At 42.6% G+C, this 72,089-nt stretch overlaps 3 protein-coding genes across 6 annotated transcripts in view; 2 read left to right on the forward strand and 1 right to left on the reverse strand.

Annotated features, from left to right (window-relative positions):
- Positions 1 to 2,697: 2,697 nt before the first annotated feature.
- LOC139542638 (proliferation-associated protein 2G4-like) lies at positions 2,698 to 15,557 on the forward strand. 3 transcript variants are annotated; one of them, XM_071348313.1, is made up of 12 exons: positions 2,698 to 2,865; positions 6,509 to 6,637; positions 8,313 to 8,418; positions 10,363 to 10,432; positions 11,817 to 11,973; positions 12,584 to 12,662; positions 13,361 to 13,439; positions 13,610 to 13,743; positions 13,933 to 14,027; positions 14,118 to 14,245; positions 14,507 to 14,560; positions 14,656 to 15,557. In XM_071348313.1, the coding sequence occupies exons 1-12, from the start codon at positions 2,781 to 2,783 to the stop codon at positions 14,719 to 14,721; spliced, it is 1,182 nt and encodes a 393-aa protein (XP_071204414.1). In that variant the 5' UTR covers positions 2,698 to 2,780; the 3' UTR covers positions 14,722 to 15,557. The 3 variants fall into 3 exon arrangements, with proteins under 3 accessions (XP_071204414.1, XP_071204432.1, XP_071204424.1); XM_071348331.1 differs by lacking the exon at positions 2,698 to 2,865 and adding an exon at positions 2,922 to 3,091; XM_071348323.1 differs by lacking the exon at positions 2,698 to 2,865 and adding an exon at positions 2,922 to 3,077.
- A 7,475-nt stretch (positions 15,558 to 23,032) lies between these two features.
- Positions 23,033 to 42,533, forward strand: crbn (cereblon). Its single transcript, XM_071348343.1, has 11 exons — positions 23,033 to 23,174; positions 23,752 to 23,858; positions 24,110 to 24,312; positions 24,563 to 24,712; positions 31,367 to 31,529; positions 31,903 to 31,965; positions 32,191 to 32,275; positions 34,837 to 34,952; positions 37,369 to 37,433; positions 38,555 to 38,686; positions 40,833 to 42,533. Exons 1-11 carry the CDS (start codon positions 23,102 to 23,104, stop codon positions 41,014 to 41,016), a joined length of 1,341 nt encoding a protein of 446 aa, XP_071204444.1. The 5' UTR covers positions 23,033 to 23,101; the 3' UTR covers positions 41,017 to 42,533.
- Positions 42,534 to 66,660: 24,127 nt separating this feature from the next.
- LOC139542658 (oxytocin receptor-like) overlaps positions 66,661 to 72,089 on the reverse strand; it is a 6,729-nt gene continuing 1,300 nt past the window's right edge. For both annotated transcript variants that reach the window (XM_071348358.1, XM_071348368.1), the window contains one exon: positions 66,661 to 69,335. In XM_071348358.1, coding sequence (XP_071204459.1) covers positions 69,130 to 69,335 — 206 coding nt within the window. In that variant the 3' untranslated portion in view covers positions 66,661 to 69,129. The remainder of the gene's footprint in view (positions 69,336 to 72,089) is intronic.

Consider the following 72,089-nt stretch of genomic DNA (forward strand, 5'->3'; position numbering starts at 1 on the left):
TTGAAAGTAATTTAAACATAAATAAATAGTGGAATCTTTCCATATTTGGACTAGATAACAGTAAACAAGGTCGGAATGTAATTATATAAATTCACCAAAAGACAATTATTCATTAATTTGACACAAAAAAAGAAAAAAATCAGTGGATGTATTAGAATTGCATTGGTGGCATACTTATATGCAGTGTACAAATCAAATTTGATTTGTCACATGCGCCGAATACAAGAGGGGGAGACCTTAATGTGAAATGCTTACTTACAAGCCCTTAACCAACAATGCAGCTCAAGAAAATACATACTAAATGAACTAAAGTAAAAAATAAAATAAAAGTATCACAATAAAATAACAATAACGAGACTATAAACAGGGGGTATCGGTACCGAGTCAATGTGTAGGGGTACAGGTTAGTTGAGGTAATTTGTACATGTAGGTAGGGGTAAAGTGACTATGTATAGATAATAAACAGCAAATAGCAGCAGTTTAAAAACAAAGGGGGGGTTGTGAATGCAAAATAATCCGGGTGGCCATTTGATTAATTGTTCAGCAGTCTTATGGCTTGGGGGTAGAAGTTGTTAAGGAGCCTTTTGGATCTAGACTTGGCGCTCCGGTACCGCTTGCCATGTGGTAGCAGAGAGAACGTGGACACCAACGAATTTGAAACTCTCAACCCGCTCCACTACAGCACCGTCAATGTGAATGGGGGTGTGTTCAGCCCTCCTTTTCCTGTAGTTCACGATCAGCTCCTTTGTCTTGCTCACGTTGATGGAGAGGTTGTTGTCCTGACACCTCACTGCCAGGTCTCTGACCTCCTCCCTATAGGCTGTGTCATCGTTGTCGGTGATCAGGCCTACCACTGTTGTGTCGTCAGCAAACTTAATGATGGTGCTGGAATCATGCTTGGCCACGCAGTCGTGGGTGAACAGGGAGTACAGGAGGGGACTAAGCACACACCCTTGAGGGGCCCCCGTGTTGAGGATCAGAGTGGCAGATGTGCTGTTGCCTGCCCCTACCACCTGTGGGAGGCCATTCAGGAAGTCCAGGATCCAGTTGCAGAGGGAGGTGTTTAGTCCCAGGATCCTTTGCTTAGTGATAAGCTTTGTGGGCACTATGGTGTTGAATGCTGAGCTATAGTCAATGAACAGCATTCTCACGTAGGTGTTCCTTTTGTCCAGGTGGGAAAGGGCAGTGTGGAGTACGATTGAGATTGCATCATCTGTGGATCTGTTGGGGCGGTATGCAAATTGGAGTGGGTCTAAGGTTTCTGGGATGATGGTGTTGATGTAAGCCATGACCAGCCTTTCAAAGCACTCCATGGCTACCGACGTGAGTGCTACGGGGCGGTAGTCATGTATGCAGGTTAACTTCCCTTTTTGGGCATAGGGACTATGGTGGTCTGCTTGAAACATGTAGGTATTACAGACTCGGTCAGGGAGAGGTTGAAAATGTCAGTGAATACACTTAAGGGGCGGAAGGTAGCCTAGTGGTTAGAGCATTGGGCCAGTAACTGAAAGGTTGCTAGATCGAATCCCCGAACAATGCAGTTAACCCACTGTTCCCATCATTGTAAATAAGAACTGACTTGCTTAGTTAAGTAAAGGTCAAATAAATATATATATATATTTTTTTAACCAGTTGGTCCGCGCATGCTCTAAATACACGTCCTGGTAATCCATCTGGCCCTGCGGCCTTGCGAACGTTGTCCTGTTTAAAGGTCTTGCTCACATCTGCTACGGAGAGCGTGATCACACAGTCATACGGAACAGCTGGTGCTCTCTTGCATGCTTCAGTGTTGTTTGCCTCGAAGCGAGCATAAAAGGCATTTGGCTCGTCTGGTAGGCCCGCGTCACTGGGCAGCTCGCGGCTGAGTTTTCCTTTGTACAGCCTTACCTATTGATCATCGGTCCATGAATAGGGGCATCAGCCTACTCGGTGACACCCACAGATTACAATTCTGAAGAGTTTACACAAATATTACCATTGTTGCTCATATTTGGGAAATTTAACTGTGGGAGGTCACCTCACTAGATAGCCTATTGTGCGTATTGACGTTCATATTGCAATGTATAGCCTTACCTACGGATTTTGAAATGGGGTATCAGACTACTCAGTGTCATCCACAGATTACAACTGTGAAGAGTTTCACAAATATTAGCATATATTGACTAATTATCAAATCAAATCACATTTTATTTGTCACATGTGCCAAATACATCAGGTTTAGACCTTACCATAAAATGCTTACTTAGGAGCCCTTAACCAACAATGCAGTTCAAGAAATAGAGTAAAGAAAATATTTACTAAATAAAAGAAAGTAAAAAATGTAATAAATGTAAAACAATAAAATAACTATAATGAGGCTGTATACAGGGGGTACAGGTACAGAGTCAATGTGCAGGGGTACAGGTTAGTCGAGTTAGTTTTTACATGTAGGTAGGGGTAAAGTGACAATGCATAGATAATAAACAGCAAGTAGTAACAGTGTAAAAACTAAGTGGGGGGTGGGAGGTGTCAATGTAAATGGTCCGGGTGGCCATTTGATTAATTGTTCAGCAATTATGGACTTTTTTCAAATGTATTTAACAACTTTCCAAACTTGTTTAGCATTATCTACTTCAAATATGACATGATTCCATTATTTGTATCAGTTATTATCACTTTCAATTGGTGACTTGTATTTTGAAGTCGAACCGCAAATTCCACTATTGTGGCTAGCTTCACACAGGTGTCGGTCTTGGTGCCGACACATTAGGAAGTGTGTTGTAAAGAGAGTAGCTGTCAAGATGTCTGACAATGAAGAACAAGAACAGACTATCGCTGAGGACTTGGTTGTCACCAAGTACAAAATGGGAGGTGACATCGCCAACCGTAAGTGCCAGATCGGGGTGACTTGCATTTAAATGAGGTGACCTGCTCTTGGCGGCCTTTCGTACAACACCAGCCTGATGTGTAGGCACAGACACAACCATGTGCTTTGACATAGTAGGCGCAGTTTAGAAACGTGTGATGGTGGAATGGAAATTGGCCTAGCCCTGGTATCCCAGTCTAGTGCTAGCAAGCGGACTTCACGACGTTATTTTGTGAGCAAAATTCAGTAAGCCAGCTAGCTATGGTTAACGGTTATTTTGTAAAGGACCGTGAACATAACGGCTAGCTAGCAAAAGTTACCTACACATTAATTATCAACAGTCACACCAGACAATAGTAACCACTATTGTATTTGTTAGGTAGATGTAGTTAGGTAGCAAACGTTATTTTTTGTATTGTCATAATCTTAGTTCACTGTTTGGGGAGCTACAGTAGTTAACGGAATGTATGTTTCCATGTCAACCACACAGCTAGGAAGTGGCCTTGGGGAAATTTGGTTACTTATGTCAAAACAAAAACCAAGAAACAAAAACTCTATGCACAAAGATTACTTTTTAAAAAATGTAACAAAAGTGTTTATAAAAATACGTTTACTTGACGAACAATGCAAATGCAAAGTTTTGTAACAGAATGATGGTTTATGCTGTTTGTGCCATTATTCTGTTACCAAACTTTGCATCTGTACTGTTAGAAGTAAATTCGTTTTTGTAAAATTCGGTGGAAATTGTAAAAATGCTGGCTTGTGCATAGAATTGTATGGTTTGTTTAACTTTGCAATCATTTATTTTTGTTTGGCATACATTTAAAGTGAAAAATTTGCCTCCGCATAATTCTGTCGTCATGGAATTGCCACTTACTAGCAGTCATAACTAGCTAATTTAGCTAGTTCCAAGTAAAGTGAAATAGGTCTGGCTATATATGTGTACGTTTGTTCTGCCTAGCTGTAGTCAACTGAGACAATTTTACTGGGAAATGCTTAAACTTGTCAGGGAAATATTATTCCAACCACACATTATCTGGCTAGCCAGCTGCCTCACTGACAATTTGTTCACAGGTATTATAAATGGACAGCTAATTTCCTACCCAAAGCAAGTGGGCAAATTTTAAACTTTAAATGTATGCCAAACAAAAATAAATGATTACAAAGTTAAACAAACCATACAATTCTATGCACAAGCCAGCATTTTTACAATTTCCACCGAATTTTACAAAAACGAATTTACTTCTAACAGTACAGATGCAAAGTTTGGTAACAGAATAATGGCACAAACAGCATAAACCATCATTCTGTTACAAAACTTTGCATTTGCATTGTTCGTCAAGTAAATGTATTTTTATAAACACTTTTGTTACATTTTTTAAAAAGTAATCTTTGTGCATAGAGTTTTTGTTTCTTGGTTTTTGTTTGACATAAGTAACCAAATTTCCCCAAGGCCACTTCCTAGCTGTGTGGTTGACATGGAAACATACATTCCGTTAACTACTGTAGCTCCCCAAACAGTGAACTAAGATTATGACAATACAAAAAATAACATGTTGTTGGCATGACCTTAGTAGCTTTATGACACACAGAAATAGAATGAGTAGACGGGGCTCTTCATTCAAGTCAATGATGACATAATGGGTGGACTGGCAGCCATTTTGAGTGTAACCATAGCAGGAAGTAAAAGCAGGAAGTTTACCCTTCAATCTGTGCTGTGATTTGTTGAGCCACCTCAATTGACAGTACAAAAAATAACGTAGCATGTTAGGAGAATTGGGTTAGGTTAGCTAAAATGCCCCAAAATTCTACTGTTGACGATCATTTGACAAAGCTGTTTCCTTTCTAGACATGACACAGCTAGATCGGTGGAGGTGTTGAGCAGGAGGAGGCGCTCCGCAGACCATTTGTGTCCGGAAGTAATTTTGCCATTCAGTGTAGTGAATGAGCTCTGTAGAGTTGCTGTTTTCTCGTAACTTGTGACATTCCTGGATTACTCATTATAGTAAGTCAGATTTAAACAGATACGATAGTCAGTTTAACAAAAGGTTAATAGGATGACTACACCGCTTGTGTGTGCGAGCGTTGCAAAAATAAATTTTGAAATCTATATTGTTCAATTATTGCACCCACACTGCTCGCGCGCGCCAACGAGCGTCTGCGTTGCAAAGGGCTAACACGGACCCAAACTCGTGCACTATTGTGCATAAATGTATTTTGTCCCCCCACACCAAACGCGATCATGGCACGCAGGTTAAATTATCAAAACAAACTCTGAACCAATTACATTCATTTGGGGACAGGTCAAAAAGCATTAAACATTTATGCCAATTTAGTTAGCTAGCTTGCACTTGCTAGCTACTTTGTCCTATTTAGCTAGCTTGCTGTTGCTAGCTAATTTGTCCTGGGATATAAACATTAAGTTGTTATTTTACCTGAAATGCACAAGGTCCTCAACTTCGACAATTAATCCACACATAAAACGGCCAACCAAATCGTTTCTAGTCATCTCGCCTCCTTCCAGGCTTTTTCTTCTTTGAACTTATATGATGATTGGCTTCCAAACTTTCATCGTTACCATGACGACCGACAACACAGTTCGTCTTTCAATCACCCACGTGGGTATAACCAATGAGGAGATGGCACGTGGGTATCTGCTTCTATAAACCAATGAGGAGATAGGAGAGGCAGGACTTGCAGCGCGATCTGCATCACAAATAGAACTGACTTCTATTTTAGCCCTTGGCAACGCAGATGCTTGTTGGCGTGCACGGTGTAGTCAGGGTATAAGGGTACATAACTGTACATAGCTGGCGGTGTTGGCAAAATCACTACTTATCCCATCGAACCAAGCGAGGAGAGGCTGCTCGTTGTCACAGTTCCAAGACCAGTCAGAAACATCCAGCGCCAATGATGCCGGTGGATCTCAAAACTGAACTTGGATTAAGTAGCAATGATATCCTTCACCACCGTCATCTTACGACATCTCGAACCGGTCATGACTATTCAATAAAACAAATACTTTTGAAGTTTCTTTACAGCAAATTTCTTATTTACATAATTATATAACTAGCAAAGGAGTTTTGAAGTCGAGGGTGGAGTATTTATGAAGTTTGGTAATGAGGACGGAAACTAGCATAGTTCAAATGGGAAAACGAGCTTAGCCTTAGTGTGCATGTGTGCCCATGCGCACCTGGCTAATTCAGTAGACAGCTTTAAGTTTTTATGCACTGATATCAGGAGCTGGCAGAGAAAAGTTTGATTTAAACAATTCAGAGACTGAAACAAATATATCAGATTACCTATATTTAAGGAAAGCGAATGGGTATACAATATCGAAATCCGCTGTAACTGTCAATAGTAAAAAAAATCAAAAAATAATAATGTTTGAATGAACCCTGAATACAATAAATTAACGATGAAGTAAATTCCGGACACGGTAGACTCCTCCTCCTTACCCCTCTATGGACAGGCTTCAAACTGACCTCAGGCCCAGGGTCATGATTCATACCCCAACATTGAACTCAGTTAAATGGCAGCTGATTCATCATGACATAATACAACCATGATGACATATTTGGTCTCACTTCTACACTCTTTTTCACCTCTCAAATGTCTCATACCTCTCCACCTCCTATTCCCCTGCCCTCTCGCTCTCTCTAGAGGCCCTGCGCATGGTGATTGAGGCGGCCAAGTCAGGGGTGTCTGTGCTCAGTCTCTGTGAAAAGGGAGATGCTCACATCATGGCAGAAACTGGCAAGGTCTTCAGGAAGGAAAAAGACTTGAAGAAAGGTAAAGGGCCGGGGTGGAAGGGGGGTAAAAGCTGGGTGAGAAGTGCAAGCGGAATAGGGTTACAATTGTTCTTAATGTTTAAACTGCAATTTTTTTAAATCATTTAAACGTTTAAAGGAAAAGAAATATCTTAAAATGACGTGAATTTACTATTCAGATATGATCCTGCGTATGACCGCTAGGGGGCAGTACAGTTCAATCTACCGCAGTCCTTGCTACTTACAGAAGACGCTCACTTTACTGCTAGTTAATGCTGTTTTAGGTTCCCTGCTGTGTCCCTCTCCTCCATGTGCTCAATTGTCAGTGCATGTCCCACTTTTCATTAATGTGATGGCTCGTTGCAGTGATCTATGACGGCGTGTTCATAGACATCCAACAATCTGCTGTTAACACCACGTATGGTGTTTGAGAGCTCGCGCTTTGTACTCGCAGAGCAATCATTGTATAATTTCACCATCCAGGTCATTACATTTTTTTCTACATAGCAGCTTGTAGACTGGTTCTAGATATGCCATCAGGGCAGTGAAGCCGACATTCTCTACCATTGACAATGGATGCATATCAACTGCAATAATTTCTGTAATCAGTGCTGTGATTTTCTCACTCCATGGTGCCTCCCTTTCAGATGATGGTTAAGTATTTCACCTGTATTGCCACTGTAGCTCAATTCCACCTTGCACAGTTTGTATTTATTTCACCACCTTCTCATTTAACTTCTCAAAGTATTGCCATACAGGACTTCAATGCTGTCCCTTCCCTGCCTCACTCTGCCATTTTGATAACTATTAACCGCAATGAGGTGTGGAGCGCTTTATATCCTTGGCAAATCATTTGAAAGATGCATATCTCCTACTAACGTTACAGAATTGTTGCGTTAGGTATTTGTTTAATTTCTATTTTCCCTTAATGATGATAATAATCGGCTATGAAAAGCCAACTGACATTTACTCCTGAGGTGCTGACCTGTTGTACCCTCGACAACCACTGTGATTATTATTATTTGACCCTGCTGGTCATCTATGAAAATTTGAACATCTTGGCCATGTTCTGTTATAATCTCTACCCGGCACAGCCAGAAGAAGACTGGCCATCCCTCACAGCCTGGTTCCTCTCTAGGTTTCTTCCTAGGTTCTGGCCTTCTAGGGAGTTTTTACTAGCCACCGTGCTTCTACACCTGCATTGCTTGCTGTTTGGGGTTTTAGGCTGGGTTTCTGTACAGCACTTTGTGACATCAGCTGATGTAAGAAGGGCTTTATAAATACATTTGATTGATTTGATTGATTGGGACCTGTTGGTAGTAGTTTTTTTATAACCGTTAACTATCCCAATGTCGTTTAAACATTCACACCCCTACTATGTAGTTATAAGAGACAGGTAAGACTGTTGGTCCTGTCTCCCATAAATGTTTATATAGGGCAGGTGGTTCAAAGCCATGCTTTCTTTTGTGAGGGGGACAGTATGTTGTCATACTGTCTCCAGATCAGAAACACATGCCACACATTCACAATGGGCCTGAACATGGCATGAGTTATTGAATATGTCAGTGAGATGACAGAACTATGAGGAGTGATATTGGTTGAAAAGAGGGACATTATTTGCCATCAGTCAGGTCTCTCATAAACACTGAAGATTATTTTCAATTGAAGATTTGGTGGTTCTCTCTTCCCTCTTCCAGGAATTGCCTTCCCCACCAGCGTCTCAGTCAATAACTGTGTTTGCCACTTCTCTCCCCTGAAGAGTGACCCTGACTACACACTTAAAGATGGAGATCTGGTCAAAATGTATGAACCTCAATCTACAGTAACGTTACCCCTTCACTCTGTGTGTCTTCAGTCTCCCAAGTATGTGTTGTTTGTTATCTTGTTTGCTGTGTTCTCATGCATCTGATGGGGTCTCCTTGGCTGTTGACTTGTCGTCTTCGTTAGGTCTCGTCTCCCTGTATGTCTATGTGCCTGTATGTCTATATGGCAAACGATAAGTAAAGATTGGATTACTAGCCTTGTTCATCTGGTATTGGTGTCTAATTGTCACTATTACCATTGTATAGTTGAACAAGCCTTTTCATCTTAGTTGTTGGATTGCCACTTTTGTCATCTCTCTGTTGACCCTCCCTTTTCTGTCTTCTGTCAATATAAGGATGTCACTGTCTGGAATATTGTGAGTGTTAAAGAGCCAACTATACTGAACAAAAATATAAACGCAGCATGTAAAGTGTTGGTCCCATGTTTCATGAGCTGAAATAAAAGATCCCAGAACTTTTCCATACACACAAAACGCTTATTTCTCTCAAATCTTGTGCACAAATTTGTTTACATCCCTGTTTAATGAGCATTTCTCCTTTGCCAAGATAATCCATCCACCTGACAGGTGTGGCATATCAAGAATCTGATTAAACAGCATGATCATTACACAGGTGCACATTGTGCTGGGGACAATAAGTGGCTTCTCTAAAATGTGCAGTTTTGTCACACAACACAATGCCATTGATGTCTCAAGTTGAGGGAGCGTGCAATTGGCATGCTGACTGCAGGAATGTCCACCAGAGCTCTTGCCAGAGAATTTAATGTTAATTTCACTACTATTCATCCGTCGCAATCACCTCATGTTTCAGCATAATACTGCACAGCCTGATGTTGCAAGGATCTGAACACAATTCCTAGAAGCTGAAAATGTCCCAGTTCTTCCATGGCCTGCATACTCGCCAGACATATCTCCCATTGAGCACGTTTGTGATGCTCTGGATCGACGTGTACAACAGCGTGTTCCAGTTCCCGCCAATATTCAGCGACTTCGGCACAGCCATTGAAGAGGAGTGGGACAACATTCTACAGGCCACAATCAACAACCTGATCAACTCTATTCGAAGGAAATGTGTTGCGCTGCATGAGGCAAATGGTGGTCACACCAGATACTGACTGGTTTTCTTATTCACACCCCTACCTTTTTTGTTGTTGAAATCTGTGACCAACTGATGTATATCTGTATTCCCAGTCATGTTAAATCCATAGATTAGGGCCTAATGAATTTATTTCAATTTGGTCATATGAACTCTCAGTAAAAACTTTGAAATTGTTGCGTTTATATTTTTGTTCAGTGTAGATGATTATGCCAACCTATGTTGTATTACTGTAGGGCTGTGCCATTCTCTGAATCTGTTGAAAAGTCATATTTTTCATTAATATAACAAAAGGCTGGGTGTATCCTTCACTAGCAATGTCATTGTCATGGGTGCTGTCTTTGGAATACATTATGACCCCCCCCTGCAGTATGGTTGTAGGTGAACAAGCCATATCCTCACTTGACACTTACCATAATATAATCACACAAATTAGACTGTTTAATTTATCTCTGACCTTGTCTTTTCTGTCAGTAAACTTTTTCCCATTTGATCTTTGGAAGCACAACATGACTGCCATTTTGTCCTTCTCTAAATGTATTTAATCATCTCATCTATATGTCCTTTTACACAATGTCATAGATATCAGCAACTGGTTTTGTATTTGTATTTTATTAGGCATCCCCAGCTACTCTTCCTGGGGTCCAAACACATCAAGACACTTACATTACACAAGATATAACAGGTCATCATAACATCGCTACACCACTACATGGTTGGCATAACGATTTCTGAATGTCTGATGAACTTCTATTTCCTTCATGACTTAAACATTTCCATCTCTCCTTTTCTCTTATCCTCTCCATCTCTGTCCCCTTTATTTCTGCAGTGATCTTGGAGTCCATGTTGATGGCTTCATCTCAAATGTGGCTCATAGCTTTGTTGTGGGAGCTACCAAGGTATGTACCGTTATGACCTAATGACTTGGAATTCTTAAGCCCTCATTGAAGAGATATATTCTGGAGGATTGAAAATGACCTCATTATTTTTTTGCCTCCCGTTTTGGACCTGACGTATAAATGTATGGCTCATGCATGCATAATAAATTATCTACAGGCCTCTCCCAGCAGAAAAAAGGAACAGAATCCTTACATTCTAACCTGCCATAATTTAGTGCATGAGATCTACTTGCTCATTTCTGTCATGCAGTGAACGAACGTGCGCTCTGAAGCAAGTGGGATGAGTGGCTGCATGCGCTTACCATTAGTTATTTTGATAACAGCGAAAATACATTGAATGCATGATAACTTCCTTGCATCAGAAGTTAGAAAGCCTCCTGAATTAGAAGTGAGATCTATTGGACCTAGGTAGTTGTTTAATTTCTTTCAAAGCATTTCTCTGCAAACCAGAGAATGCTGTGGGCTAAAGATGCCCTTGTAGCCACACAAATACATTAGCAGGTAATTGTCCACCCGATCACAAACACTGTACTGACAACCTTTAGTTTCTAAATGGTGTGGCTGGTGAATTTTGGAACATATTGCACAATAGGCTATAAGGTTTTTACCTTGTGCGCGTCCATCCGTTTGTCCCATTCGCCAATCATGACACAACACGCATGTTGATGCGCTCGAGAAATGCATGCTTTCACCCACTTTTTAGACAATGACATTGAGGGTAGAGCCGGAACGATACCAGTATCTCGATACTGGCAAGGAAACAAAACATGAAGCAGAAGGTACTTCTTTAGGAAAACAGCCCTAATGTTGGAAACAAACATTATGTTGTCATCCAGAGTCACATGTATTTATTTTCCAAGCACACAATATTTTACATACAGCAGGTTTTTAAAGGACCAAAGAGTTTGGTCTGCTTCGTGTTTTCATTACAGCCCCAGTTTTGGAGTGAGCCCAACATGCACACCACAGAATTTTTTTTACTCTCTTTGAGCACACGCTACAGGGGCTTGAGAACAATGACGTGAGGACGTTGTACACAATTGTGCACAATTTTCGGGATCCGTTTTGGCTCGTGAGCACTACTTTCACAACTACTGGCTGAAATTATACAAAACTTCCAGAAAATATCTTTAAATCGCCCACATTAACTCCTTCAGGGTTCTGGCATGTGTGCCTAAATATTTTTGCTGTGCGACCACCAGTGTGCTGGTAAAAAAGTTATGATTTTAGCTTTAATATCTCAAATATTTTCCATTTAGCTCATAATTGTCTTTGTGTACTTCTACCTTTTTTCAATTAAGGTGCACGTGCTCCTTGAGAAAAAAAGAAAGAAAAAAAAAGGTCAACGTAGCGCCCTGACCTTACCTCTGCCTTGTACATGTAGGAGGCGCCAGTGACGGGGAAGAAAGCTGATGTGATAACGGCAGCTCATCTGTGTGCGGAGGCAGCCCTACGTCTTGTCAAGCCTGGCAACCAGAACTCAAAGGTGACAGAGGCTTGGAACAAGATCGCTCAGTCATTCAAATGCACAGCCATCGAGGGTGAGTGCCTTCACTAGTTGAGGCAGAAAGTCAGTTTTGCCCAGAGAGTTGACTCTGATTCATGGGTCTAAGATAGTGAATCAACGGTTTTAGCTGACCGTTTACATATAGACGTGTTGGTTGTTTAGCAACAAAACCGATACTTGCGCAACTATGGGGCAAAACAGACTGGGTTGGCATAGATTGTAGACAACATGTAAACTATAGTTAGTCTCCAAATGTTTATTGAAAACAAATGCATTTGCACAATGAGCACTTGTCTCTCAAATACATTGTTACAGTTGTTGGTTAGCTAGCTCGTGAATTTTAATCATTAGCATTGACATGAAATCACTCAAAACGCCTCACAACAAGACATAGTATCAAAACATGATAAACTAGCTGAAATGAGCCACCTAAAATTCCCCACATGGCAGCTTATTGTAATTGTTGCTAGCCATCTGACCGTTCAGAATGATAACAATGCATGGCTTCCGTCCCCATCATGCACAACACAAGCATCATTTTCAGGACATTGTCAGCCAACCAGTCTATGAAGTTAACTGTTGTGTGACTGCAGTAAAATGTGGGGAGAAAACTGTTGCAATGGCTTTGTATCTTTTTGTTTAAGGTATGTTATCTCATCAGCTGAAGCAACACGTCATCGATGGAGAGAAAACCATCATTCAGAACCCCACAGACCAGCAAAGGTACATTAACGTCCAAGCACTTGAACACATGTAGAGAATAGTGCTTTGATGAAGTGCAGTACCACGAAGGCAGACAGCATGTTGCGTTTATATTTTTGTTTTGTATAAAAGTAAGTCTGGTTCACATCTAACAGCTGATATAAGAAGAGGAGACAAAACTAGCCAGTTTTTGAATTTTGTGTTGTGGAACTGAAGACGGAATGGCCGGGCATTCAAAAAGACAAGAAGTGAAGTTGAGTCAGTTTCCGTACTAACATGGTCTCTTTACACCGTGATGAAACATTGTTGCTCCTTGTTTCAGCAAGGTACAGTATTGTAGCAATCATGGAAAAACATGCACCCAATGGATTACCAAAAACAGGGCACACTCTGACTTCACAGAGAAATGTCAGCAAGTTAGGCTAGCTAACTCCAGCTAGCTAGCTATCCCCTCTGCTAGCTGTCAGTCAGCTTGGCTAAACAGTAAACACCGTTTCTGATTTGAGTCCAAGGCAACGCCTAAGAGCACATGCAGTCTGGAGCAGCACATGCAGTCATGAGGAGAACGATTTTTGTTGTTGTTTTTTGCTATTCGAACAGTTATAACGGTAATTTGGCCGATCCAAAATTCCATGACCGTCACAGCCCTAGTCACTAGGACTGAATGATAAATGACATGTGAGTTGCTCTGATTGGCTACTGTTGATGCCCATCTACAGGAAGGACCATGAGAAGGCAGAGTTTGAGGTGCACGAGGTCTACGCTGTTGATGTGCTGATCAGCACTGGTGAAGGGAAGGTGAGAGAGCGAGGGGGGGGGATCCCAATGCCCCCATGCAGTAACATGGATAGAAAAGGGCAATATTACTTTGAGTCTGAACTATCCTTTTTTTTCTTTTTTTCTTTTTCTTACCTGGCTAAATGTGACTGTCCAATACTGATGTTTCTATGCTCCTGTCCCCTGCCCAGGCCAGGGATGGAGGCCAGAGGACCACCATTTACAAGAGGGACCCCAGTAAGCAGTACGGGCTGAAGATGAAGACCTCCCGCATGTTCTTCAGCGAGGTGGAGCGACGCTTTGACGCCATGCCCTTCACTCTCAGGTAGGATGTCCTCATATTAGAAGTGTCAGAGAGACTTGTTATAACCAACCGCATCAACACCATAATCTTATCATTAAAGTCATAGACTTTTTTTTCATCAACCATCTGATGCTGTGAGTCAGGTGCTTTGACTGTCCATTGGAGACCTCCTCAGCTAACAGGTGTGTCTTGTTCCTCTCCTCTCTTCAGGGCGTTTGAGGATGAGGCCAAAGCCCGCCTGGGCGTGGTGGAGTGTGCCAAACACGAGTTGCTACAGCCTTTCAGTGTGCTCAATGAGAAGGAGGGTGAGTCTCTGCATCTTTCTTTTCCTATCCTCTGTACACTGTTTCTTTTTTCTAACTACTTGTCTCATTATCTCTCTCTTTGCTTCTCAGGAGAGTTTGTGGCCCAGTTTAAGTTCACAGTGCTGCTGATGGCCAACGGCCCCCATAAAATCACCAGTGGACCCTTTGAGCCAGAGCTCTACAAGTCAGAGCACGAGGTGCAGGATGCAGACCTGAGGGTAAGTAGGGCTTCCAGCTGGCTCCCAGCCCATGGCCTCAGGCAACCTGAATGGCTCTTCACCGCTCATATTACATGAATAACTATATTAATGAACAGGGACTTGCACCTCAGAGCCTACACGTAAAGTAACTGCATCATGGTATGAGATGGCATCTGAGGTTTTGACCAGTCTATTTCCACACTTAGCAGCTCTGTTGTGGCTCTCTTCCTTGGAAGAGATTTCTTGATTGACAGCAAACAATTCCTCTTTCTCCCCCAGACTCTACTACAGAGCTCAGCCAGTCGCAAAACACAGAAGAAGAAGAAAAAGAAGGTATTTGATATGACAATGGTGAAAAACAAATTAATTCATAACATTCTGTTTGCTCTCTCCATTCTTAAATCGGTGCCTTGCTTCCTCCCTCCTAGGCCTCCAAGACTGTGGAAACCACTACTGGACAGCCAACCGAGGAGAGCAACAAGGCTGCAGAGTAGATGCCTACCTGTCTTCAGCCACACTGACACATACACACACACGCACACACACACCATATAACAAACTTAGAAAGTGAATCTAAATCTTCCCCAACTGTTAGCTCTTTTTGACCCTCATGTCCTTTTCTAGTATTTGGCCCATTGAATACATCTGATAGATTTGGAGTTGAGCCTGTTTGGAATGCTCTCAAATCTGTTGATTTGTCAAAACAAATTAGAAGTTTTGTTTTGATTAACTCAATTTTAACTGGATGATATTTGTTGGAAAATAATAGTTGGGTGCCAGTCACACTTTTAAATAATTCCAAACCCAAATGAGCCGACTTCGTACTTCTATTGTACATGAATGAGACTGAGTTAGCAACTCAATCTTTTGGCGCGAATCATATTTGGTTAAAGCGTTACAATTATTCAAACATGACAGTATTGAAAGGTTAAAGCACAGAATTTCGAAGACAGAATTCTTGCACCAACACCTGAAGAGTTACTATTATGGGAACAAACCCTGCTATACTTACTGGCCCCCCTATTTCCTGGTAGGGGATTTTTAAGGGAATGGTGCTGTTCAGTTTAAAAATCCATTTTTATTTTCAACAATAACTAATTTTTATCAACCAAATGAAACATTTTAGTGGAGCTTTTAAACAAAGTGTCTTCATTCAGAACTGCTTGAAATCATATTTTATGCAAATCTGTTTTTCAACTAAATGAGAGCATGTCATTAAATGGCAAGAAGCTAAATTGACAACAGTAGTACATGTTGAGATGTACTTTTTAAAGCATAACCAGTATCCAATACTTATTTGTACCTAATGAAATACAATTACCTTTTAATATGTCTATGTTATTCTCTGTTGGAAGGTTCCAACAAAGCTATTGAGTCATGATCTGATCTGCACAGATATGAGTCAACATTACATATTAATCATGGTCCCCTCTCACATATCTGACAGTGAAAGCAGGCAATACGTAAATTGTTGTAGTAGCAAGAACAGAAAGATTTTAGTGACAGGAAATAAGTTGCCGATGTCTGTCAACATACAGTTCCTTCGGAAAGTCTTCAGACCCCTTGACTTTTTCCACATTTTGTTACGTTACAGCCTTATTCTAAAATGAATTAAATAAATACAAACCTTTCAGCAATCTACACACACTACCCCATAATGACAAAGCAAAAACCGAAACCCCTTATTTACAAAGGTATTCAGACCCTTTGCTATGAGACTCTTATTGAGCTCAGGTGCATCCTGTTTACCTTGATTATCCATGAGACGTTTCTAGAACTTGATTGGAGTCCACCTATGGTAAATTCAATTGATTGGACATGATTTTGAAAGGCACACACCTGTCTATATGAGGTCCCACAGTTGACAGTGCATGTCAGAGCAAAAACCAAGCCATGAGGTCGAAGGAATTGTCCGTAGAGCTCTGAGACGGGATTGAGTCGAGGCACAAATCTGAGGAAGGGTACCAAAAAATGTCTGCAGCATTTAAGGTCACCAAAGAACACAGTGGCCTCCATCATTCTTAAATGGAAGAAGTTTGGAACTACCAAGAATCTTCCTAGAGCTGGCTGCCCGGCCAAACTGAGCAATCAGGGGAGAATTGCCTTGGTCAGAGAGGTGACCAAGAACCTGATGGTCACTCTGACAGAGCTCTACAGTTCCTCTGTGGAGATGGGCGAACCTTCCAGAAGGACAACCATCTCTGCAGCACCCCACCAATCAGGCCTTTATGGCAGAGTGGCCAAACGGAAGCCACTCCTCAGTAAAAAGCACCTGACAGCCTGCCTTGGAGTTTGTCAAAAGGCACCTTAAGACTCTCAGACCATGAGAAACAAGATCTGATAATACCAAGATTGAACTCTTTGGCCTGAATGCCAAGCATCATGTCTGGAGGAAACCTGGCACCATCCCTATGGTGAAGCATGGTGGTGGCAGCATCATGCTGTGGGGATGTTTTTCAGTAGCAGGGAATGGGAGACTAGTCAGGGTTGAGGGACAGATTAATTTAGCAAAGTACAGAGATCCTTGATGAGAACCTGCTCCAGAGTGCTCAGGACCTCAGCCTGGGGCGGAGGTTCACATTCCAACAGGACAATGATGCTAAGCACACTGCCAAGACAATGCAGGAGTGGCTTCAGGACAAGTCTCTGAATGTCCTTGAGTGGCCCAGCCGGACCTGAACCTGATCGAATATGTCAGAGACCTGACAATGGCTCTGCAGCAACGCTCCCCATCCAACCTGACAGCTTGAGAGGATTGCAGAGAAGAATGTGGGAAACTCTCGAAGTACAGGTGTGCCAAGCTTGTAGTGTCATACCCATGACTCGAGGCTGTATTCGCTGCCAAAGGTACTTCAACAGAGTACTGAATAAAGGGTCTGAATTCTTATGTAAATGTGATGTTTCAGTTTATTTTTTATAAATTAGCAATTTCTAAAATCCTGTTTTTGCTTTGTCATTATGGGGTAGTGTATGTAAATTAATGAGGGGGGGAAATAATTTAATCAAATTTAGAATAATGCTGTAACCTACCAAAATGTGGAAAAAAGTCAAGGGGTCTGAATACTTTCTGAAGGCACTGTATATTACTTTAGACTGCACAGGCATAAAGCGTACACTATATATACAAAGGTATGTGGACACCCCTTCAAATTAGTGGATTTGGCTAATTAAGCCATACAATCTCCATAAACAAACATTGGCAGTAGAATGGCCTTACTGAAAAGCTCAGTGACTTTCAACGTAGCGCCGTCATAGGATGCCACCTTTTCCAACAAATCAGTTCGTCAAATTTCTGCCCTGCTCGAGCTGCCCCGGTCAACTGAAAGTGATGTTATTGTGAATTGGAAACATCTAGGAGCATCAGTGTTAAAGTGGTAGGTCACACAAGCTCACAGAACGGGACCACCAAGTGCTGAAGCGTGTAGAGCGTAAAAATGGTCTGTCCTCAGGTGCAAAACTCCCCACTGAGTTCCAAACTGCCTCCTGAAGCAAGGTCAGCATAAAAAAAATGGTTTGTCGGGAGCTTCATGAAATGGGTTTCCATGGCCGAGCAGCCGCACGCAAGCCTAAGATCGCAATGCCAAGTGTTGGCTGGAGTGGTGTAAAGCTCGCTCCCGTTGGACTCTGGAGCAGTGGAAGCGGCTTCTCTGGAGTGAAGAATCACACTTCACCATCTGGCATTCCGACTGACAAATCTGGGTTTGGTGGATGCCAGGAGAACGCTACCTGCCCCAATGCATAGTGCCAACTAACATTTGGTGGAGTTGGCATAATGGTCTGGAGATGTTTTTCATGGTTCACCTTTGGGATGAATTAGAACAACTACTGCGAGTCAGGCCTAATTGCCCAACATCAGTGCCCGACCTCACTAATGCTCTTGTGGCTGAATGGAAGCAAGTCACTGCAGCAATGTTCCAACATCTAGTGGAAAGCCTTCCCAGAAGAGTGGAGGCTGTTTTAGCAGCAAAGGGGGGGACCAACTCCATATTAATGCCCATGATTTTGGAATGAGATGAACAGGTGTCCACATACTTTTAGTCATGTAGAGTATATAATTGATGCCTGGACCATTCAGTTTCACTTTAATCAGAGGTTTCAGATTATATATAGGACTAGGACTGGGGAGGTGTGGTGAAAAATAACATTTGCTTGATAATATTTAAAAGGAAACTTACATGGATGGAAAGTGTGCCTCATTTTTCTATTACAAACAGTACCCATAGACTTACGTGATTGTAGACATGCCTGAACACAGCTGAACGCAGGTATATAATTCCAACATAAAATATGATTTCAATTTCAACGATTTCTGCCTACATCTCCCAGTGAGCAATGAGCTGAGAAGTGGCGATTGAATATGACGTTGCGTTTTGTTCTATAAAGGCCCTCCCCTTTCTTCGTCACGTCCTCTTTCAATTTGGTGTCTTCGCTGTAGAGGTAAGAAACATTGAATTATGTCCCAAAACAAATCCAACTGAATCGGTAGTAATTGTTTGCCATCCATTACATCCAATAACCTTGTTATCTTTATTTGCAGACACATCTCCACAAGATGAGAGCAAAGGTGAGTTGACTAATATCTAACTCCGTATTAGCGGGTTTTTGTTTGGCTCATTGTCACTAAGCAGTGGCTAGCTACCTAACGCTATACAAACATTTCTCTAACGATAACGTGCCTAAATAGTTGGCTTTCTATATTGTATTATGCAAACATTGTCTGTATCCAATATTACATTAAAGGGTAAACGCTTAATTGGCGGAAGAGTTTTGAATGTTGGATATACAATTTGCTTCATCCATGGCGTATTGGTTAACGTTAGCTAACTTGACCACGTTGGTGAACTAGGTTTCACGGCCCAATGCCGCACAAGGTACTATCAATATTACTTGTAATGTATTTTGTAGATTTCAGGAATGGCTTATATTAACAGGATAAATGATACTGTTCACCAGTGCCATGCCTACCGATTGTTTGTATGGTCTTAACTCCTAACATTCTGACGCATGGTCCGCATTGCCATGCCAGATAGTCACGTGTTTTCCTGTTTAGATCCGCAGTTTTTGCTGTAAACATGAATGATTCCTTGTTTGAGTTTTTCAATTGACTTACGTGTTTGTTTCTTTTAGTGGAGGAAGAAGCGTATGCGCAGGTAAGGATCATTTCCTTGAAGGATTTATCTGAATGTTAATTTTACTGTGTAGTTTCGTTCAGATAAGCATGGTACTCCTTCTGTTAACATGGACACGGCACATTTGCAATAAACGAACTACAATAGATTTGACAACCATGCATATGACATTTTTTCAGGCTCATAAGAGTTATATCCAGGATGTTTGTTCATTTGGGGTGGCAGGTAGCCTAGTGGTTAGAGAATTGTTGCTGGATCAAACTTAAATCTCTTCTACCCAAGAACAAGGCAGCTAACTTAGCCTACTGGGGAACCGTGTGTCATTGTAAATAAGAATTTGTAAACTTACTTGCCTAGTTAAATAAACGTTACATTTAAATAATGAGTATACAACAATGGTGGGATTAATGTGAATCATTATAGGGACTTTTACAAACTGACATGTTGTGTTTGGTGTGTAATGATGCAGCTCTGGTCACTAATTGACTCTTTCTGGTCTTTGTAGGCTGAAGCGTAAAAGGCGAAAGATGAGGCAGAGGTCCAAGTAGACTGGCCCATTCCCCTACTGCTGTGATTCTTTTTCTCCACCCACTCAAGCCCTCCGTTTGAAGCCAGCGGTCCATGATTTGCAAAGAGCTGAACCATGGTCGTCTGAAGCCGGTCTCATTGGTGTGAAGGACAGATCCTGCCTACCCAGCCCTCTGCCAATGGCGACTGGCCGTTGACTACTGCTAGAATCTCTCCTGTCGTTGAACTCTGGCCTTTTACCACCTGCACAGCTGATTTTTTGTCAAGACCATAATAAATATTTGGTTTACTAACTACATTGCTGTCTCTGTAAACATTGATTCGGGTTCAAATATTATTTGTCACAAATCAAATTTTATTTGTCACATTTAGCGGGTGTAGTGAAATGCATGTCTTTCGGTCCACCCAACTTGCACTGCACTTATGCTTTTGATAATGTTTGAAACTAATATCTGGGGAACCAGTTGGGATGCTTTTGAAGCCCAGTTGCAGCACAATTTGGTTTACAGCTGTAGGCTTTGAAATGCCCTGGGGATCAAGTAATATAGTTGAGGTTCTGGCCTAACTTCTCTGTGGGATATGAAGATGACATCGACAAGAGGCCTTGTACAATTGTACCTTTCCTAACCAATGACGTGCATTCAGTTGCACAAACCCTGTCTAGAATAGTGGTACTATGAAAATCGCTTGCAGGTCTATCTTGATTGGTGCAAACTGGAAGGCCTGGTCTGTGGCACCATCCAGTGGGTATTTGAGGCAAACAGCTAATGAGAACATGTCTCAAACTTTAATTTCTTAAGTTCCTTAACAGTGGTCTTCCAGCGTGCCAAGTTCTCTTAGACGCCCGATTGGCATGTTCCCTCATCCTCTTACAGCGGCATCCTGAAAGGTATGGCAACTGCACTGCCTGTGACCGGAAGGCGCAGACAGCCAAGTGCAGAGCCTGAAACTGCCAGCAACCCCAGACACTTCTGTGCTGCTGTCCAGCAGGCAGTACCGGTGCATCAAAGCTCAGAATACTAATCAGTTTCTATCCCCCGGCAGTAACACTTATATGGCTAACTACTGCTTTCCTGTACACATCGATTGCCATTAATATTTATCCTGCTACTGGTAGTTAAAAGAAAAATGATCTACATTGTAGAATAGTTAATACGACTATGAAATAACACATGGAATCATGTTACCAAAAACATTTATTGTATATCTGAATTTCTTCAAAGCAGCCACCCTTTGCCTTGACAGATTTGCACACTTGGCATTCTCTCAAACAGCTTCATGAGGAATGCTTTTCCAACAGTCTTGAAGGTGTTTGCACCTTTCCTTCACTCTGTGGTCCAACTCATCCCAAACCATCTAAATTGGGTTGAAGTCGGGTGATCTGATGCAGCACTCCGCTCTCCTTGGTGAAATAGCCCTTACACAACCTGGAAATGTGTTTGGGGTAATTGTCCTGTTGAAAAACAAATGATAGTCCCACTAAGCCCAAACCAGATGGGATATCGCTGCAGAATGCTGTGGTAGCAATGCTGGTTGAGTGTGCCTTGAATTCTAAATAAATTGCTGTCACAGGCAAAGCACTATCACACCATGTTTCACGGTGGGAACCACACATGCGGAGATAATCCATTCACCTACTCATCTGGCAAAGATGGTTGCAACCAAAAATCTCAAATGTGGACTCATCAGACCAAAGGACAGATTTCCACCGGTCTAATATCCATTGCTCATGTTTCTTGGCCCAAGCAAGTCTCCTTATTGGTGTCCTTTAGTAGTGGTTTCTTTGCAGCAATTCGACCATGAAGGCTTGATTCACGCTGTCTCTGAACAGTTGATGTTGATGTGTTTGTAACTTAAACTCTGAGAAGCATTTATTTGGGTTGCTATCTGAGATGCAGTTAACACTAATGAACTAATCCTCTGCAGCGGAGGTAACTCTGGGTCTTCCTTTCCTGTGGCGGTCCACATGAGAGCCAGTTTCATCATAGCGCTTTTGCAACTGCACTTGAACAAATGTTCAAAGTTCTTTTCTTTTTTAATTGACTGACCATGTCTTAAGTAATGATGGACTGTCATTTCTCTTTGCTTATTTGAGATGTTCTTGCCATAATATGGACTTGGTATTTTACCAAATAGGGCTATCTTCTGTATACCACCCCTACCTTGTCACAACACAACTGATTCGCTCAAACACATTAAGAAGGAAAGAAATTACACAAATGAACTTTTAACAAGGTACACCTATTAATTTAAATGCATTCCAGGATACTACCTCATAAAGCTGGTTGAGAGAATGCCAAGCGTGTGCAAAGCTGTCAAGGCAAAGAGTGGCTACTTTGAAGAATCTCAAATATAAATCATATTTTGATTTGACACTTTTTTGGTTACTACATGATTCCATGTGTGTTAATTCATAGTTTTGATGTCTGCACTACAATGTAGAAAATAGTCAAATAAAGAAAAAGCCTTAAATGAGTAGGCATGTCCAAACTTTCGACTGGTACTCTATATTCTTATGCGCAACGCGGAGTGCCTGGACATAGCCCTTAGCTGTGGTATATTGACCATATACCACAAACCCCCAAAGTGCCTTATTGCTATTTTAAACTGGTTACCAATGTATTTAGAGCAGTAAAAATAAATGTTTTGGCATACCAGTGGTATACTGTCTGATATACCATCGACTGTCAGCCAATCAGCATTCAGGGCTCGAACCACCCAGTTTATAAATGACCATTAGTATATTACCATAAGTATGTATATATTCCTGCTACCAGTCACTTTTCAGCCTGGTTTACATGTATATTCTACTACCAGTCACTTTTTATTTATAAATCCACCTCAACCGCTCCAGTACCCCTTCACATTTAGTATGGTACTGGCAGTGACCTGTATATACTTGCATTCTCGTGTTTCTAACTCACATTGTAGTTTTTGTGTGGTTGACATTTTCTATATTGTTGGGAAACAGCTATCAAGGTACGGTTTTACACCTGCTGTATCCTGTGCACGTGGCGAATAAACTTTGAAACTTGAAAATAATAATTCCCTTAACCCAAAATGTATAATTAATTTTGAGAACCGGAATACAAGACTAGCTCCTTCCACTGAGGGACGATAGTGAGTCGTTTTCAACGCATATCCTGCGATAAGACACCACTGAGAAAGAAGAGTCTAAACCATTTTTTTTTACAGTCTATGGTGTAAACAGAAGGATATGGCCGACGAGAGGGGTGCAGGCGACAACAATATCAACGACAACATGGGCAACCAACTACAACTCTTACCCGGTAAATGTGTCTTCAATTGAATTGCATTGGTAGACTAGTGTACTGAATACGTTGGTTATTGTAAATGGTAAAGCCTCGTTATGCAAGCCAAAATCAGTTTTGTATTCTGCAAAGAATCGAGGCCACACCACTTCAAGTGACAGAGCATAATCAACTCACTCAATCGCTGTCGCAGTAAAGCACGTTTTTTTTTATCTTGACGGATTGATTGCTTGTTTTATAATTTGTAATTTATTGCTAGCTAGCTATGGAATTGTTTCAACAGACTGTAATTAGACTGTCTATTAGCTAGCTAGCTACCATGTATGCTAATGTGATTTAATCCCCAGCTGATAGTCATGTCAGTCTACTTATATTTGGCATTAAGATGCAGTATCTTGCCAGAGCGAGGTTTTCTGGTCTGTGTGTATGATCACTGGTAATCATCATCGAAATGCATGTCCAACAGGTTATGCTATTGTCAACACAATGACTAAGGGAAATACTTTTTTATTTTTACAATGGGGTCATTTGAAGTGAAAGAGAAAGTACATATTTGCTTGTTTAAGTATGTATTGCTTGCCACTCACTATTATAGAAAATGAAGAGGAAGAGGAGAATGAGATGGAGACTGAGGACCGTGACAGTGAGGATGCAGAAAAACCAAACATAAACTTTGACCCCAGTCTTCCAACTTCACATGCTGTGGGTTTCATATTTACTTCTACAAAGTATTGTTGTGCAGCTGTATCAGTATTCAGTATGGGGTTTTCTACACACACAGTACTAATTCTTCTTTCCGTATCTGGGAAATGCTTCCCTTCTGCCTTTTAATCACTTAGTCAGTCATTTATTCAAATAAGCAGTGCAGTTAGATTTGCCTCCTGATTCCAGTAGTGCTGTTTCTTCATGTATCTGATAATGTCTCTCCCTCTAATGCTCCCCTTCCCTCCCAGTACCTGGGCTCAGACATGGAGGAGTTTCATGGGCGCACGGTGCACGATGACGACAGCTGCCAGACCATCCCAGTGCTGCCGTTCACAGCTGTCATGCTGATCCCAGGACAGACCCTGCCGCTGCAGCTCTTCAGACCGCAGGAGGTCAGCATGATGCGAAGCATTATCCAGAGAGACCGCACCTTTGCTGTTCTCGCACACAGGTATGGCGGGAGGGAGGAGGAGGAGGGGGACGGAGGGAGAGTGTATGGGTTCAGAAAGAGTGAGAATTGTAATGGGCTGCATTCCAATTGGCTACCCCTCTCCACAAAGTTTTCGCTTGCTCATTCTCTGTCATGTATTAGAATGCATTGGATTGGTGTGTATTGCGCTGCGTTTGAGCATGGCTAGAGTAGAGCACAGTAGGGTGTTGCTAAATAGATGTGTCTGTACCCCCCCCCCCCCCACCCCCAGTGAAACAGGCGAGGTGCAGGCAGAGTTTGGGACGACGGCTGAGATCTATGCTTACCGGGAGGAGCAGGAGTACGGAATTGAGACAGTCAAAGTGAAGGCAGTCGGACGGCAGCGGTTCAAGGTCCATGAGATCAGAACCCAAGCAGATGGGTGAGTGGAACTAAATGTTACTGACCAGACCAGAACGACCTAGAACCTCGTAGAACCCGGGCATAGTAATGAGTAAAACGGCTAATAAAACACAGACCAACATCTATCCAATCTGTCTATCAGTTGAGCTTCCCTCTGACTTTCATCCTCATTCTCATATTCATAAAGGCATTATCTTCATGGCCATATACAGTTGAAGTCAGTAGTTTACATACACTTAGGTTGGAGTCATTAAAACTTGTTTTTCAACCACTCCTCAAATTTCTTGTCAACGAACTATAGTTTTGTCAAGTCGGTTAAGACATCTACTTTGTGTATGACACAAGTAATTTTTCCAACAATTGTTTACAGACAGATTATTTCACTTATAATTCACTGTATCACAATTCCAGTGGGTAAGAAATGTACATACACTAAGTTGACTGTGCCTTTAAACAGCTTGGAAAATTCCAGAAAATTATGTCATGGCTTTAGAAGCCTCTGATAGGCTAATTGACATAATTTGAGTCAATTGGAGGTGTACCTGTGGATGCATTTCAAGGCCTACCTTCAAACTCAGTGCCTCTTTGCTTGACATCATGGGAAAATCAAAAGAAATCAGCCAAGATTTCAGAGAAAAAACTGTTGATCTCCACAAGTCTGGTTCATCCTTGGGAGCAATTTCCAAACGCCTGAAGGTACCACGTTCATCTGTACAAACAATAGTACGCAAGTATTAACACCGTGGGACCACGCAGCCATCATACCGTTCAGGAAGGAGACGCGTTCTGCCTCCTAGAGATGAACGTACTTTGGTGCGAAAAGTGCAAATCAATCCCAGAACAACAGCAAAGGACCTTGTGACGATGCTGGAGGAAACAGGTACAAAATTATCTATATGCACAGTAAAACAAGTCCTATATTGACAACCTGAAAGGCTGCTCAGCAAGGAAGAATCCAATGCTCCAAAACTGCCATAAAAAAAGCCAGACTACGGTTTGCAACTGCACATGGGGACAAAGGTCGTACTTTTTGGAGAAATGTCCTCTGGTCTGATGAAACAAAAATAGAACTGTTTGGTCATAATGACCATCGTTATGTTTGGAGGAAAAAGGGGGAGGCTTGCAAGCCGAAGAACACCATCCCAACCATTAAGCACGGGGGTGGCAGCATCATGTTGTGGGGGTGCTTTGCTGCAGGAGGGACTGGTGCACTTCACAAAATAGATGGCATCATGAGGTAGGAAAATTATGTGGATATATTGAAGCAACATCTCAAGAGGTCAGTCAGGAAGTTAAAGCTTGGTCGCAAATGGGTCTTTCAAATGGACAATGACCCCAAGCATACTTCCAAAGTTGTGGCAAAATGGCTTAAGGGCAATAAAGTCAAGGTATTGGAGTGGCCATCACAAAGGCCTGACCTCAATCCTATAGAACATTTGTGGGCAGAACTGAAAAAAGCGTGTGCGAGCAAGGAGGCCTACAAACCTGACTCAGTTACACCAGCTCTGTCAGGAGGAATGGGCCAAAATTCACCCAACTTATTGTGGGAAGCTTGTGGAAGGCTACCTGACATGTTTGACCCAAGTTAAACAATTTAAAGACAATACTACCAAATACTAATTGAGTGTATGTAAACTTCTGACCCACTGGGAATGTGATGAAAGAAATAAAAGCTGAAATAAATCATTCTCTCTACTATTATTCTGACATTTCACATTCTTAAAATAAAGTGGTGATCCTAACTGACCTAAGACAGGGAATATTTACTAGGATTAAATGTCAGGAATTGTGAAAAACTGAGTTTAAATGTATTTGGCTAAGGTGTATGTAAACTTCCGACTTCAACTGTAAACAGAGATTATGTATGTATGAGCAGGAAATATTTTGGAAGTGATACCATAAGAAACCACAAGATGGAAAACTCACTTTATTTGTATCATCTGAGTGGGAAAGCACATAAGACACTATTCCCTATAAAAGGGAGGACAATCATATATCCTCAGAGACAGTGGTAAACAAATTGTTTTGTGACCAGCAGTATATAGTTAAAGCAGTGTTTCTTTCCCAAATACATGGTTGTTGAGAGTTAGAATAGTAGAATACACAAGGTGCAATTTTGGAATTTGGTTGTGCATAAGCAATTCCTTTTGGTATTTCAGTCACTAACCAGGTTTCCATCCAAACTGTCTCTAACCAGAATAGAAAGAGGAGTGGGAGGCCCCGGTGCACAACTGAGCAAGAGGACAAGTACATTAAAGTGTCTAGTTTGAGAAACAGATGCCTCACAAGTCCCAAACTGGCAGCTTCATTAAATAGTACCCGCAAAACACCAGTCTCAACGTCAACAGTGAAGAGGCGACTCCGGAATGCTGGCCTTCTAGGCAGAGTTGCAAAGAAAAAGGCATATATCAGACTGGCCAATAAAAAGAAAAGATTAAGATTAAGATGGGCAAAAGAACACAGACACTGGACAGAGGAACTCTGCCTAGAAGGTCAGCATTCCGGAGTCGCCTCTTCACTGTTGACGTTGAGACTGGTGTTTTGCGGGTACTATTTAATGAAGCTGCCAGTTCATTACCAGTCAAAATTTTGGACACACCTGTTCTTTATTTTGACTATTTTCTACGTTGTAGAATAATAGTGAAGACATCAAAACTACGAAATAACACATGGAATCATTTAGTAACCAAAAAATTGTTAAACTTGAGATTCTTAAGTTTCCACCCTTTGCCTTGATGACAGCTTTGCACACTCTTGGCATTCTCTCAACCAGCTTCATGAGGAATTATTTCCCAACAGTCTTGAAGGAGTTCCCACAATGCTGATCATTTGACTCCTTATCCTTCACTTTGCGGGTCAACTCATCCCAAAGCATTTCAATTTGGTTGAGGTCGGGTGATTGTGGAGGCCAGGTCATCTGATGCAGCACTCTTATCACTCTCCTTGGTCAAATAGCCCTTACACAGCCTGGAGGTGTAACTACATGATTCCATATGTGTTATTTCATAGTTTTGATGTCTTCACTATTATTCTACAATCTAGAAAATAGTTAAAATAATGAAACTTGCATGAGTAGTTGTGTCCAAATTTTTGACTGGTACTGTACATGCGCACTGAACATAAATATAAACGCAACATGTAAAGTGGTCCAATGTTTCATGAGCTACGATCACAGAAATTGTAAATGCACACAAAAAGCATATCAAGAATCTGATTAAACAACAGGATAATTACACAGGTGCACCTTGTGCTGCGGACAATAAAAGGCCACTCTAAAATGTGCAGTTTTGTCACACAACACAATGCCACAGATGTCTCAAGTTTAGAGGGAGTGTGCAATTGGCATGCTGACTGCAGGAATGTCTACCAGAGCTGTTGACAGAGAATTTAATGTTCATTTGTCTACCATAAACCGCCTCCAACGTTGAATTAGGCAGTATATCCAACCAGCCTCACAACCACAGACCACATGTAACCACGCCAGCCCAGGACCTCCACATCCGGCTTCTTCACCTGCAGTGTCATTTGAGACCATCCACCCGGACAGCTGATGAAACTGAGGAGTATTTCTGTCTGTAATAAAAACCCTTTTGTGGGGGGAAACTCATGCTGATTGCCTGGGCCAGCTCCCCAGTGGGTGGGCCTATACCCTCCCATGCCCAACCATGGCTGTGCCCCTGCCCAGTCATTAATTGGGGCCTTATTTATTTATTTTGATTTGCTGATTTATTTATGATCAGTAAAATCGTTGAAATTGCTACATGTTGGATTTATATTTTTGTTCAGTATAATAATCATCATTCGAAATAAACTTGGAATAACGCAATGAAATGTTGTGGTCATCCCACTATGACTTGGGAAAGCATGCAGTTTATTTGGCTACATAATAAATAAGTTATGATGAACTTCAAATGGTGGTCAAAGTGCAAGTTGATGAGCTTGATGGTCCTTTCCAATAAATATCGATGGGCTTATCCTGTTGACATGATGATCGATGCTTGGCTGCCATTTGACAAATAAAAGTTTTCGTACTTTTAATAATCCATAATAGGCATCACTACAGACCCTGGTTCGATTCCAGGCTGTATCACAACCGGCCATGGTTGGGAGTCCCATAGGGCGGCGCACAATTGTCCCAGCGTTGTTTTGGTTTGGCTGGGGTAGGCCGTCATTGTAAATAAGAATTTGTTCTTAACTGACTTGCCTAGTTAAATAAATACAAAAATACCACACTATTTCTGCGAGCTGTTGGCTAGAGAGCACGTGCCAATACCAGAGTGGGCACATTCACTATCTAACTCTACATTTATTGTGACAAAACCATCAGTTGTGATGGAAATCCATTTAACAAGCCCAATTTTATTGAACCACATCTCTGGTGGGAAAATGTGCATATTGTTTTTAGACAGATTTTATAATATTCCGATGAAAATCTGTCGCCAATTGGATGGAAACCAAGCTAGAGTCAGTCAGCTAACAATTTTTTGATTGGTAAATTAGTTGCGCCAGCTATTTAAACTTGTAGTAATCATGGCCGAATACCGACCGGGCACGAAGCCATTGATTTTATTAGTCACTGTCACTCACTCAGATGTCATATTAACATGGCATAAGTCATGGCAAGGTGGGTAGAATTGCAGGAAATTATCCGTAAAACTGAAGCTATGGTTTAAACTGGCATTGTTGTTCTGTAACACAGTTTACTCATAATTTAATCAAAATTTTAACTGAGGAACTTTAAATTTAGTAACATTTTTGCCGCAACTAAAGTTTCTGCAGATAGGGAAGGTGCGGTCATTTAAGGTTCTTCATTGAATAGTTAAATAGATCACACAGTTCAGTTCATATTACGTTCCAACATATATGAGACATGGAGGAGGAACAGGCTGGTGCACCTGGTTATTATAGAGGTCAATCGCTCACTGATTAAGCTGTTCTAGAAGTTTACGTCACTAAGATCCTCATTGCCATGGAAACCCCATGTGTTCCATGTACATTAATAGTGTTTATAATGATATCTCTCGCGTCTTCAGTCGGTCTATTCATTAGTAGGTGTACATAGACCCCCTGAGCTCAAAACAATTTGGACCTGTTGGTGCACTTGGTGACTTACCTATGATTATGTGTCAGCGGTCATTTACCCTACACTGTGACCACCCTGCAATCTATACACCCTGGTGACCTCTTCAACATATGTCTACTGTTTATTAGCATTGAAATAGTCATCAGTCACACAGAGAAAAGACAATACAAATCATAGAGTATATACATCCATGAATGTATTCATCTCAAAGGCAAGCCTTTCTCCTCTGACATGGTTATATCACTGTAAATTGAAAAAATGGACTTGAATCTATCTTGTATTTTCCACAATTTAATCAATTTAGTCAGTCACCAGACTATTTCATTGAAGGAGCCTAGTTTAAATGTAGGCCTAAAATATGAGGTTATTAGCCTACAGCCTAGTGAAAATTACATTTATTGTAGCTCACTTTTTGACTGAAAGATGTCAGCCAGCTTGTTGGCCCATTTATCTTCTCTTGCACCTGTCTGTCAGTGTAATTTTGGAAGGTTGTGGCTGTTTTTACTTTATGGTAACCCGCTTGTGATGACTTTGTCACAGGGAACATATCCAATTCTCTGCTAAACAAACCGACAAGCAAATAGGCCTAGTAGCAGAGATTCAGCACCATGGATAGCGCAGTGGTTGATCAAATCACTGTGAATCACTGTGAAGCCTGTGCACTCACTTTTGTTATTGTAACATGGAACGATGTAGCAGATGTCCATTTCCTCAAGCGCGTTTGTGGACACAGTGTACCAGCCGTTTTGTTAACACTGAGTAGCTACAGTTGATATTTTGAGCATTTGCCAGTGTCACAAAGCTAGTTTGGAGATTTGGGAATGCGAGATGGAGATTGCCTTCAGTAAATGTGTTGAGAGGTGGCGTGTAGCATGGAAATAATAGTAAGCAATACAATTTAAAGTCATGCACGTAAGTGATGTTTTCTATTGGGGACTTTACGTTGAGTAGGCCTAAGCTAAATATGGTTGGCTGCTAGCATTGTGATGACTGGTCTAATGTATGAATGAAGCCAGAGAGTTAATATGTCCGGCAGGGTTCTCTCCAAAAGAATGTAAGACTGGCGCTACGCCACCTTGTGGACTGGATGTGCCACTATCTATTTTTTTAAGGGTGGGTACCACACCCTAATATGATATGTTTGTTCTCTGTGTCCAGTTTATGCAGCTATTCGCACAAGCTATCTGCAATGAGCACCCCTTCTAGGATGTTTTTATATCATCTGAGCAATGTTTGTACCAAATATCATGCTTGTATCTGTTGCATAACACTTTTTATGGTCAAATACCTATATTATGGAACCCATTTTGGATTTACGCAAAAATAAAAACTATATTCCTGGTAAAATGTTAATGGGCACCCCTTCTGGGATGTTTTCATGTCACCTGAGGAATGTTTACACCAAATTGCATGCTTTAATCCACCACGTAATGTTTTTTTCACTAAGGCCCCAGATTATCTCCTCTCTCTGATGAAGTATGCTTTTGCTCTGTAATTGAAATGCATAGTATACGTACCTAAGGGTTTATTCACTATCTTTGTTTATCTAGCCCCCAATTCTCTCTCGGTCTTCTCTCTTGTCTCTTCTAGAATCAGACAGGCCAAGGTGCAGATCCTCCCCGAGCGGATCCTTCCAGACCCCCTGACTGCAGTGCAGCTCACGCCCCTGTCCCGCCTCCACATGCACCCCTCCTCCAGACCCCCAGCCCAGAGCTGCAAACAGGCCCAGCGCTGGTGGGCCACCTACCGCCAGGTCCGACACACATTATTCTTGTGGAAATTAGGAACGGGGGAGGGATGGAGTCAATGTTAATTGTTTGTTAGGGTGATGTTTGGATGTTTAAGATGCTGAGGAGAGGTGGCGGTCTTCAGGCCGAGACATACAAAACATGAGATGTGTTCAAATCAAGGCCCAACCTTATGAATTGTTCATATAAACTTGTTTTTAGCTAGAACAGACATGCTTCTTTGTCATATGGGAAAAGGAAACATATCCGCTCTTTATACAGTTGCTCACTCCTGAATGCGACCTGGCATCCCAGTGTTTGTGTTCAACAATGAAGATGAATAAAGAAGTTCTCTTGCTGAGGTGTTGTTGTCTGTGTGTTTGCCTCTGTTCTCCTCAGAGGAAGTTCCACTGTGCCAACATGACCTCATGGCCTCCCTGGGTCTACGCCCTCTATGACTCTGTGAGTACTGAATGCCCTGCTCATCTCTGCTCTGTAGGTTAGTGTGCTAACTTATCAGGGCTAGATATAACTACTGTGTGTGTACAGACATAACATTTCCACTGGAACTTGATTGAGCTGATTTATTCTATAATGCGTTTCAGAGAAATATTGTAAGTGAGTTTAGTGACTGTTATGACACACATCCTGTTGTTTGTAACATGGTTTCTTGTGTTTGTCTCCCAGGAGACTCTGATGAAGAGAGTGAAGAGACAGCTCCATGAGTGGGACGAGAACCTCAAGGATGATTCCCTCCCCACAAACGCGATAGGTACAACTGCCCTCTAGGCTATGTATACTGTGTATATACAGTGAACAAAAAAATAAATGAAACCATTTCAAAGATTTTACTGATTTACAGTTCCTATAAGGAAATCAGTCAATTGGAATAAATTCATTAGGCCCTAATTTATGGATTTTACATGACTGGAAATACAGATATGAATCTGTTTGTCACAGATACCTTTAAAAAAAGTAAGGGGTGTGGATCAGAAAGCCAGTCAGTATCTGGTGTGACCACCATTTGCCTCATGCAGCGTGACACTCCTTCACATATAGTTGATCAGGCTGTTGATTGTGGCCTGTGGATTGTTGGTTCCACTCCTCTTCGATGGCTGTGCGAAGTTGCTGGATATTGGCGGGAACTGGAACGCTGTTGTACACGTCAGTCCAGAGCATCCCAAACAGGCACAATGGGGTGACGTGTCTGGTGAGTATTCAGGCTATGGAAGAACAAGGACATTTTCACTTGGTTTGCGGTTGTGAAGCCGGTTGGACGTACTGCCAAAAGCTCTGGTCCACATACCTGCAGTCAGCATGCCTCTTGAGACATCTGTGGCATTGCGTTTGCGTGACAAAACATCACATTTTAGAGGGGCCTTTTATGGTCCCCAGCACAAAGTACACATGTGTTATGATCATGCTGTTTAATCAGCTTCTTGATATGCCACACCTGTCAGGTGGATTGATTATCTTGGCAAAGGAGAAATGCTCACTAACATGGATGGAAACAAATTTGTGCACAAGATTTGAGAGAAATAAGCATTTTGTGTGTATGGAAAAGTTCTGGGATCTTTTATTTCAGCTCATTAAACACTTTACATGCTGCGTTTATATTTTTGTTTAGAGTATATATGTCACCTAAAATCTTTAGAGTACTACTGACAATCTCACGGAATTCAAATCCTGAACTGTAATATACAGTGGGGAGAACAAGTATTTGATACACTGCCGATTTTGCAGGTTTTCCTACTTACAAAGCATGTAGAGGTCTGTAATTTTTATCATAGGTACACTTCAACTGTGAGAGACGGAATCTAAAACAAAAATCCAGAAAATCACATTGTATGATTTTTAAGTAATTAATTTGCATTTTATTGCATGACATAAGTATTTGATCACCTACCAACCAGTAAGAATTCCGGCTCTCACAGACCTGTTAGTTTTTCTTTAAGAAGCCCTCCTGTTCTCCACTCATTACCTGTATTAACTGCACCTGTTTGAACTCGTTACCTGTATAAAAGACACCTGTCCACACACTCAATCAAACAGACTCCAACCTCTCCACAATGGCCAAGACCAGAGAGCTGTGTAAGGACATCAGGGATAAATTGTAGACCTGTACAAGGCTGGGATGGGCTACAGGACAATAGCCAAGCAGCTTGGTGAGAAGGCAACAACTGTTGGCACAATTATTAGAAAATGGAAGAAGTTCAAGATGACGGTCAATCACCCTCGGTCTGGGGCTCCATGCAAGATCTCACCTCGTGGGGCATCAATGATCATGAGGAATGTGAGGGATCAGCCCAGAACTACACGGAAGGACCTGGTCAATGACCTGAAGAGAGCTGGGACCACAGTCTCAAAGAAAACCATTAGTAACACACTACGCCGTCATGGATTAAAATCCTGCAGCGCACGCAAGGTCCCCCTGCTCAAGCCAGCGCATGTCCAGGCCCGTCTGAAGTTTGCCAATGACCATCTGGATGATCCAGAGGAGGAATGGGAGAAGGTCATGTGGTCTGATGAGACAAAAATAGAGCTTTTTGGTCTAAACTCCACTCGCCGTGTTTGGAAGAAGAAGAAGGATGAGTACAACCCCAAGAACACCATCCCAACCGTGAAGCATGGAGGTGGAAACATCATTCTTTGGGGATGCTTTTCTGCAAAGGGGACAGGACGACTGCACCGTATTGAGGGGAGGATGGATGGGGCCATGTATCGCGAGATCTTGGCCAACAACCTCCTTCCCTCAGTAAGAGCATTGAAGATGGGTCGTAGCTGGGTCTTCCAGCATGACAACGACCCGAAACACACAGCCAGGGCAACTAAGGAGTGGCTCCGTAAGAAGCATCTCAAGGTCCTGGAGTGGCCTAGCCAGTCTCCAGATCTGAACCCAATAGAAAATCTTTGGAGGGAGCTGAAAGTCCGTATTGCCCAGCGACAGCCCCGAAACCTGAAGGATCTGGAGAAGGTCTGTATGGAGGAGTGGGCCAAAATCCCTGCTGCAGTGTGTGCAAACCTGGTCAAGAACTACAGGAAACGTATGATCTCTGTAATTGCAAACAAAGGTTTCTGTACCAAATATTAAGTTCTGCTTTTCTGATGTATCAAATACTTATGTCATGCAATAAAATGCAAATTAATTACTTAAAAATCATACAATGTGATTTTCTGGATTTTTGTTTTAGACTCCGTCTCTCACAGTTGAAGTGTACCTATGATCAAAATTACAGACCTCTACATGCTTTGTAAGTAGGAAAACCTGCAAAATCGGCAGTGTATCAAATACTTGTTCTCCCCACTGTACCTGCTCCCCCTCCTTCCTGTCAGATTTCTCCTATAGAGTGGCGGCCTGTCTGCCCATAGATGATGCCCTTCGGCTCCAGCTGCTGAAGATTGGCAGTGCCATCCAGAGGCTGCGCTGTGAGCTGGACATCATGGCCCGGGTGAGCACAGACACAGACATGTGCGCCCACGCACAGAGCCAGAAATACATATCACTAAACCTTACAATTTAAAGGCCAGGCACACTGCTCAACACATGGACCAGGCAAGGACTTGTTCATCTGTGAGAAACACAGAGCCTTATCCACACACGGTCCGTTCCTATCAGAAATCCTTGGGATGTCCCTACCCCATTGAAGTTGAGGTAATTTAAAATGGTTAAGGGTTATGGTTATGGGTAGGGACGCCCCAAGGATCACGGATAGCACTGACCATCCACACACTGTCTGATATGTACCCCTAAACACACAACACACATCCATCCAGCTGTACCGACTGACTCCCCGACTGATCTGTCTGACCTCTGACCCCCTACTCCTCCCTGCTGTTCTGTGGCAAACGCCCCTGTCTCTCTCTCTTCCCTCTCCTCTAATGTTCTAGTGTTTATATACTGAACAAAAAGGTAAATGCAGCATGTGACAATTTCAAGATTTACAGTTCATATAAGGAAATCAGTCAATTGAAATGAATTCATTAGGCCCTAATCAATGGATTTCACATGACTGGGCAGGGGCGCAGCCAAGGGTGGGCCTGGGAGGGCATTGGCCCGCCCACTTGCGAGCCAGGACCACCCACTGGTGAGCCAGGCTCAGCCAATCAGAATCAGTTTTTCCCCACTAAAGGGCTTTATTACAGACAGAAATACTCCTCAGTTTCATCAGCTGTCCGGGTGGCTAGTCTCAGACGATCCTGCAGGTGAAGAATCCGGATGTGGGGGTCCTGGGCTGGCGTGGTTAAACGTGGTCTGCGGTTTTTAGTACGGTTGGACGTACTGCCAAATTGTCTAAAACAACATTAAATTCTCTGGCAACAGCTCTGGTGGACATTCCTGCAGTCAGCATGCCAATTGCATGCTCCCTCAAAACTTGAGACATCTGTGGCATTGTGTTTTAGAGTGGCCTTTTATTGTCCCCAGCACAAGGTGCACCTGTGTAATGATCATGTTGTTTAATCGGTTTCTTGGTATGCCACACCTGTCAGGTGGATGGATTATCTTGGCAAAGGAGAAATGCTCACCAACAGGGATGTAGACAAATTTATGCACCAAATTTGAGAGAAACAAGCCTTATGTGTGTATGGAACTTTTCATGAAACATGGGACCAGCACTTGTTTGGTTTTATATTTTTGTTCAGTATATTTAGCCACTGCCTATATACTGTATAGTCATGATAATTTCCCCTCTGAGTCGGTGGGTCGGAGATGTTGCCTTCCTTTGTGAACTCTCTGAAGCATTGAGAGCTGTTACAGTGCTACTTCCCTAAACCCTACCACCCTCATCTCCACTCTGACCACTCTGCACCCCCTGCTATGATTTCATCACTCAGAGCCTGCACCACTGCTTGCTTGTCTCTCATCGTCCCTCAAAGACTCCCTTCAGTTCCAACGTCAACAGAAAAAGGTGCTCTGGCATATGTCTCAGGACTTAGGGCTTAAACTGCTTCCGCACTGCGTTCATCAGCCACAGCAGGAAAACTGGGCAGAGAGGCTTAGTGTCCACTTCTGTGGGAATTGAAAGTGGAATTATGTCTGGAATATAACAGCAATTGTCTGAAAGTAAAGAAAGGAACAAGTATACCTAATGTCCTTCCTTATCCTCTCTCTGTTCATTCATATTTGGGCTCCCGAGTGGCGCAGCGGTCTAAGGCACTGCATCAGTGCTAGAGGCGTCACTACAGACCCAGGTTTGTTTCCAGGCTATATCACAACCGGCTGTGATTGGGAGTCCCATAGGGCGGCGCACAAATGGCCCATCGTCCGGGTTTGGCCGGGGTAGGCCGTCATTGTAAATAAGAATTTGTTCTTAACTGACTTGCCTAGTTAAATAAAGGTTAAATAAAAATAGGGAGCGAGGGAGACAAGGGGGAAGTGCATGGAGTTTCTATACATAAACATAAGGATGGTTGAGCATGAGACTCCCTCACACACAAAGACATGGCTCATGAGCATGTAGTCCTGTTGTACACTCCCAGTTTTTGTACACTCCCAGTTTTTGTACTCTCCCTATTTTTGTACTCTCATGATTCCAGCACGGTCATAGAAATGAAATAAGAATGGGATAATATTACAACAGCAGAATCTCTATGGGCATGACTGTTAGGAGATGATGGATGTGTGTGTCAGTATGAATATGTGAGGTAATTCTCTAGCTTCATTATTGTAGCTGGCTTTCTTTCCTCTGATTGAAGATAATAAGCACTTTCATGCTGCTGCCTGGAGAAAGATTGTTATAAAGAGAAACACCTGGCCATGCTGAGGTGGTTGTTAGTACAGGCAATAACTACGGGGATGTTTGCTTCTGCTACAGAAGTCTGGTGGATTGAACATGAAGTCACATTAGTTTTTTTTTCTTCCCACAGTGCACCTCGCTGTGTTGCAAGCAGTGCCAAGATACAGAGATCACCACCAAGAACGAGATCTTCAGGTGAGGGAGAGATGCACCTAGACTCTGAATAGTGTCTGTGTCTGTCGAGTAGTCTAACACTGGTTGTCAGAGTGAGCTGGTAGTGTGTGTGATGAGTGTTGCGAAACACAGGGACCCAAAAGCAGAGGCAATGAGCTTCTCCAGACCCGTTTTTGGTTCTGTGCAGCCCTACTAGGGAACGGGCAGCTATACACTGAGTATATAAAACATTAAGAACACCTTCTCTTTCCATGAGATAAGCTGACCAGGTGAATCCTTATTGATGTCACTTGTTAAATCCACTTCAATCAGTGTAGATGAAGGGATCAGACAGGTTAAAGAAGGATTTTTAAGCCTTGAGACAATTGAGACATGGATTGTGTATATGTACCATTCACAGGGTGATTGGGCAAGACAAAGATTTAAGTGCCTTTGAACGGGGTATGATAATAGGTGCCAGGCGCCCTGGTTTGAGTGTGTCAAGAACTGCAACGCTGCTGGGTTTTTCCACACTCAACCGTTTCCGTTGTGTATCAGGAATGTCCACCACCCGAAGGACATCCAGCCAACTTGACACAACTGTGGGATGCATTGGAGTTAACATGGTCCAGCTTCACTGTGGAACGCTTTCAACACCTTGTAGAGTCCATGCCCCAACAAATTGACTCTGTTCTGAGGGTGAAACTCAATATTAGGAAGGTGTTCCTAATGTTTGGTATACTCAGTGTACATAACTGATGACGGTTGTGTTTGATACAGTATACGTTTCAAACACGCTAGATTAATGATGCTGCAGGTGCATTTGTAATCTGCTCAAATGAGAGCGATGAAGGAAGGATTAAGCAGAAGTTGTCTCTTGTTTGACATTCATCGAGTTAGGTTTCATAACCATCTCTCTGTCTACTATCCCATTCAGTTGGTCTAAACTGTCTGACCTGTACCTTACCACAGCCTTAGCCACCTGGCCTGTGGTCATTGTAGTATGTTTGTATAATTTTAGAATATTTGTAGTTTTAGGGTATTTCTATACTTAAAAATGTTTGCATGTCATTTTCTACAGTCAATTCAGCTGCTATTTGTACAATGTGGTTTAGACAATAACTTTTTTATCTCTACCATGTCTCCTCTCTCTTCTCCTGCAGCCTGTCTCTGTACGGCCCCATGGCAGCCTATGTCAACCCCCACGGCTACGTCCATGAGACCCTGACCGTCTACAAAGCCAGCAACCTCAACCTGGTCGGTAGGCCGTCCACGCTCCACAGCTGGTTTCCAGGGTAATGCCTCTCTATACATGACACGCACATATACACTACCAGTCAAAAGTTTGGACACATCTACTCATTCCAGGGTTTTTCTTTATTTTAAAAATGTTCTACATTGTAAAATAATAGTGAAGACATCAAAACTATGAAATAACACATATGGAATCATGTAGTAACCAAAAAAAGTGTTAAACAAATCAAATTATATTTTATATTTGAGATTCTTCAAAGTAGTGACCTTTGCCTTGACGACAGCTTTGCACACTCTTGGCATTCTCTCAACCAGCTTCATGAGGAATGCTTTTCCAACAGAGTTCCCACATATGCTCAGCACTTGTTGGCTGCTTTTCCTTCACTCTGCGGTCCAACTCATCCCAAACCATCTCAATTGATTTAGCACGGTCAGTGTGCTTTCCACACCCATGTGTTTAGTGGGCATTACAATTGGGTCGTGTGCAGCTGCACTTCAAATTCAGTGTTTCCCCTATATTCATTAAGCAGCGGTGATCCACCACTGCTAAATTGTTGCCGCCGCTGCAAAAAAGTATGTAAAGCATGTAATAAATAAAAAAACATATCATGTTTGTAAATATAGATTTCTGCCAAGACGCGATAGCCTTGGGCTCACTGACTGGAAGTCTATGGGCACAGCTAGAAATAGCAATGCACCCCCGATGCGCTGGATTTGTTTTTATGGGAAACACTTCAATTGATGATTACTTGGGTGCTGCCAGCTGTGGGCATGTGGGCAGGATTGAAATAAAATAAACCCAAGGAAAGCTTACATCTCGCAAATCTCAGTTTGGGACGATACTGACTTAATGACCAAAATTATCCTATTTACATTTTGTAGTCAATTTTGACACTAGAATACATGTTTCTGACTCATATTATGCACACAGGCCGTTTTCAACCAGAGAAGTAGTTTTTTTGGTTAATTTGCGCTTTAATACCTTATTTGGTCCAGGAATAATCTAAGCTGCTAAAGACTTGAAAACGAAAGCGTCTGGCCCCTTTGGTGTACTGTCATTTTTGGTATCGTGTGTCATTTTTGGTATGTCCTCAATATGCTAATTGTATATATATTTTTTTTACATAGTTCTCCTTGCAGGGATACCTTACACATACAGCAGCTGTGTGTGTGAGTACCTGGGTACATAACATCAGGCTTGACCGAGGTATTGATGTAGAACCTGAACTGTTTGGAGAGAAGTGGAGCGCTCCACGGGCTTCTCAGTGGTTCTGTAACATAAGGCCCCTTCAACCAACGCCACTCCTCAGTGCTCCTCATAAATGATCCCCAGTATGCATTTTCTGCCTGAGACAATGCATTTGTGCCGGTGTTAGCCTCCAGTAATAATAATGACAGTAATAACGGCCTCCACTTATTCTCCTCGAGGGCTGGCACTGGTCAAGCTGAGTCTTATTCAAGTCCTCTCAGAGGGGAGGTATGTAGGGGGAGGGGGAAGAAAGGGCTTTTACTCCACTCAACCTCTCTGTGCCACACTGCTTTTCTGGGGAAGGGTGCTTTTACAGCCTGTTAGCATAAGGTGTTCTGAGAAGACTTGTTGTAGAGAGAGCAACAGACCCACAAGATGGCAGTTTTAGGCTGTATACTGGCGTTTGTCAGTATACAGACGATTTGAATTGCCAGTGCTGCTGGGTGATACTTGTCATGCAGCTGCTTCAAATGGTATGCTGTTGCCAAGAAGAGAACACTGGGATACGTCTTAATTTGACAGGTGTCAGATGAGAGGCTGGAGGGGAGTGGTTTGTATGTGTGCCTTGCTTCCATCTCCCGCCGCCGTTCCCACGTGAAAGCCAACAAAGCTTTGGTCTGAGGAGGAAATGAGGCTGGAACAAATAGAGAGGAGATGCGAGTGGATTGTATTGATTAGACACACACTCTGTGTTCTTTCTCAGTGTAATATCTGGGAAGAAGTGCCTCCGAGAGCCTTAGGCCTCTAGTAGCTGATGATTAGAACAATACTATCTGGTATGCCATATATGGTGAGGGGGATTTGAAAGACAACCAACTAGGGTATTAGTTTCTGTGTCAGGTGCCTTATGGCAACAATAATAAGAAATGTGGCATGCAGCACAAATGCATGAGGACTAATATGTTCTTTCTGTTTTTCCTCTCTCCCTTCCCCCTCAGGTATGCCTGGACGATCGCTCAGTGTCGTACCTGTGCTTCACACATGGGCTGGAAGTTCACAGCCACCAAGAAAGACTTGTCCCCTCCTCGTTTCTGGGGCTTGACCCGCTCGGCCATGCTGCCCCGCATCCCCCAGACTGAGGGTGAGGAGGGGGACGAGGGCTCCCGCCTGCTCTGCCTGTGACAACATGGGGACCTCCCCTCCCCACCCCCCATGTCCCCAACGGGTCTTCGATCGCCCCACCCTGTCCACAGGGCAAGGGTCTCTATTTTAGTAATCGATGCGTCCCGCCCAACCCCCTGACAGCCATGGCAGCACATTCATCATATTAGTGTAAAGGTCATCCTGCTTTAAAATGGCATTTTCTAACATAGAGAGAGGGGGGGCGAGAGAGAGCAAGGAGGTGGGAGGGGTGTTTTGTTCCTGACTGCAGGGACACTGGTGATGGAATGCGTTGCACATCGACAGATGGATGTGGGGAATGGAGCAAGAGATTAGTTCTGCAACACGGCATATCTTCCCCATAGCATGCTACTCTTGACCTGTCTGTATGGCTGTCTACTGTGGTCTGTGTCTGTGCTATTTGCCACAGACACGGCACGCACCAGTGCATTGCCACTTGCTCTTAAACATAGTGGGTGTGACTTTGCATGCGGTATCCAGCTAGGTGTATATAGGCTTATAGACAGCCATCAAGAGGACCTTCAGTCCCCATAATCTATCTCTAAAAAACCAATCAATAGAAAACCACTTGTGATTCAGGTCCACTGTTTGTCCTTGATGTGTTTCTCAGAGAAGCTCAGTCCAGCTGGATCGGGTCATGGAGAGTTAAACCATGTTAAATCCATGGTTTAGACTGTGTACGTACATATGAAAGTATACTGCTTTTACAAGGATGTATCATGCCTTTGTTTCATATGCCCTTTGAATGAATATGATGGAGGAATTCGGAACATGAACATTGTAAGGAAGCTATTGCTTTATTTTGAAATGCGTGGAAATATATTATTTGATTGGTTATCATATTTTCACATTGTCTAAAATGTACAGTATATGTAATACACATGTAGAGATAGAGGTTTCTATTTTGAAACGGGTGGAGGCCCATTGAACTGCAAGACACTCCTTGAAGACAAGGAGTACCTCTGGTTAGTGAAGACTAGAGTTGGTCTGATGCCTGTTGTAATATAGGCTTGGATAGCAGGGCAGAAGGCAGTGGAGCCAGAGATACTAGAATTTCAGTCTTTCGCCATGGTTCTTCTATATGTGATGTTGCTGCACTAAGGGCATGGCTGGATGGCGTGCCTATGGTCCAATTCAATGTCTAATGAGCCACACAATTAAATGGGACATTGTGTTAATTAACCTGTATTGGTTGAAAATGGCAACATCATATCAAGTGTTACCTACATAACTATATTTTTGTTTAGATCAATGTATTTGTTTTAAATTAAGAATTGTATTCCTTGCTGATGTACAAGGTTATTTTGGCTCATGTTTGTAAGTAACCAATAAGAATCAATGATAGCAATTCTGGTCTGATATAACTGATTTATCTATGTAGAACCTCAACACTCTTGCCCCTCCCATTGCAGTGTATTTCCATTATAGAACATGTAATACATGATTGATTTGTTCAGCTCGATTATCAACATTTGAGTAAAGTAATTCCACGCAATAAGAAATGTTCTACAATACGATTGAGATTGTCTTTTTTCATTTTTCCCCCTTGAGTTTTAAGATTCATTTTTTAAAAAAGTGTTTATATGTGATGTCACAGTTGGTAAACCTTAAAGGTCCAATGCAGCCATTTTTATATCAAAACATTACGACCAGGAATGTGACCTTCCCAAAGCGCATCCTTTGTTGGCACCTCCCAGGGCATTAGAACTGATTCCAGAGGCCGACCCAAAACAATGCTGCCAGAGGAGAGGGTGCCGGAGCGGTCTTCTAGTGAGGCTTCGGATGAGCGCACACAACCCAACGCTTCCGAGTATATTACTCGCTAATGTTCAGTCCCTAGTTAACAAAGTCAATGGAATCAGGGCAATAGGTGCTTTCCAAAGAGATATCCAGGATTGTAACATAGTCTGTTTCACGGGAACATGGCTAGCTTGGGACATGCTGTCAGAGTCAGTACAGCCAACGGGATTTTCAGTGCATTATGCCAATAGGAATAAACATCTCTCCGGTAAAAAGAATGGCGGGGGTGTATGTTTCATGATTAACGAATCATGGCGTAATTGTAACAATATACAGGAACTCAAGTCCTTTTGTTCACCTGACCTAGAATTCCTCACAATCAAATGCCGACCGTATTATCGCCCAAGAGAACTCTCCTCGGTTGTCACAGCCGTGTATATCCCCGACAAGCGGATACCAAGATGGCCGTCAAGGAACTTCACTGGACTTTATGCAAACTGGAAACCATATATCCTGAGGCTGCATTTATTGTAGCTGCTGGGGATTTTAACAAAGCTAATTTGAGAACAAGGCTACCTAAATGCCATCAGCATATCGATTGCAGTATACGAGCTAGTAACACGCTCGACCATTGCTACTCTAACTTCCGCGATGCATACGAGGCCCTCCCCCGCCCTCCTTTTGGCAAATCTGACCATGACTCCATCTTGTTGCGTCGCTCCTATAGGCAGAAACTAAAACAGGAAGTGCCCGTGCTTAGGTCTATCCAAAGCTGGTCTGACCAATTGGATTCAACGCTTCAAGATTGCTTTGATCACGTGGACTGGGATATGTTCCGGGTAGAGTCAGAGAACAACATATGCCTACTCGGTGAACGAGTTTATAAGGAAGTGTATAGGAGATGTTGTACCCACTGTGACTATTAAAACCTTCCTTAACCAGAAACCGTGGATTGATGGCAGCATTCGCGCAAACCTGAAAGCACGTACCAACGCATTTAATCATGGCAAGGCAACTGGGAATATAGCCGAATACAAACAGTTATTCCCTCCATAAGGCAATCAAACAAGCAAAGTGTCAGTATAGAGACAAAGTGGAGTCGCAATTCAACGGCTCAAACACGAGACGTATGTGGCAGGGTCTACAGACAATCACGGATGACAAAATTAAAACCATCGCCGGTGCGGACATCGTCTTGCTTCCAGACAAATTAAACAAATTCTTTGTGCGCTTTGAGGACAATACAGTGCCACCGAACACGGCCCACTACCAAAGACTGTGGGCTCTCCTTCTCCGTGGCCGGCTTGAGTAAAACGTTTAAGTGTTAACTCTCGCAAGGCTGCCGGCCCAGATGGCATCCCTAGCCGCGTCCTGGCTGGTGTGTGGACATATTCAATCAGTCCCTATCCCAATCTGCTGTCCCCACATGCTTCAAGAGGGCCACCATTGTTCCTGTTCCCAAGTAAGCTAAGGTAACTGAGCTAAACGACTATCATCCCGTAGCACTCACTTCTGTCATCATGAAGTACTTTGAGAGATTAGTCAAGGATCATATCACCTCCACCCTACCTGTCACCCTAGCATTCAACACCATAGTACTCACCAAACTCATCATTAAGCTTGAGTCCCTAGGTCTTGACCCTGCCATGTGCAACAGGGTCCTGGACTTCCTGATGATCCGCCCCCAGGTGGTGAAGGTAGGAAACAACATCTCCACTCCACTGATCCTCAACACTGGGGCCCCACAAGGGTGCGTTCTCAGCCCCCTCCTGTACTCCCTGTTCACCCACAACTGCGTGGCCATGCACGCCTCCAACCCAATCATGAAGTTTGCAGACAACACAACAGTGGTAGGCTTGATTATCGACAACAACGAGACAACCTACAGGGAGGAGGTGAGGGCCCTCGGAGTGTGGTGTCAGGAAAATATCCTCTCACTCAATGTCAGCAAAACAAAAGAGATGATCATGGACTTCAGGAAACAGCAAAGGGAGCACCCCCCTACCCACATCGATGGGACAGCAGTGGAGAAGGTGGAACGTTTTTTAAGTTCCTCAGTGTACATATCCCCGACAAACTGAAATGGTCCACATACACAGACAGTGTGGTGAAGAAGGCGCAACAGCGCCTCTTCAACCTCAGGATGTTGAAAAAATGTGGCTTGTCACCGAAAACCCTCACTAACTTTTACAGGTACACAATCGAGAGCATCCTGTATCACCGCCTGGTACAGTAACAGCACCGCCCACAACCGCAGGGCTCTCCAAACGGTGCGGTCTACACAACGCATCACCGGGGCAAACTACCTGCCCTCCAGGACACTTACAACACCCGATGTCACAGGAAGGCAAAAAGATCATAAAGGGCAATAACCACCCGAGCCACTGCCTGTTCAACCCACTTCCATCCAGAAGGCGAGGTCAGTACAGGTGCATCAAAGCTGGGACAGAGAGATTGAAAAACAGCTTCTATCTCAAGGCCATCAGAATGTTAAACAGCCATCACTAACACAGAGGCGGCTGCCTACCTACAGACTTTATCATTGGCCACTTTAATAAATGGAACACTAGTCACTTTAATAATGCCGCTTTAAGAATGTTTACATATCTCGCATTACTTATCTCATAGTGTAGGATACAGTATACATATCTATTCTATACTATCGATTGCATCTTAGCCCCTCTGTCACTGCTCAGCCATATATTGTATATTTATATATTCTTACCCCATTACTAGATTTTTGTTGTGGAATTTGTTAGATATTAGGTTTTGTTGTGGAATTGTTAGATATTACTTGTTAGATACTGCTGCACTGTCAGATCTAGAAGCATAAGCATTTCGCACCACTCGCAATGACATCTGCTAACCATGTGTATGTGACCAATTAATTTGATTTGAGACTGACCAGGTGAAAGCTATGATCCCATATTGATGTCACCTGTTAAATTCATTTCAATCAGTGTAGATGAAGAGATGACAGGTTAAATAAGGATTTTTAAGCCTTGAGACAATTAGACCTGGAGTGTGTATGTATGCCATTCAGAGTGAATTGGCAAGACAAAAGATTTAAGTGCCTTTGAATGGGGTATGGTAGTAGGTGCCAGGCGCACCAGTTTGAGTGTGTCAAGAACTGCAACGCTGCTAGGTTTTTCAGGCTCAGTAGTTTCCCGTGTGTCTTAATGGTCCACCTCCCAAAGGACATCCAGCCAACTTGACACAACTGTGGGAAGCCTTGGGGTCAACATGGGACAGCATCCCTGTGGAACTAAAGAAAGTAAGTTTGAATGACACTGAGGGACAATGCTGTTACATCCAATGCCTGTTTCCCTGAGGCTGTGGCCGCGCAGGTGCTTGTAAGCGTGTACAAATGCATATACACACACTCACATTCAAATGCACGGACACACACACATGCAGTTGAAGTCGGAAGTTTACATACACCTTAGCCAAATACATTTAAACTCAGTTTTCCTTCCTGACAATTCCTGACATTTAATCCTAGTAAAAATTCCCTGTTTTAGGTCAGGATCACCACTTTATTTTAAGAATGTGAAATGTCAGAATAATAGTGGAGAGAATGAAATATTTCAGCTTTTATTTCTTTCATCACATTCCCAGTGGGTCAGAAGTTTACATACACTCAATTTGATAGCATTGCCTTTAAATTGTTTAACTTGGGTCAAATGTTTTTGGTAGCCTTCCACAAGCTTCCCACAATAAGTTGGGTGAGTTTTGGCCCATTCCTCCTGACAGAGCTGGTGTAACTGAGTCAGGTTTGTAGGCCTCCTTGCTCGCTCACGCTTTTTCAGTTCTGCACACAAAATTTCTATGGGATTGATGTCAGGGCTTTGTGAGGGCCACTCCAATACCTTGACTTTGTTGTCCTTAAACCCTTTTGCAACAACTTTGGAAGTATGCTTGGGGTCATTGGCCATTTGGAAGACCCATTTGCGACCAAGCTTTAACTTCCTGACTGATGTCTTGAGATGTTGCTTCAACATATCCACATAATTTTCCTGCCTCATGATGCCATCTATTTTGTGAAGTGCACCAGTCCCTCCTGCAGCAAAGCACCCCCACAACATGATGCTGCCAACCCCGTGCTTCACGGTTGGGATGGTGTTCTTCGGCTTGCAAGCCTCCCCCTTTTTCCTCCAAACATAACGATGGTTATTTTATGGCCAAACAGTTCTATTTTTGTTTCATCAGACCAGAGGACATTTCTCCAAAAAGTTACAAACCGTAGTCTGGCTTTTTATGGCAGTTTTGGAGCAGTGGCTTCTTCCTTGCTGAGCAGCCTTTTAGGTTATGTCGATATAGGACTGGTTTTACTGTGAATATAGATACTTTTATACCTGTTTCCTCCAGCATCTTCACAAGGTCCTTTGCTGTTGTTCTGGGATTGATTTGCACTTTTCGCACCAAAGTACGTTCATCTCTAGGAGACAGAACGCATCTTCTTCCTGAGCGGTATGACGGCTGCGTGGTCCCATGGTGTTTATACTTTCGTACTATTGTTTGTACAGATGAACGTGGTACCTTCAGGCGTTTATAAATTGCTCCGAAGGATGAAGCAGACTTGTGGAAGTCTACAATTTTTTTGATGTCAATTAGCCTATCAGAAGCTTCTAATGCCATTACATTATTTTCTGGAATTTTCCAAGCTGTTTAAAGGCACAGTCAATTCAGTGTATGTAAACTTCTGACCCACTGGAATTGTGATACAGGGAATTATAAGTGAAATAATCTGTTTTTAAACAATTGTTGGAAAAATGACTTGTCATGCACAAAGTAGATGTCCTAACCCACTTGCCAAAACTATAATATAAGTTTTTTGTATTTTTTATTTAATTTTCACAAATTTTCACAAAACTACATTTCCACAAGAAATTTGTGGAGTGTTTGAAAAACGAGTTTTAATGACTCGACCCTACGTGTATGTAAACTTCCGACTTCAACTGTACATACACATGTAAATAGTACCACATGCACTCAAACGTATATACAGTTGGCCTTGCTGTTTTGATTTTTGTTGTCCTTGATGTCTTGTTTTTGCATTGTTTTTATCTCTTGTTCACTTTGTTGGTGCAGTGGGGAGGTGGTGGCTTGTTGGAGGTGGGGAATGGAGATGGGGAATGGAGGGAGAGGTTTTTTGGGGGGTCTCGGATGGTTGAGGGGCAGCTCTCGAGGGGAACTGTGGGGTGGTCTCGGATGGTTGAGGGGCAGCTCTCGAGGGGAACTGTGGGGGGGATCTTGGATGGTTGAGGGGCAGCTCTCGGGGGGAACTGTGAGGGGGATCTTGGATGGTTGGTGGCCTGGCGGTTGGGGGCTTGGGCCGGTGGCCGATAGGTAGCTGGTTCGGGTCCCCGTTTTGACTTGGTGAGAGATCTTGACCCTGGGTGCAGCTCAATATTAGGAAGTTGTTCCTAATGTTTTGTACACTCAGTGTAAGCTTTGTGATTACTTTAAATTGAATCAAACAGGCATGCTTTTGAGCTTGTTCTATTAGATATGATAAAAACAATTCTTAAGGGTAAAGCTACTCAAATGGATTTTTCCATTCGTGATCCAGATTTACTCTTGTCATTAATGCATCAGTGTGACCTGAAGTTCTGTTGGCAGTAACGTGACATTTATCTACAAACTCATCTTGACATGTCAATATGCCTTAATGCTGTGTGTGTGTGTGTGTGTGTGTGTGTGTGTGTGTGTGTGTGTGTGTGTGTGTGTGTGTGTGTGTGTGTGTGTGTGTGTGTGTGTGTGTGTGTGTGTGTGTGGTTGATTTGAATAAAGGCAGCTAGCTACACAACCAGTGGTTGTCGTCTGATTTTACCAATATGGAAAAGTATCTATGAAGGAAATTGCTTTCCCTTTGTGTGTTTGTTTGTGTCCTCAGTGGCAGACCCCGGGGACAGATTGTTTAAGGTCAATACAGTGTAGTCCACCTGACAGAGACAATAACCATCACCATGGGACAATATCAATAGGACCATGTCTGCTGGACTTACTATGGGGATCCTAGTCTCACAGAGCTGGTGAACACATGATTGGTATTAATTGTGGTTTAATATAGTAGAATGAAACCAATACAGAGGACATTTTTGTAGTGTCTTACCAAATAAGTTACCCAAGAGATTCAAGATCCAAACACGGCATTCCTTTTGTCAAGTTTGGGGATAGAACTTTATCTTTAGTCAGGAGCAGTGGAGGCTGCCGAGGGGAGGACTCCTCATAATGGCTGGAAAGGAGCGAATGGATTGGCATCAAACACACGGAACCTATGTGTTTGTATTTTAACCATTCCACTCCAGCCATTACCACGAGCATGTCCTCCCCAATTAACGTGCCACCAACCTCCTGTGGTCAGGAGCCATATTACCCAGCATCCTAGTCCTGTCTTGCCTCTAAAGTTAAGCAGGGTTGGGTTTGTCGAGCCTTGGGAGACCAGATGATGCGAGAGTGATGTTGGAGGGCCAGTAGGGGGCACTATTCCCTCTAGTCTAAGGACACTCCATTGCCCTTGAATGTTTTCAGTGTTCTTCTGTAGCTAAAATCAAAATAAGGAGCTGTAAACTCCACAGCGTCCAAGTGTTTGTTTCTTGGCACATGTGGAGGTGCACTCTCAGCATCAGAAGGGATTTTAGAAGCCAACAGATACACTTCTCACTTTACTGTTCCAACAAACAAAGGAACACTAGGCACACTCCCTCAGACAAAAACAACACCTATAGAGAGATGCAGAATGTAGGGAAAACCTCTTTAGACAGAATGGGGTAAAAGGGAACAACGGTGAGAATGAAAAGAAGGTGGGAGGAAAAGAGATGGCAGAAGCCTGGGCTGAACCTCTGTGTTTGTACTGATTATCCATACAAAGTGTGTGTGTGTGTGTGGTAGGCATACAGGTACACGTGCACTGCTGTGTGCTGGCTTGGTCAGTGCTTTCCTGCAGCCTTCTGCCGCTGTCTCATATTCTGGCCCAGCGAGTGGCTACTGGGCAGGAGACTGGCCTCTCTGGGGGCTCTCCAGCACGCACCTCAACCTGCCTTAGCACACTCCACGAGAGGCCCTCATCGTGGAATAATTGCAGCCAGTGAAATTGTGTTCCTTTTCATGTCCAGTGTGTGACAGCTCATATCTCACAGCACTCAGTTGAGCTTGTTATAGACGCCCCCTGCTACTGTCACAGGCACGGTGCCTGGCTTGTCTCTCTCTTCTCCCTGGCTGTGAACCTGCTCTCTCTGATCTGCATTGCTTTTATCTTGCTTGGGTTTATCTGTGCAGTTAGCCTACTACGCTCTTTGAAACTAGAAAGGACGACCTTCGTTAGATAATTTCGTGCCCTGGTTTCTTCACAATTAAATTATAAATTTTCCATCGGCATGGCCATAATGAATATAATCTATGAACAATCTCTCCATGTCTCACTCTTTCTCCTCTCTTCTTACTCTCAGCCCTCTCTTTCTACCCTCTCTCTCCCTGCCATAACCTGGAGTCATTTATCCTCGAAGACTGGTGTACTGTTGTGAGCGATAGCTCTATCATAGGCATTTTCATATGGCTGTTAGTTTTGAGGCAGTTGAAAGAGAGAAGGCTGCACAGGTCCAGGATGTCAAAGAAAGAACAAGTAATTGCCAAATAACAATGGTAGGGAAAGGTTTTCATGCATGCGTTTGCACTGTAGCTGAACACTGTAAATGTTCACCTTTAGACAGACCTCACTCGTTGTGAGTGTCCTGTGTTATTCTCCACATGTGTACCATTCCATGTGAGCATGTGTCTGCTGAACCTCGGTGAGGAATGAATGATATCCATTTTTATGTGTTTGTAAATACACAGTAATGACTGATGACTATTCATTTGGGTTGTCTACATATTATTATGATAGTCTCAATGAGCACTATCCAGCTTATAAAAGGAACTTGACAAAAAAAATGTGTATTTTCTTGCTATTTCATTACTTTAACAGAAGGTTTCCTAAAGGTTTGAACATTCTTACGTTTAATTTTTATTTTGGTAATGTTCTAGGAACATTCTCCAACTGGTTTGACATTGGGAATGTTCTCATAGTTCAGAGTATTTTAAACAACGTTCTTCTGTGGGAATTTTCAGTACTTCTGCGTTCTACAGGTTACTTAATGGTTCTATTTGAAGTCATGTTCTCAAAACATTAAAGAAACTTTCTATGAAAACATTTAGAAACTTTTAAAGAACATTCTAAGAATGTTATTTAAAACATATACATTCCATTCTCAGGGTCAACAAAAAGGGAGGGATGAATCGGAGAGAGACAACAAACAAGCTGTTGCGAGTCACCCACTCTCTGATACACTCCACTGCCATGATATGTGTGCTCAGAGACCACACGTGGACATACAGTATAACAAGCATTTTAAAGAGTGGTGAATTTAAGAAAATTGCAGAGACTATTTAATGATTTATGCAGGAATAAGCCAGATACAACAGGCGATAATTGGTGGTGTTGTTGGTTTTTGATGCCAGGCCATTAGTCCAATTATTTTAGTAAACATACAGCATTTAAAACGCACACACACGCCTCTGTTCTCCGCCACTGTTCATACAGTAGCTTCCACCAGCTGGTATATTTAGGAGCCTTTTCTTCTTTGCCTGAGATTCTCTTTTAGGATATCAGATGGTTGTTGTCTTTATGTCTGTACTAATTATTAACTTTCTTCTCTTCAGAAATTGTAATCGTAAGCTGCATTCAAAGAAAAATATGCCCTCTTGACGATGGAGGCAATTCACAAAAGAACAGAATTAACCTCCAGCGTCATCCAAAACATGGATCCCCCAAAAGTTTTGTCATTGAACAAACTAGATATCAGTTTGCTTTAGTTTCAAAGTTACCGTATATTTGATTTGGCAGGAGTCGGTAATGGCAACCTACTCATTGGGTTCCGGCAGATTGATCACCACCACCCTGACTAAACCATGTTGGTGTACCTGATCCAACAGATTGTTTGCTGTCCAGGCCAGATGACTCTAAGGGGAAAGTGTAGGGAACACTCGGGGGTACCCGTTGATGTGGTGGCAGCCTGGACTTTAATCCGATAAGAGCGCTGGGAATAAGACTGCTGTGGACCCGCTGTGTTGTGTTTGATCAAGGATTTAGTATGATGAGCTCCCTATGAGGTTTCATGCCCATCTGAATCTGCATCAATCTCGTTGTGCAAATAGGTCAAATACGACTCAATGGGCCAGTTTCCTGGACACATATTAAGCTTAGTCCTGTACTAAAAAACTATTTCAATGGTCACTTTGCATTGAGCATGTTTTTTGGTCCAGGACTAGGCTTAATCTGTGTTCAGGGAACTGGCCCATTGAGTCATTACAATAGGCCTACGTTTGAACCACAGCTGGTCACTTTTTCTTAGGAATTAATGGGAAACATATCGAGGAGGTTTTATGACTTCATGAGCCTTTGCGAGGTCCTCACAACAGCACTTTTGGTTGTATCGCTCAGCATATGTTTTGTTATGATGAGAGAGACAGGCAGTTAAAACTGAATCAAGGTTTGCACCACTCCTCAAACTCTTTAAAAGAACCCCAGAGAAAAGACGGCTGGCCTCTCTTGTTATCTTGTTTCATTTTTGCCCACACTCAAGTTGGCCGCAGTGTGGGTGTGGCAAGTAATTATATTAGTTTTCCTCTGTGTTCTTATCGTTCGGCATCTCTCTCCATCTTGCTGTCTCCGCTCAGCTATTTGTTCCATGTCCTCCTCCTAATTGGCCAGTGTGAAGGAGAGCAGATAGGCACAGAGCTAGCTACAGTACATGCTATAATAGCATGTACTGAGTTTCACAGTGGCTCAAACTGACAGGTTTAATTCATCCACCCACTCCTTGCCCTGTGATGTCAAGTAAGTCATGCACTCCAGCTGGAGTTAATCACGGAGCCCTCCAGGGCTCTCCTCGCTCACCTGGTGGCTTTTTGACTGTCTGAATGGTGCTCTTTATTGGAGCTAGTTGAGTCATGATATAGTTGGAGTGGGTGCTACAGTACGTGGTGAATAAACGTGTATCCTGCTAATAAAGAAGTGTCATCGCTCACATCATCAGAGCTGAGACCATAGGGCCTCGTTCTCTGGTATGTTTAAGTCACTCGCCCTTTGTAGCTCAGTTGGTACAACATGGTGCTTGCAATGCCAGGATAGTGGGTTTGATTCATGGGACCACCCATACATAAAATGTATGCATGCATGACTAAGTCGCTTTGGATAAAGCATCTGCTAAATGGCATATGTTATTATAAGGTCTTGTACTTCTCTCTCACAAACTCTGAGGGAAGTGGTGACTCCCGCAAGTCTCTCCATGATCTGTAGCACAATTGCAGCTCATCAGCCAAGAGCCTAATTTGTTGCAAGGATCAGAGAGAAGTGAACACACCCTCCTGCTCTCAATCTATTATTCGTTTTGGTGATTTCACTGATTATAAGAGTGTCGGAGTAAGCGCATGTACACACCGACCTCAGTTCACCAGAGAATTATTTTGATGAGATAATTCACAAGTGTCAGTTATTTAATTACTTTAAACCTTACCCTTGTAGCTCAACTTTGATACAGCAAAATCCACATGAAGATTGTTGTGATTGGAGTTTGCAAGAAAATTGTTAGGCCTATACATGTTTATGTGAAGCGGTTCTGTTCCCTTGCTTGGATAATCATCGGTACCCACTGCACTGAAAGATGCATGCCCACAGATCCCAGACTATTTATAAACTTCAGAGGTAGTTACAGTTCATGATAAGATCTTGTCCAATCACAGGAGCCCTCTCAGTCAAAACAGAGCCGGGCATGGTGGCTGCCATAGTGATCTAGACAAAAACAACCTGTCCGTTGTTTCTATAGTGACAATGACATTGGCCTGCTGATGCCAATAATGCTAGAGAATCCCAGAGCGATAATGAAGCTGTGTCTGTTGCAGAGATGTTTTGTGTCCACAGTGTTCTGTCATTGTCAGCTAGGTCTGCTATGATAACTGCCTTTCTCCCTGGTAGCCTAATAAGTTGGATGGGTGCAAAGCAAAGCCACAATTTGTTTTGGAAGAACAGGACAATGGGGTGGCTTGAGGTGTGTTTGGTTCAAATATGTATTAGGAGATGAAATGGTATGGTTGATTCTCCATAGTCTAGTGCTCGCCCCTCACAAACACATTGCTGGAGGATACATGAATTATCCAGCTCTCGCTTTCATCTCTTTCATCCTTTATTCATTTCAAAAACAAGCCTTTGATGAAGGGGGAATAAGAGATTTAAAATAGTGGTTCAGGGGTTAGTCCAGGGGTGTAAAAAATACTTAAGTACTACTTTTTTGGGGTGGTATCTGTACTTTACTATTTATAACTTTTAGTTCAATACATTCCTAAAGAAAATAATGTACTTTGTACTCCATACATTTTCCCTCACACACAAAAGTATTCATTACATTTTGAATGCTTAGCAGGACAGGAAAATGATCCAATTCACACACTTATCAAGAGAGCCTCCCTGGTCATCCCTACTGCCTTTGATTGGGTGGACTCATTAAACACAAATCAGCAAGGGCTGATTTCAAGGTTTTACTGTTAACCTATAAAGCGTTACATGGGCTTGCTCCTACCTATCTTTCCGAGTTGGTCCTGCCGTACATACCTACACGTGCGCTACGGTCACAAGACGCAGGCCTCCTAATTGTCCCTAGAATTTCTAAGCAAACAGCTGGAGGCAGGGCTTTCTCCTATAGATCTCCATTTTTATGGAATAGTCTGCCTACCCATGTGAGAGACGCAGACTCGGTCTCAACCTTCAAGTCTTTACTGAAGACTTATCTCTTCAGTGGGTCATATGATTGAGTGTAGTCTGGCCCAGGAGTGTGAAGGTGAACGGAAAGGCTCTGGAGCAACGAACCGCCCTTGCTGTCTCTGCCTGGCCGGTTCCCCTCTCTCCACTGGGATTCTCTGCCTCTAACCCTATTACAGGGGCTGAGTCACTGGCTTACTGGTGCTCTTTCATGCCGTCCCTAGGAGGGGTGCGTCACTTGAGTGGGTTGAGATACTAACGTGATCTTCCTGTCTGGGTTGGCGCCCCCCCTTGGTTTGTGCTGTGGTGGAGATCTTTGTGGGCTATACTCGGCCTTGTCTCAGGATGGTAAGTTGGTGGTTGAAGATATCCCTCTAGTGGTGTGGGGGCTGTGGTTTGGCAAAGTGGGTGGGGTTATATCCTTCCTGTTTGGTCCTGTCCGGGGGTATCATCGGATGGGGCCACAGTGTCTCCTGACCCCTCCTGTCTCAGCCTCCAGTATTTATGCTGCAGTAGTTTATGTGTCGGGGGGCTAGGGTCAGTTGGTTATATCTGGAGTACTTCTCCTGTCTTATCCGGTGTCCTGTGTGAATTTAAGTATGCTCTCTCTAATTCTCTCCTTCTCTCTTTCTTTCTCTCTCTCGGAGGACCTGAGCCCTAGGACCATGCGTCAGGACTACCGGGCATGATGACTCCTTGCTGTCCTCAGTCCACCTGGCCTTGCTGCTGTTCCAGTTTCAACTGTTCTGCCTGCGGCTATGGAACCCTGACCTGTCCACCGGACGTGCTACCTGTCCCAGACCTGCTGTTTTCAACTCTCTAGAGACCGCAGGAGCGGTAGAGATACTCTTAATGATCGGCTATGAAAAGCCAACTGACATTTACTCCTGATTATTATTTGACCATGCTGGTCATTTATGAACATTTGAACATCTTGGCCATGTTCTGTTATAATTTCCACCCGGCACAGCCAGAAGAGGACTGGCCACCCCTCATAGCCTGGTTCCTCTCTAGGTTTCTTCCTAGGTTTTGGCCTTTCTAGGGAGTTTTTCCTAGCTGCCGTGCTTCTACACCTGCATTGCTTGCTGTTTGGTGTTTTAGGCTGGGTTTCTGTACAGCACTTCGAGATATCAGCTGATGTACGAAGGGCTATATAAAATAAACTTGATTTTGATTTGATTCATTTGTAAATTAGGGTGGGTGGGTGCCCCTGGCTATCTGTCAATAAAAAATAAAATTCTGCCATCTGGTTTGCTTAATATTTCAGAATTTGAAACCAAATACTGAAGTAGTATTTTACTGGGTGACTAACTTTTACTTGAGTCATGTTCTATTAAGGTATCTTCACTTTTACTCAAGTATGACAATTGGGTACTTTTTCCACCATTGGTGACGTCAGACCTCTTATGTTAAACTTTTATTACCTGCTTGACTGTTATATCTGCGATAAACAGTAATTGTTTGTATCAGGTGTATCAAAAGGTGTGTGTTTATGCCTGTCTGTATGCATAAGTGCACATGAATGAGCCTTTGAATGTTTCAATAACTCATAAGTTAGAGGAACAATACATATTTGCTACTAACAAGCCATGATTATAGGACCTAGACTGATGTTGTATTTGTGTTAATTACAAACACAGTTTTCATTTATCACACCAACAAACTGCCCTCCCTCTCCCCACAATAGGACACTGTGGATACAATCAGCACATATGGAGTCCTCTGATTACAGTCATCATATTCCAGTCTGGATTTGTCCAAGTTTCAATATGTTCGCCTGAAAGATGAACAAATTTTATCTTGAATTTCAGCATATTTAGAGCCACGGATTAGAGCCACAGGATTTCAGTTCAATCCCAGTGAAAGAGCCTATAAGCCTATAAATCCTGTGTCTAATTGTGAAAGGTTCCAATACAGAGTATTACTTTGCCATTTAGAGAATGTTGAGACCCTGGCTGGCCTGAGGCACAGACAGCGTTTCTAGGGCAGGACCCCAGATTGTTTTCAGTTCACAACAACAACACCAATGTCTGTCTCAGGCAGGGGTTCAAACAAAATTATTTTCAAATCGTTTAATTCTGAACAAAACCATTATTTTTTTTGTTCAGTTCCACTGTTCCGACCAGAGAAATTAAGTTCTGAACTGGTTCGAACCCCAAAAAAGTACCAGTTTATATCGTTCCTTTTAAAACCTCTGAAATATAGCCTACCTTTTTTTACATTTAGCACAACATTCAATTACTTCACCAATCAGTGCAGATATAGCAGCTTGCTGTGGAGCAGGTAAGAGATTTCATCTTTATCGGAAAGTCGTTAAGAACAAATTGTATTATGCGGTAAAAGCATGGTTTAATCATAATGAAGGACAAACACACACTGTGCTGCTAGTCGCAGTATAGGGCGCAAGATGCAACTGAAATTTCGAGGGTGAGGAGAGGGCGAGAGAGGATGAAGGAAGCTTACCTTGAAGCACTGGGCATCTTGTCATGACATGCATTATCTGAATTAGGCTCACAGAATTATACCTATGGAGGAGTGGTATCCATGTAGGAACTTTCAAAGTCTTTGAACTTCCGAGTTGGTTTAATGTTGGACCAGAGTAAACGTTAGCTAGCTAACTAGCTAACAAGCTTGTGTGTGCAGAGCAGCAGTAGAATTAAAAACACGTTTGACCTTTTTGTAGTTAATAAATACAATGTGAAAAGTGATAACTATAGTATCCTTAACTAGCAATGAAAAATTAATTCCACTCTTCTCTAATTAAACATCTCGCCATAATTTCTGAATCACGCTTGTAACGTCGTAAATAGGCTACAGCGACCTATGCTTCAGAGGGGCAGGTAGCCTACACACACACGCACACCCATTGTTGATGTCGCTGACATTATTGTTGTAATAGACGTTTTTATTCTGATACCTGTTATGTTTGTACTTTACTCCTTATTTTATTCTATTGAATGAAAGGTTGTTGTAATACGTTTCTGAGTGACAGAGTGAGGGCTTTGCATAGGCGCTTTGTTGCAATTTTTGTTGGACTGGGAAAAAATGCCTGGAATGTAAAGTAATGTTATTAACCGGTTCCTATGCTTTTAAAATAATGGTTCAGTTTTGGAACAGTATAGGTCACTTTTGTTTTCGGTTTGGGTTCTGTTCCTCAAATAATTGTGTTATGTTCCGTTTTTTGAACCAGTTCCAACCCTTTGTCTCAAGACAGTCTCAAATAACTTGGACATCCTCTGAAGTTGTTCTTAGTCTGAGGTATAGAACTATTAGATATGTGTGTGTTCGTGTGTCTCTTTCTGTCCATGTAAGTGTGTACATGAAGTACAGAACTTTTAGGTGTTTGTTTGTGTCTCTCTGTGTCCATGTCAGTTTGTGTAGGAAGTATACTGTACTTACAATAAGTACATGGTTCTACAACTATGAGTCATAATGTTGCTCATATCAGACTGATATATATATACTGTGTATACACACACACACACACACACACACACACACACACACACACACACACACACACACACACACACACACACACACACACACACACACACACAAGAGCAGATTTGGAGGCCCTATGCATAGGCCAGTCTGAGGCCCCAACTCATGTTTATTTATCATAATCATGGCTACTGAACGAAGAGCTGTTCAGAGACGTCTCTTTTAAGTGAACAAAGCAGAATGAATAGGCTTACAGAAAATACTTTAAATGCCCTATACTAGTAAAGGTCTTTGTATCACCACATAAAACCGGGGTGGGCAATAATTTTGGCTCAAGGGATAAAACCGGGAATTCAAAATTCCATGTAGGGCGGCACAGATTTGCGGGCCAGAAAAAGGGCAGTTATTTTAAAATATGTAGGTCCATTATCATTTCTACATATTTTCTATCTGGTTTTAGACATTCAAGTTAGGGATGCACTGATGTGGAAATTCTGGGCCAATACCTATATTATAGATACAGTACCAGTCAAAAGTTTGGACACACCTACTCATTCAAGGGTTTTTCTTTATTTTTACTATTTTCTCCATTTTCAACTAATAGTGAAGACATCAAAACTATTAAATAATACATATGGAATCATGTAGTAACCCAAAAAGTATTAAACAAATCAAAATATACTTTTGATTCTTCAAAGTAGCCACCCTTTGCCTTGATGACAACTTTGCACACTCTTGGCATTCTCTCAACCAGCTTCACCTGGAATGCTTTTCCAACAGTCTTGAAGGAGTTCTCACATATGCTGAGCACTTGTTGGCTGCTTTCCTTCACTCTGCGGTCAAACTTATCTCAAACCATCTCAATTGGGTTGAGGTCGGGTGAATGTGGAGGCCAGGTCCTCTGATGCAGCACTCCATCACTCTCCTTCTTGGTCAAATAGCCCTTAAACAGCCTGGAGGTGTGTTGGGTCATTGTCCTGTTGAAAAACAAATGATAGTCCCACTAAGCGCAAACCATATGGGATGCCGTATCACTGCAGAATGGTGTGGTAGGCATGCTGGTTAAGTGTGCCTTGAATTCTAAATAAATCACAACAGTGTCACCAGCAAAGCACCCCCACACCATCACACATCCTCCTCCAAGCTTCCCGGTGGGACCCACACATGTAGAGATCAGCCATTCACCTACTCTGCGTCTCACAAAGACACGGCGGTTGGAACCAAAAATCTCAAATTTGGACTAATCAGACCCAAGGACAGATGTCCACTGGTCTACGTCCATTGCTCATGTTTCTTGGCCCAAGCAAGTCTCTTCTTATTATTGGTGTCCTTTAGTAGTAGCTTCTTTGCAGCAATTCGACCATGAACGCCTGATTCACACACTCTCTTCTGAACAGTTGATGTTGAGATGTGTCTTTTACATGAACTCTGTGAAGCATTTATTTGAGCTGCAATTTCTGAGGTGCAGGTAACTCTAATTAACTTCTCCTCTGCAACAGAGGTAACTCTGGGTCTTCCTTTCCTGTGGTGGTCCTCATGAGAGCCAGTTTCATCATAACACTTTATGGTTTTTGCGACTACACTTGAAGAAACTTGAAATTTTCCGGATTGTTTGACCTTCATGTCTTAAAGTAATGATAGACTGTCGTTTCTCTTTGCTTATTTGAGCTGTTCTTGCCATAATATGGATTTGGTTTTTTACCAAATAGGGCTATCATCTGCATATACCAACCCTACCTTGTCACAACACTTCTAATTGACTCAAACGCATTAAGAAGGAAAGAAATTCCACAAATTATCTTTTAACAAGGCACAGTTGTTAATTGAAATGCATTCCAGGTGACTACCTCATGAAGCTGGTTGAGAGAATTCAAAAGAGCTTGGGTGGATAGCTCAAGTATAAAATATATTTTGATTTGTTAACAATTTTTTTGGTTACTACATGATTCCATATGTGTTATTTCATAGTTTTGATGTCTTCACTATTATTCTACAGAGTAGAAAATAGTAAAAAAAAATAAAACTGCAACCAAGTTTCTATATTCATAAGGGTAATAAGAAAATATGTCAAATTACTTTAATATGGGCAAAGTGTACAAACATTTGAATCAAAACATGAGTGAAATGCATCAGAAAGGTATTGGAAAGTGCGAGAAAACATCAGGGAAGATTGTCAGGTAATAATTATGTGTAGAAAAAAAGATCTGCAGTGTTTTAAATAGCAGTTTTGTCACCATCCCTTCTATGTGTCCTGCGTGGCCTGTGAGCGTCATAGAGAGAGAGCTAATAGTCCCAACTGTTCGAAAACTAGAGCCAATTTCAGAGGAAGAAAACCGATCAGAGGTTACCCACGAGCTGAGGAAGGCCTTGAGCGGAGGAGGAAGGCAAGATAACAAAATTATGTATTATTAAACAAAATTATGCCAAGTTAACGAGGCACCTGAGGATGTGAGGCCTCAGGCAATTGTCAAGTTGCCTAATTGTAAGAATGCATTGCTCACACATTAGCTGTGATTGATTGACAGGCTGTCACACGGTACAGACTGGTTTCCCAGTGCGGCACTGACAGGCCCTGGAACAGAACAGCTAATAACAGCTTTCTGATAAATGTGTGGAGCTTTGGAACACTACTTCTGACATACAATTCTGCTGATATCCATTCCCTTGGCAGACCATATTATATTTCATCACCTGTTCATACCTTACAGTATAGCTATATTCAGTGAGAAACTATGTCAACCAGCTCTCATAACGATACAGAGACCGTTCTGACAGGCTCCTACAGTGCCTTGAGAAAGTATTCACCTCCCTTGAAATTTTTCCTATTTTGTTTTCTTACAACCTAGAATTAAAATGGATTTTTGGGGGGTTTGTGTCATGTGATTTACACAACATGCCTACCACTTTGAAGATGCTAAATATGTTTTATTGTGAAACAAACAAGAAATAAGACACAAAAACAAACTTGAGTGTGCATAACTATTCACCCTCCCAAAGTCCATACTTCGTAGAGACACCTTTTACAGCAATTACAGCTGCAAGTCTCTTGGGGTATGTCTCTATAAGCTTGGCACATCATGCCACTTGGATTTTTCAAATCAAATCAAATCAAATCAAATTTTATTAGTCACATACACATGGTTAGCAGATGTTAATGCGAGTGTAGCGAAATGCTTGTGCTTCTAGTTCCGACAATGCAGTAATAACCAACAAGTAATCTAACCTAACAATTCCACAACTACTACCTTACACACACACACAAGTGTAAAGGGATAAAGAATATGTACATAAAGATATATGAATGAGTGGTGGTACAGAACGGCATGGCAGATGCAGTAGATGGTATAGAGTACGGTATATACATATGAGATGAGTACTGTAGGGTATGTAAACATAAAGTGGCATAGTTTAAAGTGGCTAGTGGTACATGTATTACATAAAGATGGCAAGATGCAGTAGATGATATAGAGTACAGTATATACATATGAGATGGGTAATGTAGGGTATGTAAACATTATATTAAGTGGCATTGTTTAAAGTGGCTAGTGGTACATTTTTACATAATTTCCATCAATTCCCATTTTTAAAGTGGCTGGAGTTGAGTCAGTATGTTGGCAGCGGCCGCTAAATGTTAGTGGTGGCTGTTTAACAGTCTGATGGCCTTGAGATAGAAGCTGTTTTTCAGTCTCTCGGTCCCTGCTTTGATGCACCTGTACTGACCTCGCCTTCTGGATGATAGCGGGGTGAACAGGCAGTGGCTTGGGTGGTTGTTGTCCTTGATGATCTTTATGGCCTTCCTGTGACATCGGGTGGTGTAGGTGTCCTGGAGGGCAGGTAGGGCAGGTTTGCCCCCGGTGATGCGTTCTGCAGACCTCACTACCCTCTGGAGAGCCTTACGGTTGTGGGCGGAGCAGTTGCCGTACCAGGCGGTGATACAGCCCGACAGGATGCTCTCGATTGTGCATCTGTAGAAGTTTGTGAGTGCTTTTGGTGACAAGCCGAATTTCTTCAGCCTCCTGAGGTTGAAGAGGCGCTGCTGCGCCTTCTTCACAACGCTGTCTGTGTGGGTGGACCAATTCAGTTTGTCCGTGATGTGTACACCGAGGAACTTAAAACTTTCCACCTTCTCCACTACTGACCCGTCGATGTGGATAGGGGGGTGCTCCCTCTGCTGTTTCCTGAAGTCCACAATCATCTCCTTTGTTTTGTTGACGTTGAGTGTGAGGTTATTTTCCTGACACCACACTCCGAGGGCCCTCACCTCCTCCCTGTAGGCCGTCTCGTCGTTGTTGGTAATCAAGCCTACCACTGTAGTGTCATCCGCAAACTTGATGATTGAGTTGGAGGCGTGCATGGCCACGCAGTCGTGGGTGAACAGGGAGTACAGGAGAGGGCTCAGAACGCACCCTTGTGGGGCCCCAGTGTTGAGGATCAGCGGGGTGGAGATGTTGTTACCTACCCTCACCACCTGGGGGCGGCCCGTCAGGAAGTCCAGGACCCAGTTGCACAGGGCGGGGTCGAGACCCAGGGTCTCGAGCTTGATGACGAGTTTGGAGGGTACTATGGTGTTAAATGCTGAGCTGTAATCGATGAACAGCATTCTCACATGGGTATTCCTCTTGTCCAGATGGGTTAGGGCAGTGTGCAGTGTGGTTGCGATTGCGTCGTCTGTGGACCTATTGGGTCGGTAAGCAAATTGGAGTGGGTCTAGGGTGTCCGGTAGGGTGGAGGTGATATGGTCCTTGACTAGTCTCTCAAAGCACTTCATGATGACGGAAGTGAGTGCTACGGGGAGGTAGTCGTTAAGCTCAGTTACCTTAGCTTTCTTGGGAACAGGAACAATGGTGGCCCTCTTGAAGCATGTGGGAACAGCAGACTGGGATAAGGATTGATTGAATATGTCCGTAAACACACCAGCCAGCTGGTCTGCGCATGCTCTGAGGACGCGGCTGGGAATGCCGTCTGGGCCTGCAGCCTTGCGAGGGTTAACACGTTTAAATGTTTTACTCACCTCGGCTGCAGTGAAGGAGAGCCCGCAGGTTTTGGTAGGGGGCCGTGTCAGTGGCACTGTATTGTCCTCAAAGCGGGCAAAAAAGTTGTTTAGCCTGTCTGGGAGCAAGACATCCTGGTCCGCGACGGGGCTGGTTTTCTTTTTGTAATCCGTGATTGACTGTAGACCCTGCCACATACCTCTTGTGTCTGAGCTGTTGAATTGCGACTCGATTTTGTCTCTGTACTGGGACTTAGCCTGTTTGATTGCCTTGCGGAGAGAATAGCTACACTGTTTGTATTCGGTCATGCTTCCGGTCACCTTGCCCTGGTTAAAAGCAGTGGTTCGCGCTTTCAGTGTCACGCGAATGCTGCCGTCAATCCACGGTTTCTGGTTTGGGAATGTTTTAATCGTTGCTGTGGGTACGACATCGTCAATGCACTTCCTAATGAACTCGCTCACCGAATCAGCATATTCGTCAATATTGTTGTTGGACGCGATGCGGAACATATTCCAATCCGCGTGATCGAAGCAGTCTTGAAGCGTGGATTCAGATTGGTCGGACCAGCGTTGAACAGACCTGAGCGCGGGAGCTTGTTGTTTGAGTTTCTGTTTGTAGGCTGGAATCAACAAAATGGAGTCGTGGTCAGCTTTTCCGAAAGGGGGGCGGGGGAGGGCCTTATATGCGTCGCGGAAATTAGTATAACAATGATCTAGGGTTTTTCCAGCCCTGGTAGCACAATCGATATGCTGATAGAATTTAGGGAGTTTTGTTTTTAGATTAGCCTTGTTAAAATCCCCAGCTACGATGAATGCAGCCTCAGGGTGTGTGGTTTCCAGTTTACAAAGAGTCAGATAAAGTTCGTTCAGGGCCATCGATGTGTCTGCTTGGGGGGGAATATATACGGCTGTGATTATGATTGAAGAGAATTCCCTTGGTAGATAATGCGGTCGACATTTGATTGTGAGGAGTTCTAGATCAGGTGAACAGAATGACTTGAGTTCCTGTGTGTTGTTATGATGATCACACCACTTCTCGTTAATCATAAGGCATACCCCCCCGCCCCTCTTCTTACCGGAAAGATGTTTGTTTCTGTCGGCGCGATGCATGAAGAAACCAGCTGGCTGCACCGACTCCGTTAGCGTCCCTTGAGTTAGCCATGTTTCCGTGAAGCAGAGCACGTTGCAATCCCTGATGTCTCTCTGGAATGCTACCCGTGCTCGGATTTCATCAACCTTATTGTCAAGAGACTGGACATTGGCGAGTAGTATGCTAGGGAGTGGAGCGCGATGTGCCCGTCTCCGAAGCCTGACCACGAGACCGCCTCGTTTGCCCCTTTTTCGGCGTCGCACAGGGTCGCCGGCTGGGATCAGATCCATTGTATTGGGTGGAAGGCAAAACACTGGATCCGTTTCGGGAAAGTCATATTCCTGGTAGGAACGATGATGAGTTGACGTTAATCGTATATTCAGTAGTTCCTCCCGACTGTATGTAATGAAACCTAAGATTACCTGGGGTACCGATGTAAGAAATAACACATAAAAAAACAAAATACTGCATATTTTCCAAGGAACGCGAAGCGAGGCGGCCATCTCTTTTCGGCGCCGGAAGTAGTCATCAGGATTTTTGCCCATTCTTCAAGGAAAAACTGCTCAAGCGCCTTCAAGTCGGATGGGTTCCACTGGTATACAGCAATCTTTAAGTCATAGCACAGATTCTCAATTGGATTGAGGTCTGGGCTTTGACTAGGCCATTCCAAGACATTTAAATGTTTTCCCTTAAACCACTCAAGTGTTGCTTTAGCAGTATGCTTAGGGTCATTGTCCTGCTGGAAGTTGAACCTCCGTCCCAGTCTCAAATCTGGAAGACTGAAACAGGTTTCCCTCAAGAATTTCTCTGTATTTAGTGCCATCCATCATTCCTTCAATTCTGACCAGTTTCCCAGTCCCTGCCGATGAAAAACATCCCCACAGAATGATGCTGCCACCACCATGCTTCACAGTGGGGATGGTGTTCTCGGGGTGATGAAGGGTGTTGGGTTTGCGCCATATATAGCATTTTCCTTGATGGCCAAAAAGCTAATTTTTTGTCTCATCTGACCAGAGTACCTTCTTCCATATGTTTGGGGAGTTTCTCACACACCTTTTGGTGAACACCAAACTTGTTTGCTTACCTCTTTCTAAGCAATGGCTTTTTTCTCGCCACTCTTCCGCAAATCCCAGCTCTGTGGAGTGAACGGCTTAAAGTGGTCCTATGGACAGATACTCCAATCTCCGCTGTGGAGCTTTGCAGCTCCTTCAGGGTTATCTTTGGTCTCTTTGTTGCCTCTCTGATTAATGCCCTCCTTGCCTGGTCCGTGAATTTTGGTGGGCGGCCCTCTCTTGGCAGGTTTGTTGTGGTGCCATATTCTTTCCATTTTTCAATAATGGATTTAATGGTGCTCTGTGGGATGTTCAAAGTTTCATTTTTTTTTTATAACCCAACCCTGATCTCTACTTCTCCACAACTTTGTCCCTGACCAAGGAGCTCTCCAGCTTCTTCATGGTGCCGCTTGTTTGGTGGTGCCCCTTGCTTAGTAGTGTTACAGACTCTGGGGCCTTCAGAACAGGTGTATATATACTGAGATCATGTGACAGATCATGTGACACTTAGATTGCACACGGGTGGACTTTGTTTAACTAATTATGTGACTTCTGAAGGTAATTGGTTGAACCAGTTCTTATTTAGGGGCTTCATAGCAAAGGGGTGAATACATATGCATGCACCACCTTTCCGCTTTTATTTTTTTTAAACAAGTAATTTTTTTATTTTCACTTCACCAATTTGGACTATTTTATGTATGTCCATTACATGAAATCCAAATAAAAATCAATTTAAATTACAGTTTGTAATGTAACAAAATAGGAAAAATGCCAAGAGGGATGAATACTTTTGCAACGCACTGTAAACCTAGCCTGGTCTCAGATCTGTTTGTGTTCTTGCCAACTCCATTGCTGTCATTGTCAATCCGATCATGTTTTGCATGACAATGAGTGACAAGGAGTTGGCATGATGGCACAAACCGACTGACACTCAGGCTATCCTAAACTCATTGTCATCTAGAACTATGTCCTTACATCACTGCCAAACATGACCAGTCTGTTCCATGTCTACATAGCTGTCGTTATTGTCCCTGCTGATTAGTATTTGATTGGAGTAAATGCCATTCCACCTAATGTATAGTCTACAGAGGACTCCTGATATATTCAATGGCTTTGTTGAGACTGTCAGTGCATGCAGAATTTTGAGAGCATGATATTCAGAGCAATTTAAAATAATGTATTTGGACTGGGACTGAAATTTGCACTTATACAGTGAGCAGTTATCAGTAATAGGCTGGAGAGACATTTTATATGACATTCTTATATTTCTCGGAAGTCATATTCACACTATGATCTTCCTTTCTTTCAGTCACTGACCAATTAAGGCAAAGGAGTTGGTTGTGTTCTTTGTGTTTTCATGACCAATTACTGAAGTGATGTCTTCAACAATATAAAACAGAACATACTGTACTGCTGGTGTTATTGTGTACTGTGGTGGATAGATATAGGTAATTGGAGATGCATCTGAAAAATGTATGTCCATGTCACTAATAGATGATTGACTGTTAGAAAACACAATCAAGCCAGACTCATGTATGGAAAATGTAACACTTTATTCATCATACATATTATACTGTGCAAATGATATCAAAACAAAGAAGGGGAACATGATTTACAAACGTACAAATGCTTTATGGAATAGCAGTGCAGCTAGACACACAAATTAAATTTAGCTCATTATACAGCAGCTAATTTTCTGTCGTTCTATTAGCTGTATGATTGTGGTTGTGTACCATAGACTAAAGTGACATGTTTAGACTCTAGGCTGGACGGTTTTTGATTGTGTACTTAACTAGACATTTTATCCACTGTGTTTTATGCTGTAGCCGCAAGTAGGCTATATGCTGCTGATTATGTTTGTGCATTGATGGTGTGCTTGGTCTCACTCTTTGTTAATGACAAAATAGATACTGGGGGATCTGTTTTAAGAAGAGATCATTAGAAATGTTGCATTTCTGCAATTGTACAACAGACGCCCTCTTACTAATGGTGCCCAACTGAAACAGGAAAGGGAATTGAATAAGAATTCCTTAACTCCAAGAAATCTCCCAGAAACAGCTCTGTTGCAGAACAAAAATAAAATGGCTCCCAGCAACTTGGCAACTTTATGGGCTTCATTTCAAATGGAGAACATCTACCCACAAAAATGTGGTTGTTTATTTTACAGTCAATTGCACCACAAAATCATTAGTCTTTGTCAGTTTACAACAGACCTAAACATAGAAGGCTTTCGTACATCATTTTTGGTTTAAACAAAGTTTTCCAAAAATCTGTCTAGTCTTTCTGAAGTTAAGTTAGTTTATTAATTTGACCATTTTAAAAACAAGCACACATAAACCTAGAAAAAGCCATACATGCACATGAGTGAAAACATGGAGGATAACACACAATAAAGTCTGGGACTTATTTCCATTGTTAAAGCACGGAGGATAACACACAATAAAGTCTGGGACTTATTTCCATTGTTAAATCATGGAGGATAACACACAATAAAGTCTGGGACTTATTTCCATTGTTAAAGCACGGAGGATAACACACAATAAAGTCTGGGACTTATTTCCAATGTGGTCCTCTTGAGACAAGATGGCTAGGCAAGATCAAACACAGTTGAACATAGTATGACTGCGAGAAAATAAAACAAAGAAGAAGAACATCTATCTCATCATTGCAGTTACACCGTAGGGTACATTCATATGGGCACAGAAGACATCAAACAGTTGGCTTGTATTTTGTTAGATTACATCAACATTGGACTATGTCTGTGAACACACACCTATTTTGTAACTGTTTTCTTTCACCACGTCACTGGCTTCATAAAAGCACCAAACAGCTGAAGATGATCATATGATTATTGTAAACAATCACAGGCAGTAAATGCAGTCTACACTATACAATCAAAAAGTTTGCAGGTGTTAACTGGTGGTGTTAGATTAGATTTAGACATGTATTCACAAAAAGGTAGGAAACTAATCAACCTCGAGTACCCCCAAAAGCACACATTTTGTTGTAACCCTGGACAAGCACGCCTGATTCAACTTGATAACTAATCATTAAGCCCTCAATTAGTTGAATCAGGTGAGTTTGTCTGGTGCTACAACAAATATGTCTGTGCTGTTGTGATTACTCGAGAACAGGAGTTGGGAAACACTGCTCTGCGCAAATATTGATATAATAACATCATGTCGAAGAAAACTTGGAGTCACTTAATGACATGTTGTGTGGTCCCCCCCACTATGACTCTTTGGGAAAGCATGCAGTTTATTATGCTACAGATTAAATAAATGATGAAGTTCACAGGGTGGTGAAAGTACAAGGTGCTGAGCTTGATGCTTCTTTCCAATAAATATCCAGGGTTTTCTTCTGGTGACATGTTAATCAATGCTTGGCTGCCGTTTGACAAATATAAAGAAGATAGCGCTGTTGGCTGGAAAACCAATCAGTAGAGTTGCAAATGTGCTGGAAACTCATTTAACTTGTATTTTTTCTTGGGTACATTGGGAATTTAACCGCGGGATCACGCGCACACAGCCTTTTATCTGCATCAAGTCAAACAAGTACATTTGATGGAAACACCTCCGGTGGGAAATGCGCATATTGTTTTTATGCGGATTTGATAATATTCACATGAAAACTGTCGGAAATCTAGCTAATGTTGCTCATTCCTATGTTGTCTGCCAGAGGTGTTACAACCGTGATATATCTCCCTGTGACACCCAGCGCCAGCCCACATTACAAACAGGCTGCCTTCATCCATTAGTGGTGGACTATTCCCCAGTATTTAGCGTGTATTTGCGCACATACACTCTTAGAAGAAAGAGTACCAAAAGGGTTCTTCGGCTGTACCCCATAGGAAAAACCTTTTTGGTTACGGGTTCTACATGGAGCCAAAAAGGGTTCTTCAAAGGGTTATCTTATGGGGACAGCCAAAGAACTCTTTCAGGTTCTAAAGCGTACCTTTAGTTACTTGCTTCCCCATACCGGGAAAATATGAAAACAGTGTGTTCTATTTGGAGTCGGAGATGCTTTTGAAGCTCATGTAGAGCGAGCTGACCACTGTGGCCTCATAGTTAATGGAGTCTTTCCCGTTGGAAGGCCTTCGGCACAGCACCATCAGCTTATTGGGCAGCTGGCCGCTGAAGAGCAGGTAGATGCAGGGGTTTGCGCAGCTGTTCAGACTTGCCAACAGCATCAGGATGGTGAACGTTGCGGCTGCAATGACAACACAAGGATAAATTACGCACATTTACTGCGCCCTACGCCTCGATCACACCGACAGTGTTATTGCGTTTTGGTACACCAGAAGTACATTAATTTCCAATGGAACGCTGCGTTTGCCTTGCAGCATTGCGTTGCAGACAGTGGAGGCTGCTGAGGGGGAGGTTCATAATAATTGCTGGAATTTAGTAAATGGAATGGTATCAAACGTGGTTACCATTACTATGAGCTGTCCCCTCCTCAACAGCCTCCACTGGTTGCAGAGGTAGTTGCAGTGTGTTCTGTGTGGTGCATATGTTGGATTTATTAAAGGTATGCATCAAATTGTATGCGTAGATGGCTTGACAGAAATGGTAGCAGAAGATGACTGTTGAACTTTTGTTGCACACATATCCAGATTATGCTGGGCACCATTTTGTCCAATGATGCTGTAGGTCTGATTGGCGTGTAAGAGACTAGCCTAAATCAGAGGGTGTGTACCTGTGGTGTGAATACCCGGGGCATGAGGTGGTTGGAGTTGTCAACAAAGCAGCATGACATAAATATGATGTCATGTTTTCAAACTACCAGTAGATTATTTGAGAAGACATATAAAGAAATCTGTGCATTTGAACAACAGCATAAATAGATCTATTTCACATTTGCATGTCAAAAACCAAATGACCACTGCTGCCACTGTTTTGAACAGATTAGATCATAGGCTACTATTTAGAACGAGCAGCCAGCTCATGTCACAAACAAATGAGTGCACCAGGGAGAACATAACATGCATGCAGATGCAATAAGTGAAAACCCATTATCTAACTGGGAAAACACATTATCTAACTGGGGATAGCTAGCTAACATAGGGTGTGTTTGTAAAGTGCCTGAGTGCGCTCAGAGACCGATCTTGGCATTCGTAAATTCAGAGAGTTGTCAAATTGTCCGATCATAAATTCTGAACACACAACACCCGCAACACCCATTGAATATGATCGTGTCAGTAAACATTGGCAAAAAACGTAATTAGATTGTTGCCAGCAGCACAGTTACAGTCACTAACACTCTAGATAACATGAAAACAGTCTAACCAGCTCTGCTTGGGCGAATAAAATGGTCAGAGTGAGGTTTCACTCATTTGTGTCTGGAAGTAGCTAGCAAGCTATCTAACTTTAGCCAGTTATCTTGGGCACTTGACTGCCGTTGTGAGGTCAGAACGCTCGCATCAAGCTTACTCCTCTGCCTGAACGTCCAGTGTGCGCTCTGTACGCTCCGAGAGCAAAATGCACTGAATTTATGAACGGACAATCTGACTGCACTCAGCACACTCTGACACTCCAGAGGGAATTTACAAACGCACCCTTAGTCAGATATTAGTTTAGAAAGACTTGAAATTGGCATGAGAGTGAACTATTAACTAGCTAGCAAGCTACTTATCAAAGGAAGATAGCCTAACTGGTTAATTTGACCCAAAAATCATCCAAACTATTTCTCAAAATTACTGTAGCTGGCAAATTATTTTCATCATCCTTTGTCATTGATACACACGGTTTTAGTCTGTTTTAGTCCACACACGTCACCCTGTTACCTACCTTGATGGACAATAAAATTGGCCAAGCTTTTTTGTCCTACCAGATCCGCATTGAGAAGATTCTAACTAGTGTATCCCTCTGTCCTTCGACCTTTCTTGGATGTTGTTGTCTGGTTTATCAGGTCCCAGGCACCCGTGACTGTTATGATTATTTATTAACAAGTTAATTACAATTTGCTTTAGCAGCATCTATACCTGATAGAGCAGATCTAGTCTCACATGCAGAAGTAAACCGTCTGGCATGAGAGACTCATTGGGAGAGAGACTAAAGCAGATTCAGAAGTTCTGACTGAACGGATGCAAATTTTAGAACCCATGTCAGTCCATTTACTTTGTGCTGTCCGTACTTTGTGCTGTCATAATTTATGCTATGGGCAGTTCCCCTTCATAGCAAATAGCTGACTGGCAAAACAATACAATCATTGAGGGAGTTATTTTACGCTGGCTCGGTTTTGAAACGGGTAAAGGCCTGTCACTTCATGAGGCGAAAACGGGGAGGGAGGAGCGTCCTTGTCAAATGGAACAGTAATCTGTGCCGCTCTGTCATTTTGTTAACAAGGCAGCATGTACATCTCCAGAAATCTATTTTCCATAAAATACATGTTAAAATGTTCTAACTAGTTTTCATTGTGAAGGCAGATCAAGCGTTTTTTCAAAAGCAACCACTTTTGCATGGGAAAACACAGAATTCTACTAATAACTACACATGCTGAATTACATCACTTTTGTTTTGAGACTACTTTGCTGGCGGACAGAGCAGGCACCTGGTTCATGCAGTCAACTTTAAGCCGGTGCAAAAACAAGCCTACACGTGCGCCTGGGCGAGGTTAATCAAACCCCCTCAACATCCAGCATGGCCTATGCGCCCACGGAGGCGGTGCTGATGCAGGCTGCTTGCAGTCGCTGAGGAGAGGAGTAGTAACTGAACAGCTTGTTCTGAACAATCTATTTTTGAAACAGGAAAATGTACAGATCTACCCCACTTTTATGAGCGTTTAAAACACAATCCATGAATGATATAATATATAGGCTTATATATATTTTTATAAAAATAATTACTATATAAAATATATCTATTATTTTATCACAAGCGGGGCGCCACCCCTAACGCCCTATTGACAGTCATATTTGGGGACTTTATTATACAGTTATAATAAGATTGATATCCGTGTTCTTAC

This window comes from Salvelinus alpinus, chromosome 2, assembly GCF_045679555.1.
Source record: "Salvelinus alpinus chromosome 2, SLU_Salpinus.1, whole genome shotgun sequence".
Taxonomy (NCBI): Eukaryota; Metazoa; Chordata; class Actinopteri; order Salmoniformes; family Salmonidae; genus Salvelinus; species Salvelinus alpinus.

Excerpts from the sequence above, each read along its gene's own strand:
- crbn (XM_071348343.1), top strand. The coding sequence starts at position 23,102 with ATGGCCGACGAGAGGGGTGCAGGCGACAACAATATCAACGACAACATG. Across the intron at positions 24,713-31,366 it reads ATCAGAACCCAAGCAGATGG|AATCAGACAGGCCAAGGTGC; the intron begins GTGAGTGGAACT and ends TGTCTCTTCTAG. Across the intron at positions 32,276-34,836 it reads CCTCCCCACAAACGCGATAG|ATTTCTCCTATAGAGTGGCG; the intron begins GTACAACTGCCC and ends CCTTCCTGTCAG.
- LOC139542638 (XM_071348313.1), top strand. The coding sequence starts at position 2,781 with ATGTCTGACAATGAAGAACAAGAACAGACTATCGCTGAGGACTTGGTT. Across the intron at positions 8,419-10,362 it reads GATGGAGATCTGGTCAAAAT|TGATCTTGGAGTCCATGTTG; the intron begins GTATGAACCTCA and ends TTATTTCTGCAG. Across the intron at positions 14,561-14,655 it reads AGAAGAAGAAGAAAAAGAAG|GCCTCCAAGACTGTGGAAAC; the intron begins GTATTTGATATG and ends CCTCCCTCCTAG.